The following is a 70288-nucleotide window of genomic DNA, read 5'->3' as shown; positions in this document are numbered from 1 at the left end:
CCCCGCCCAGGTATCAAACCCGGGGCCTCTCGCTTGCCAGGCGAGCGCACTAACAACTATACTACGCGATTCCACATTACTGTGAAGATTGTAGGGGTCAATTAAATTTGCAGGCAAGTTGCACAATTCTACTCTCAAAGGATGTGAAGTACTCGGTTTCCCCCAAGGCCTGATCAGTTTTGTTACAGACACTATATAAATGTCAACTGTATTGTAAGACTTATTTAAAACATTTCCAAAATTTTCTTTCATACAGTACGTTAAAGAATCAAAACCAGTGGCAATTAACATTTTCAAATTATGCAAAAATAGATATCAGCAGTATTCTAATTTAAACCAGTTTCCTCCAGGGTTAAAGACAGCATTGGATATAGAGCAGTCTTAGTATGCAAAGGTAACTAAGGAAACGCAAAAGATAGTGGGAAGATTTTATATTTCGTTGGTTGCTTTAAATGACATAATTAATATTACACCCTGATAGATTACTAAAATTAGATATGCCTCCAGCATTCGTCAGCTTCATTGTCACTCGATAGGAATAGCTAGAACACCACCAATGCTTGTATTTATATTTTAAGGATGAAAACTCCCAAACTTTCTTCCCAGTTTTCCAATTTGGTCCTCCCAGGCTGCCCTCAAATTGCGGATGAGAGCGAAATATGCCACCCTCTTTCCATTCTCCCTCCCAAACTTCTCTGAACTGGGCACTAGGAGGTGCCCTAGAACAGTGAGAGATGTGTGTCAATTTTGTTTACTGCTGTACTTGTTAAATTCTTTCCAGGCTAATGGCATAACTGCACAATAATGTTGAACAGTATACACATTCATTGCAGTATTCAGAAAAAAGGTTGTTAAAATAGGCTAACCTCCGGAACTCCCTATCCCAATCCCTCTGCCTTATCCCCTCTTTGCCCATCTTCAGACTACATCTGAAGACCTTCCTCTTCAACCATGCCTACGATGTACTCCTCTTTCTCCTTAGCTTGAGGTGAACTAATGCCATTGTTTAGCGCTCCAAGACACTATGTTGCATGAAAGGAGCTATATAACTGTAGTTTGTTGTTCAATACAGCAAATAAGACCTTTGCTGATGCTTGTCACAGCCTTTTATAAGGAATTGCCTCTCTGCGCCCCCTGAAAAGCTCTGTAAGGCAGAGCATTTGCATGCCAGTAAATAACTTAGAGGTCATTTGTTTTGATGCCACAGAATTAACTTCTTGCCCACAATATCTGGAATGTGTGAGTGGTATTTACAATGATGTTGCAAAGCTCTGAGTAAAAGATCTCTCAGCTTCATGCTGATGCAAGTTCATTATTTCTACTGGATGTAGAAATGGGTGAAATGGAGCAAATTTTTCAAATAGAAAATGAGACTCTTTGAGCTAAATTGGCTTCTCTGGTTCATTGGAAATCTAATAGTCAAATCTAGTTGTGGAATTAAGCCTTCTATTGTAACTTTACATTTCATCAACAACAACTCACATTTATATAGCACCCTTCACACAGGGTAATGGCTCAGAGCGCTTAACAATGACAGAGCTTGACACTGAGCCAGGAGGAGAGGAGACCATAGGCATAGTCAAAGAGGAAGGTCTTCAGATGTGATCTGAATATGTTGAAGAAGAGAGAAAGCTGAAAGGATTGAGGCAGAGAGTTCCAGAATTTTGGTGCGTGGTGACAGAAAGCGCTCCCACCAATTCGAGCGAAGGGGTCGCGAGACGGGTAGAAGGTTGGAGCTGCCTGAGACAGGAGTCAGGTAGAAGAGTGGGGCATAAGTGCATCAGAGAGATAAGGAGGTGCCAGGGAATTAAGTGATTTGTAAGTGAGTGTGAGGATCTTAGGGTGATTTCAATCTTCACATAGATTGGGAAAACCAAATCAGCAAACGTAGGGTAGAGGAAGAGTTTATAGAGTGTTATGAGAGAGAGCTTTCTGGAACAGCATGCTGAGGAACCAACTAGGGGACAGGCCATACTAGACCTTGTGTTGTACAACGAAACAGGGCTAGTCGGTAATTTAGATATTAAGGCTCCTCTAGGGCAGAGTGATCATAACACGATAGAATTTAGTAATAAGTTAGAGAGCGATGTAGTCAAATTCGAAGCAAGAGTCTTAAATTTAAATAAAGCTAACTTTACATGTATGAGGGAGGAATTAGCTAATATAGACTGGAGAATTAGATTCATGGATATGACAATAGCCCAACAGTGGCAAACGTTTAAAGATGTAGTGCAAAATTCTTAGCGGTCACATATTCCCTTGAGGAATAAGAGTACCACAGGGAAAGCAGTTCACCCGTGGCTAACTAGAGCAGTTAGAAAAAGTATAAAACTAAAAGAAAAGGCCTATAAAACTGCCAAAAAGAGTAGCAAACCTGAGGACTCGGAGTGTTTTAGGGACCAACAAAAGAAAACCAAAAAGCTCATTAAGAGTGAGAAAATGGATTATGAGGGCAAGCTGGCTAGGAACATTAAGACAGATTGTAAGAGTTTTTATAAATACATTAAGACGAATAGGCTATCAAAAGTAAATGTGGATCCATTATAGGCAGAGACAGGAGGAATTACAATGGGGGATAAGGATATGGCAGAGTCCCTAAATAAATACTTTCATTCTGTCATAACATAATATAACACAACATAACATGTAGGAGCAGGAGTAGGCCATTCGGCCCTTCGAGCCTGCCCCGCCATTCAAACATGGCTGATTTTCTAATCTAACTCCAGCTAATAACCTGACCCTGCCTTATCCCCATATCCCTTAATCCCTTTTGCAATAAGAAGTATATCTATCTCAGTTTTGAATATGTTCAAGGACTGAGCGTCAACAGCCCTTTGGGGTAGTGAGTTCCATACATTCACCACCCTTTGAGTGAAGAAGTTCTTCCTTAACTCAATGAGAAAGGGCTGGCCTCTGATTTTACGGTTGTGATCCCTGGTTTTAGTTTCTCCAACCAGGGGAAACAATCTCCCACTATCTACTCTATCACGCCCTTTGATGATCTTATAGGTTTCTATAAGATCCCCTCTAATTCTTCTATATTCTAGAGAATATAGACCCAAATTGGTCAGCCTATCCTCGTAACTCATCCCCTTCATCCCTGGTACTAACCTAGTAAATCTACGCTGCACCCCCTCCAAGGCAAGTACACCCTTCCTTAAATAAGGAGACCAAAACTGCACACAGTATTCCAGGTGTGGTCTCACCAGGGCCCTATACAGTTGCAGCAAGACTTCCCTACTCTTATACTCTAATCCTTTCATAATGAATGCTAACATACCGTTCTCCTTCCTAATTGCTGCTGCACCTGCAGACTAACTTTCTGCGATTGGTGTACAAGGACACCCAAGTCCCTCTGGACGCTAACACATTCCAATCTCTCCCCTTCTAAAAAGTAACTCGCTCTACTGTTTTTGCTACCGAGGTGGATGACTTTGCACTTCCCTACATTATACTTCATCTGCCACCTACCTGCCCAATCACCTAACCTATCTATGTCGCGCTGCATTTTTTACTGTCGTCCTCTGTGTTGACCCTTCCTCCTAGTTTTGTGTCATCCGCAAATTTAGATATATTAACTTCGATGTCCTCATCTAGATCGTTGATGTAGATGGTAAATAGCTGAGGCCCAAGGACTGATCCTTGTGGCACTCCACTAGTCACATCCCGCCAATCTGAAAAGGACCCGTTTATCCCTACTCTTTGTTTCCTACCCGTTAACCATTCCCCAATCCACGTTAATATGCTCCCCCAATTCCATGGGCCCTTATCTTTTGGACTAACCTTTTATGCGGCACCTTATCGAATGCCTTCTGGAAGTCCAAATAGACCACATCCACTGATTCACCCTTATCTAGTTTACTGGAAATATCCTCAAAAAACTCTATGAGATTTGTCAAACATGACTTCCCTTTTGTAAAGCCATGTTGACTTGGCCTAATTATATTGTGCTCCCCTAAATACCGCACTACCACATCCTTAATCAATGATTCTAAAATTTTTCCTATCACTGATGTGAGACTAACTGGCCTATAGTTCCCCATCTTTTCCTTTCCACCTTTTTTAAATAGTGGTGTGACATTTGCGATCTTCCAATCCATGGGGACTGTTCCAGAATCCAAGGAATTTTGGAAGATCAGACATAAGGCCTCCACTATCTCATAAGCTACCTCTTTTAAAACCCTGGGATGCAAGCCATCCGGACCAGGAGATTTGTCACTTTTTAGTGCTAACAGTTTCCCTCGCACCAATTCTCTACTAATGAAAATTTCCCTAAGTTGCTCCCTGTCCTTATCCCCTTGGTGCATCTCTATTGTTGGCAGACTTGTTGTGTCTTCTAGGGTGAAGACAGATGCAAAGTACCCATTTAGGGACTCTGCCATGTCCTTATCCCCCATTACAACTTCTCCCGTCTCTGACTGAAGTGGACCTACATTTACCCTCACTAGCCTATTCCTCTTAATATATTTGTAAAAACTTTTACAATCAGACTTAATGTTCCTAGCTAGCTTACCCTCATACTCCTTTTTCTCGCTCTTAATGAGTTTTTTAGTTTTATTTTGCTGGTTTCTAAAACTCTCCCAATCTTCAGATTTGCTGCTTTTCTTGGCAGTTTTATAAGCCTTTTCTTTTAATTTGATGCTTTCCCTAACTGCTCTAGTTAGCCACGGATGAATTGCTTTCCCTGTGGTACTCTTATTCCGCAAGGGAATATGCGACCGCTGAGAATTTTGCACTACATCCTTAAATATTTGCCACTGTTGGTCTACATTTTTACCTCTTAATCTTATTCTCCAGTCTATTTTACCTAAATCTTTCCTCATACCTACAAAATTAGCCCTATTTAAATTCAGAATACTTGCCTCGGATTTAACTATATCCCTCTCTAACTTAATGCAGAATTCAATCATATTGTGATCACTCTGCCCTAGAGGATTCTTAATACCTACACTGCCAACTAGCCCTGTTTCGTTACACAAAACAAGGTCTAGGATGGCCTGTCCCCTAGTTGGTTCCTCGGCATGCTGCTCTAGAAAGTTATCTCTCATACACTCAATGAACTCTTCTTCTGACCTACTTTTGCCGATTTGGTTTTCCCAATCTATGTGGAGATTGAAATCACCCACTATTATCGCTTTACCTTTCCTACATGCTCCACTGATTTCTTGATTGATACCCTGTGCTATATTGTGATCACTGTTTGGGGGTCTATAAACCACTCCCATTAATATTTTCTGCCCTTTATTATTTTTTATTTCCACCCATATTGTCTCGACCTCCTGGTCATCGGATTTCAGATCCTTCCTCTCCACTGCTTTTATTTCATCCCTAATTAACAGGGCTACCCTCCCACCTTGTTTCCCACAGTGCCTATCTTTCCTGTAAACTGAGAACCCTGGAATATTTAACTCCCACCCTAGATCTCCTTGTAACCATGTTTCAGTGATGGCTATTAGATCGTACCCATATGTGTCTATCTGTGCTTTTAATTCATCAGTTTTATTCCGAACCCTTCGTGCATTCAGATATAACATTTTTAATTTCCTACCATTTCCTCTACTCTTTGATTCCTTATCTACTTTGCCAAGCTTCTTACCCCTAGTTAACATATTCCTATTATCTGGCATGCTATTCTGCACTGTCATCTTTACTTTTTCTAATGCTAACTTAAGGTTTCTCTTACCTATATATTCCTTCCCCTTTACTAGTTTAAATTCCTATTTATTTCCCTGTTAATTCGTTTAGCTATGACACTTGTCCCAGCACAATTTAAATGCAGCCCTTTTCTCTGAAAGAGAAATGGCCCATAAAAAGAAACCCCTGAGTTCCGCACTACTCTTTTAGCCATGCGTTCAAGTCCTTAATTTGTTTGTTCCTGTACCAATTGTCGTATGGTACAGGCAGTAGTCCCGATATTACTACCTTCGATGATCTTGACCTCAATTTGGACCCCAGCTCTTCGAATTCCCTTCTCGAGTCATCTTGGCCTACTCTACCGATGTCATTGGTGCCTATGTGAAGTACCACCAACAGATCCTTGCCCTCATACTTTAAATTATCCTCTAGTCCTGCCGAGACATCCTTCACCCTGGCCCCAGGGAGGCAACAAAGCCTTCGGGTCTTCCGGTTGCTGTTGCAGATGATTCTGTCTGTCTGCCTAATAGTCTCATCCTCAATGACGACAACCATCCGCTCTTTTGCCCCAGTGTTAGAGGTAGTTTTTCCTTCCACCTCACCGGCTTCCTTGTCGATACAAGTTCCAAGGATCTCATAGCTTTGTTCAAGGTTAATGCCGTATTTACTACTACTCTTTCCGTTGTCCCCCCGACCTCCTGACTGTTCATTGACCTATCTTGACCATAACTGATGTTGACTGTATTCTAACTTCACGTTAGAAGACACAAGAAGTTTACCAGAAATAGAAATGAACCAAGCGGCTAATGATAGGGAGCAACTTAGGCAAATTTACATTAGCAAAGAATTGGTGCTCAGGAAATTGTTGGCATTAAAAAGTGACAAGTCCCCTGGACCTGATGGTCTGCATCCTAGGGTTTTAAAAGAGGTAGCTCATGAGATAGTGGAGGCCTTGTGTCTGATCGTCCAAAATTCTTTGGATTCTGGAATAGTTCCCATTGATTGGAAGATTGCAAAAGTCACACCACTATTTAAGAAGGGTGGGAGAGAAAAGATGGGGAACTATAGACCAGTTAGTCTGACATCGGTGGTAGGGAAAATTCTAGAATCCTTATTTAAAGATGTCGTAGTGGGATACTTAGAGGATCACAATATGATTAGACACAGTCAACATGGCTTTACAAAAGAGAAGTCATGCTTAACAAATCTTTTAGATTTTTTTGAGGACACATCAAGTAGATTAGACAGAGGGGAATCAGTGGATGTAGTGTATTTAGATTTCTAAAAGGCATTCGATAAGATGCCGCATAAAAGGTTAATCCACAAGATTAGGCCCCATGGAATTAAGGGAATATATTAACGTGGATTGAAGAATGGCTAATGGGAAGAAAACAAAGAGTAGTGATAACCGGGTCCTTCTCAGATTGGTGGGATGTGACTAGTGGAGTGCCACAAGGATCAGTGCTTGGGCCTCAACTATTTACAATCTACATCAACGATCTAGATGAGGACATGGAACTTAATTTATCCAAATTCGCAGATGACACTAAACTAGGAGGGAGAGTAAACACTGAGGATGACATTAAAAAAATGCAACAAGATATAGATAGGCTAGGTGAGTGGGCAAATAGGTGGCAGATGAAGTATAATGTAGGGAAGTGTGAGGTCATCCACCTAGAGTACCATTTGGAGTCCTGTAGCTCAGTGGTTAGAGCACTCGCTTTGCAAGCGAGAGACCTGAGATCAATTCCAGGCAGGGCGAAACCTTGGGCAAGTTTCCTTACTCCACATGCCTAATAATAATCCCTCCAAAACAAACCAATAATAAATTGGTCATTTTCAATCTACGACTGTTTGTGGGACATTGCTGTGCGCAATTGGCTGCCGCGTTCGCCCACAAATATACAGTCAATTGACTTTACAGTATATTCTGTGAAGCGCTTTGGGACGTCTAGAATACGTGAAAAGCGCTATATCAAATGCAAGGATTATTATTATTATTATAGATGGCAAAAACAGTAGAGCAGATTATTTTTTAGAAGGGGAGAAACTAGATAGTGTTTGCGTTCAGAGGGACTTGGGTGTCCTTGTACACCAGTCACAAAACGTTAGTTTGCAGGTACAGCAAGCAATTTGGAAGGCTAATGTATGTTGGCATTTGTTACAAAAGGATTAGAATTTAAGAGTAGGGAAGTATTGCTGCAACTGTATAGGGCCCTGGTGAGACCGCACCTAGAATATTGTGTGCAGTTTTGGTCTCCTTATTTAAGAAAGGATGTACTCGCCTTGGAGGGGGACAACGTAGATTCACTAGGTTGGTACTAGGGATGAGGGGGATGAGTTATGAGGATAGGTTGAGCAATTTAGGCCTATATCCTCCAGAATATAGAAGAATGAGAGGTGATCTTATAGAAACCTATAAGATTATTAAGGGGCACGACAGAATAGATAGTGGGAAACTTTTTCCCCTGGTTGGAGAAACTATAACCAGTGGTCACAGTCTTAAAATTAGGGGTAAGTTGAGTTGAGGAAAAACTTCTTCACTCAGAGAGTAGTGAATTTATGGAATTCTCTACCCCAAAGGGCTATAGATGCTCAGTCCTTGAACATATTCAAGACTAGATAGATAGATTTCTTGTGGATAAAGGGATCAAGGGATATGGGGATAAGGCTGGTAGGTGGAGTTAGATCAGCCATGATCTTATTGAATGGCGGGGCAGGCTAAAGGGGCCAAGTGGCCTACTCCTGCTCCTAATTCTTATGTTCTAATGTTCAAGTAGGATTCAAACCAGGAGCGGCGGTCCCACTAAAGTGGCTGAGGAAGGAGAGGCAGTCAAGGAGGATGGCATGATTGACTTTGTTGAAGGCAGAAGAGAGATCCAGGAGGACAAAGAGCCAGAGGGAGGATTGGTCACAGAGAAAAAGAGCATGTCATTTGTGACTTTGATGAGGGCTTTCTCATTACAACTTTCCATTACAACCTTCCAACACAGCTTTCCATTATGACAACTTGGATTTATATAGTGCCCTTCACATGGTTAGCATCTCAAAGTGTTTTAGAGATATGTAGTCTGACTCTGAACTGGAAACGGAGGGGAGGTGACCCAACCCACGGTCAAAGAGCAAAGTCTTCAGGTGTGATTTAAAAGAGGCAAAGAGGAGGCAAGAATGAGGGACTGAGCCAAGGAGTTCTCAAGATTTGGAATACCAATTGTGGGGTGGAGGGGATGCAAAAGACTAAAGCCAGTTCAGTGAAGACGAGGGGTAATGGAGTAAGGTGTGAGCAGGTCAGAGAGATAGGGAGGTGCCAGGGCATGAAAAGCTTTGAAAGTGAGCGTGAGAATCTTAAAATTGATAATTTCTATGTCCCGATATGAAACATGCTATAGAAATGCAAATTGTATTGTAATGTTAACTACAATACAATTACACTACAATTTATATTTATCATCTTCTAACTTCTTTTATACTAATAAAATGACAATGTCTGTCTGCGCTTCAAGAAGGATCTCAATAACTGTTTCATGTAGAGACATGATTTGTACCTCATCGGAAAGGTCTTGCATTTGGGAGTGAGCTGGGCATATTTGTTTTCAGGTATCGCCTATCATTCATGAGTTATTTTCAGTTTTTCATTTTACAGCTACACTTGGTGGCTGCCAAGTCAAAGTGGTGCAATGGTAGCGTATATATCTACGTATATATGCATGCACAACATTTACACCTGGTGGCCACACTGGCTTACTGTGGCGCTGTGGCATTGTGCATTACAGAGCACGCACGTAGCCAAGCGGCAAGAACAAAATAAAGAACACAGACGAAGCTAAGCTGCGGCATCAAAAACAAAATTACATTTTTGAAGCGCTGGGTCCTCCCACTGAGTCCTTCCAAAAGGAATCCTCCCACAGGAGTCATCCCAGATGTGTATAGATAAAGATGAAATGTCTGGCTGTGAGTCAATCTACATTCCATATTGGATCTTTTGGTTGCAAGGATATCTGCAACGGGTACAGCTAGTACAGTATATTCCATGTCAGGAGAACGTCTCAAAGCACTTAACACTGTTAGCTGGGCATCTAAGCAGGGGGAGGGAGCCGAATCGGGTTGGGAGGAGAAAGATGACCAAAGAGCCATCAAAGAGGTATGTCTAGAGACAGGCGTTGATCAAGGGAAGGGAGAGACTGAGTCAGATGGTCGTGAGTTTTCCATCATTATCATTACTATCATCACATCACATATCCATTACAGTCTTCCACTGCAACTTCCATTACAGCTATCCATCATCCAATTCAAACTTCAAGAGCAACCCTGGGCATTAACACAATTTCAACCACACCACTAATTGTGATCCATAATTGTCCATCAATGCAATTTTAATACTATCTAGAGTGCTACATACACATTATGCACACTCTCAATTTTCCATCTCTATCATACTTTCACTCTGCAATCTGCAAAACAAATTGATATTTCTATGAGATATTGCTTTGTGCAGATGTCTTTCCAGATTAATCCAAAAGGGATAATTGCCGCAACAGATGAAAATCAATTTATATCTTGAGACAGATTTGAAATGGAGGAATAGTTAGCGATTGAAGGGGCTATTTGACGATTTGACTCTCAAATGCATATATAAATCAGGCCCAAATATGTGTTACGTTCTCGACAAAAAAGATTGAAAATACATTTTATGTTCTGTCAGTGTTAGTATCTTTCTCTTCTGAATGAGCTCTGTTTGCACTCTGGGTATTTTTATACTGTATATATTTTTCTAGAGGCCAGTTCTCAGATATTGAAGTGAGTTTTAACTAAAATACAATAAAATGGGGACTAATAGTGATGAATAACATTACATTAGGGTCTCATTTTCTAGATTTGCAAAAGCATTTGTGAATCCTGCAGATGCCCAAGACTGACCCTCTGCTACTCAGCAGCAACAACTTGTATTTGTATAGCGTCCTTCACGTGGGGCAGCGTCCCGGTGCGCTTGACAGTGACAGAGTCGAATGCCGAGCCAGGGGGAGAGGGAGGGAACCATGAGCATGAACAAAAAGCAAGGTCTTTAGGAGTCATAAGCGCACCGGGACGTTATCCCGTGTGAAGGGCGATATATAAATGGAAGTTGTTGTTCAAGTTGTTGTCTTTGAAAGTGGGGAGGGAGGGGCAAGACAGAGGGATTGAGGGACAGAGTTCCAGAGTTTCGGGGAGCAGTTGTTGGAGGCATGGTCACCGATGGTGGAGCGGAGGGGACAAGGGACAAACAGGAGGAAAGAATCAGCCGAGCGTAAGCAGCGGGTGGTGGAGTGGGGGGTAACCAGGTTGGATAGGTGAGGAGGTGCGAGGGCATGAAGGGATTTGAAAACAAATGAAAAGTTCTTGAAATTGATCCGTTCGGTAATTGGGAGCCAGTGGAGCCTGGCAAGAACTGATGTGATGGGGTATGGAGTTTTGTGCGGGTGAGTATTCGGGTGGCGGAGTTTTGAATTAGGTGAATTTTGTGTATGGTGGAGCTGGGGAGACCAGCGAAGAAGGCATTGGAATAATCCAGCTGGGAAGTGACGAAGGCGTGGATGAGGGTTTTGGCTGCTGTGAGGTACATGACAAAGGTGGAGAAAAGTGGTCCTGGTCAGGGAACGGATGTGGGGCTGAAAGGAAAGCTGGGGATCAAACCTGATGCCAAAATTGCGCACGGATTCCCCTCATAGTCCAATAGATGCTGATCTCCTACTGGGCATCAGGAGCCTTCATTGATGTCTGTCAACTCAGCTCAGTCAGAAGCATTTTTGCCTCTGAGTCAGAAAGCTGTTGGCTTGAACTCCATATTGGGACTTTATTGCTCCCAGTTTAGGCTAAGACTCCTATATAGTGCCTGGGTGGTGCTTCTGCAGTGTCACAGGTGCAGTCTTCACATGAGAAGTTAAACCGACCTCCTGTTTGCCCATTCGGTTGGTTGTTAAAGACTACATTATGCTATTAAAAAAGAGAAGGGAGTTTCTCCAGGTAAATTGGTAATTTGATTCATGGCTGTTCTGGAGCCTTGCTGTGCACAAATAGGATGTCATCTCTGCTTATAAATATACAGTCTCTACACTTGGCTGTGATTACTTATCACAGTCAAGCAAGCCATTTGAAAAGTTTTGACATTATCAAATAGAGGGATGATTATTGTTATTCAGTTAATAATTTGGTCTGACGGAAGGCACAAATTAGTTTAACATTCAAATAGTTTTCCAGAGGAATTCTAGCCCCAGGGATATCTAAGTACTTGCAGGATTCAATACCCACAGTGAATGCTTTCATAAACCTTACTGCACTTATTACAAAATAATATAGAAGCCAACCACATTGATTTAAATTCTCCAAAATGTTGATTGATAACTTCAGGGACGGACAACTTTGCAGCTCAGAAACAACAGATAGGTATTTAAAAAGATGAATTGTGCAAGGTGAAAGTTGAAAGTCCTTACTTCTCTGACAGCTGCTGGGTGTGGCAAATTAAATAAACGGCAGCCGCAATCCAGTTTCCGCTGGATAAGTTCACAAAACAAAAGCTACGATTCAGCACTTAAAAGGCTCAGCTGGGATGTTTGCCTCACAGGCTGCCAAGACTCACTGTCCAGGCCAGAAGCCTCCAGTTATATTCAGATGAGGTCTGCTTACCTCATTCATTGATCACGCTGAGGTATCCCTCCAGCAGCCGGAATTTGCGCTGTTTGAATCATTGATGGCATAATAATACTTTGTGCATTATTAATATCTATAATGTTGAAACATAAATAATCTTTGCAAATGTTATTGTGTCTTTCATGTTGGATGGATGTCTCAAAGAGGTTCACAGGATATATTGTAAGTGTAGTTAACCTGCATTTTATACCAAGGTGCTGGGCAGTCTAAGATTTGCACTTGAGCTGGAGGTGAGGCCAAAGGGGTTGGGGTGAGGGGAAAGGTGGCCGAAAGCCCGGTCAAAGAGGAAAGTTTTGAGGCGGACCACAAAGGAGGTAAGGAAAGAGGTGAGTCGAAGGGATTTTGGGATGGCATTCCAGAGGGTGAGGACAGATACACTGAAAACCTCACCACCAATGGTGGGGTAGGTGGAGCGGGGAACATGAAGCAGGTCGGTACCTGCTGAGTGGAGGGAGCGGCAGGTTGGTAGTGTTTAAGCAGATCGCAGAGGTAGGGTGTGCCAGGCATAGAGGGATTTAAAGGTTAGGACGAGGATCTTAAATTCCATCCGCTGGGGATGGGAAGCCAATAGAGCTGGGCAAGGATGAGAGTGAAAGATTGGAAATCACATTTTGAAGATACAGCAAAAATATTATTACTGATAGCAATTGGTGCTTGATAGTCTCCAGTATCTGAAGTTGGTGTCAATTTTAAACTTGCTTTTCTCACAGAAGGCCAGCTTTATATTGCTCAGGGCCTTACCAGACTCAATGCAGAATTTGAAACCACTTAAGCTGTGGCAATTCATTACACATTTCACTGTATCTTCCAGCATCACTTCAAAGCTCTTTCTTCAAGCAGCAGAGATCAAAGTATGTTGTATGTTTCAATTTTATTGAAAATGTATTAATACAGAGCATCTGGTCAGATGTAACAGAAGAAAAGTCAGTCTCCATGGTCAGCCTGTATAGGCAGACAAGATCAAGTGAGACTGTGATGTTCTGATCTCAGCAGGATGTAGGGATTGAAAGCATGGTAATTTCCTACATAGATGAAGAGCGATCAGAAGGCAAGTGACATTAAGCCACGCTAATACTACTTTAATATCACTTCACTTGTGACTTTGGACTGCAATTTTTATTCAACAGGAAAACAAAGTGGGAGTTCGGGTACATAATAATAATACTTGCATTTGATACAGTACTTTTCACATCAGGAGGACAGTTCAAAACACTTCACGAGATATATTGTAGAGTGTAGTCACTGTAATTTTGTAGGCGAATGCAGCAGCCAATTTGCATACAGTAATGTCCTAAATGGTACATGGTTCGCCTAGAAATAAACCAGTCACTACACTTGCAAGCAATTCTATTTGAAGTGCTTTGTGGTAAACATGGTGTATCAAACGCAGGAATGATTATTATTAAATCCATTTGGCCGAGTCACCATTATCATGTTTGCTAATGATTTATAAATCCAACTTACTTAATACCCATGTTGAAAAAGGGAACAGCTTTCCTTTGACGATTGTTAAATGGTTGATCGGTCACTCAAATAATGTTGTGGATTTAAAAACCTGTCAGTCACATTGGCAGAATATGGGACTGGGTTGACTTGCAGCTGGAAGGAACAAATTCAATCATTCAATGACAGCACCTTGCTGTAGAGGTAATGAGAGATTTGATTTGGATACTTAACAGCAGGACCTTGAGTTGTAGGAAAACAAGAATAGAAGGAGGCTATTCAGCCCATTGATTAGATCTCGGCAGACCTTTCAATCCAAATACCCTCCCTTTTGCTTCACCCCGACAACTTCCACTACACTATTCCTGGCCAGGCAATGGATGGGACCACCTGCAGGACAAGAGGAAAATAACTTTTAAAAACAACAACAAGATTACATTTGTATAGCGCCTTTCACGTCGGGAGGACGTCCCAAGGCACTGAACAGAGTACAGCATTTCAGATCCGACCTGGGGTTGGGTGGGGGGGGGGGGAAGGGGGGGAAGGGGGGTGGCCAATGGCATGGTCGAAGAGGAGGGTCTTGAGGCAGGGCTTGAAGGAGGCTAAGGAGGGGGCGAGACGGAGTGATTGGGGGATGGAAGTCCAGAGGTTGGGGGCAGAGTGCCTGAAGGCTCTCCCGCCAGTAGTGGAGCAGGCCAGAGCCGGCTGAGCGGAGGGAACGGGCGGGTTGGTAGGGGGTTAGGAGATCACAGAGGTAGGGTGGGACGAGGCCATGGAGGGCTTTGTATTTGAGGACCAGGATCTTGAACTGATCCTCTGAAGGATAGGGAGCCAATGGAGTCAGACGAGAATGGGGGAGATGGGGTCACTGAGTTTGGTGCGGGAGAGGACACGTGCTGCAGAGTTCTGGATTATCTGCAGCCTGTGGAGGGAGAAGTTGGGAAGGCCGACAAGCAGGGCATTTGCATCGTCGAGCCTGGAGGTGATGAAGGCATGAACAAGAGTTTCAGCGGCTTGAGGGGTGAGGTAGTGGCGGAGTCGGGCAATATTACAGAGGTGAGGGAAGGCAGAGCGGGTCATGGCTTGAATGTAGGGGAGAAAAGACATAGAAATTAAGATGCACATATCACTTGTTTTTGACAAACTCTTTTACACCACATAAGATTGAAATCACATGGTTCTAGTAACATTAATGTGTTAGCTTTGATCGTTGAAAATATAATATATTTTTCTAGAAATGTCCAGAATATATAGAGGTTCCACTTATTTGCCTGCACAAATAAATTCTGACTAAGAGCTTACTGACGCATATGAAAAACCAAGATTCAGCCTTATGTAAATTGCCTTGAAATTTATGAATCAAACACAGATGTAGTGGAGATTACTTGGCCCACGTTCTCGCTATGTAGACCAATAAATGGCATGTGTCTTTCGTTACATGAGTAATCCTGAATTTTCCTGAGATTCGTCCAGCTTTCCTAGAGTCTCTGAGAAAATCAGGTAAACCTTTAAACTATGGTGATGATGACTTAGTAGGGACACTGTATTACATCATGCAGAGCAGCAGGTTGTAGATTTGAATCCTGCTCTGGATGAGTTTTCTGATCTCATTCAGATGGGGCAGCAGTTCAGGCACCTATTATCAGCCAAAGGAAATATCCGAATCACAGTTTGAAAACTCCTGTCCATTATTTGGCTCAGCTTATCTGTGTGAGTCGCATTACTTTCATGCAGTTGAAGTATAGGTCAAAGTTATTGGATGCCTGCCTGGAAACAGTGCTGTGTTGTGCATTGTCTGGTTGGTTTCTGCCAGAGTTTTGAAAATTGGTGCAAGATAAAGACTGTAAAATATGTCCCCGCTTGTATCATTTGTTACTGCTTGTATCGTTTGTGTATTATTGCTTGTATCGCACTGGATTTTGCCTGCTGTTTGAATAAAATGTGGAAATAAAAAGGCTTTCATAGACGGTCACTTCTGTGTTGGTAACAAGAAAACGGTTCAAAGCAGTTTTGTACTGGAAAAAACAATATCCGTGTGAATATTGTATTGTTGCCAAACTGGTGCTTCATTGGCTCTTTGGTATCCAGCTTAAAACCTGTATTGAACAATGTTAGAATAGATTCTTGACTTTCAACTACTTACCCAAGTTTTCACTGTTAGTTACATGGTTACAACCCTTGCTACCCAGAATTGAACAAAATAGCGCATGATTGTTTTTCTCTTGATCTTGAAACTTTCACTTATGAACATCAAATGACATAGTGACCCAAAAAGTACAACATGTTTGGAAGGAACTGTCTCCTCCAAGTAGCAAAAGAAAGCCTTGTGCCTAGGATTTATTGCTGAGTTGGTGAGGATTGCTAGATAAAGAGCCATGTACAGTTGGAAGAGCATGGAAATCACAAACAAATGGCATTTTCCCCAGCAGGCAATAAGTGCTTTTGGAACAGTGCTTTCTGCTGACCAGCTATAAAACATCAGCAATTACAAGGAAAAAATGATTATTCAGCTCATGTCTGACCACTGAAACGTTTTTTTTTGTGATGTTCTAAGGATCTCACAGAGAAGAATGAGTAGAGTAGCTATCTTGAATCAAGCAATCCTGCTGACATGCAGAATCCAAAAAGTATACAATTGCTGAAATTTATGTTATTTAGTTTTTCCACGGTGCCTCAACTAGACTGAAATTGGAGCAATTCTTGTGTTTGATTTAGCACTTATGACACTGAAACTTCTCAAAGCACTTTACAGGGATTTTCTGTTAACAATAACGAATTACATTTGTACAGAGTCTTTCACATCAGATGGACATCCCAAGGCAATAGACAGTCAGGGATCTCCACCAGAGCTGGTAGTTGGGATCAGGAGGGGTGGAGGACGGAGAGGGTAGGGGGTAGGAGGGTGACCAAAGGCATGGTTGAAAAGGAGGGCCTTGAGACGGGTCTTGAAGCAGGCAAGCAGGGGTCGAGGAGGTGGAACTGTGGGATGGAATTCCAGAAGGTGGGGGACATGAAGCAGGCCGGATAGTAATTGTGTATTGTATGCAAACACAACAGCCAATTTCCACACAACAGATCCCACAAACAATGAACAAGTGAATTTATATGGAGTATACAATACAGTATTACATATGTATGTAAGTATAGTTATATAGAGTACTTATTACACAGAGGGACACAACACTGAAACAGGCCATTCGGCCCAAGAAGTCTATGCTGATGTTTATACTTCATACAAGCTCCAGCTCCTTCTATTCCCCTCTCCTCCACCCCTCTATTCCCTTCCCCCTCATATTTGCATCAGGTTTTCTCTTAAATGCATTAATGCTTCTTGCTTCAACCAAAGCTCACAGCAGTCGCTTCCACATTTTCATCACCTTCTGCTTTCAGAAGTTCCTCCTAAATTTCTGGCTATCATATTTATGTTCTCTCAATTGGATTCCATGACAAATGGATACAGCCTATTAATGTCCACTTTATCGAATACTTTCATAATCTTAAACACCTGTATCAGGGCCACTCCCAATTGTCTCAAATCTAGAGAGAAAAGCTCCATCCTGTCTATTTTTTCTTGATAGAGGTATCCATTCTTCACTGGTAACATGCTTGTAAATCTACACTGTACTCTCTCCAATGCTAAATATGCTACTGTAATATAATGTTTGGAACTGTATACCAGACTCCAAATTTGTAGTAACCAAGGTTTTACACAAAATTAATATTAATGCCTTTACATTATTTACAAGAGTTTATTTAATCACCACTGACAAGTTTTTCAACAAGGCAACCTCATATAAGTAATGCAAAGTATTCAAAAAATTCTTATAATTGTCACCATTAAAGAAAAATGCTTTTTGAAGAATTACAAGTTTAATTTGAACATTAACAGAAAACATAAAAATAATCATAGTAATCCTTACATTTGTCATAACACCTTTCATGTTGGTTATCCAGGACATTGAGTGAAACTCACTTCTCTTTTCAAATAGTGCAAGTAGTGTCACAGGATCTTTAAAATGCAAATGGTTTAACATATCATCTGTAAAATACCTCAAACAATTAGCATTCTCCCAGAATTGCACTGAGGTAACATCTTGAAGTGTGAGCTCCAAATCGTAAGGCAGGGCTTGAGTACAGTGCTTCTGACCTAAAGACCAACTGAGCCAAGTAACACTAACTGAGCCAACCGATGCTGACTGACACAGGCTTTTTAAGGCTTTATTCCCTTTGAGATAGCGCAGTACAACTCTGGGATCTTCCTGATGTTTATGGATCAGTTTCACATTAAATAATGACCATGATATCAACTAAGCCATTGGGGAGTAATAATTAAATTTCTTAACACTAAATCATAAATGTACATCCTTGGAGAGTAGATTATTAATTCTTTGCTTTGCTTGATGCCAATGTAAATGGAGCTATCTCAGTTGGTTACACATTCAGCATGTTATTACATGGAAATTAGCCAGTGGAATGAACCGCTCGCTGTCAGTTGGCTTTACTCCAGCAAGTTCAATCTTAAAAGAGAGGTGCTTTAATAAGCAGCAACATGGCCAGTGGCTTTTCATCTCTACCAGTCTGTAGAAACTCACAAGAATACATTAAAATGCATCTATAATCTGAAATTCCGATCAGATTTACACATAGCAGCATTGGTGATCTACACTGCTATGGAATTTACCGTTATAATTGTGGATCGCCAACGTCATTATGCATAGCAGCGACTGGATATTCAGCGCACTGAATGGCTATTTACTGTCAGCATCTCTCACTGTTGTGAGGCTTCCAGCTGCTATTGCTCAAGAACAACAAATCTTTGTGAGAAAAGTCACTTTCTTAAAGCAATTCAACAAAACTTTATTTTGGATTTAGAAGAGAAAGATTGTGATGTGTGACAGCTACCGTGTTAAAACTAGGACTAAAGTATTCTTTCACATCTGGGAAATAAATGTTTCCACTTTTTTCATAAGCTAAAATAATACAGTGCCAAACATCACAATCACAATGAAAACCAAACACAGATCACACAAAAAAAGGGTAAGATTGTGAAGAAAGCGAACTGGATACATCTTGTCAGATGAAAAGCAAAATTCCCCACTGCTTCTTCAAGAGAATGATACCATTCTCTGCATTCAAGCAGTTTTGTTTCCCCCCCTGTAAATACAGCTGTGGAAAAGCAAGACTTCTATCAGGAGAATCATTAGTCAAAGCAGAGAATACAAACATAGATTTCTGTAGTTGTCTGGTACTGCAGGTGGTAAAGTGGCACTCCCCCAATGTGTTTCACATAGGTATGTGTCTCTGAAGTGGTTTCCGCTCTGCCAACAGTACAGAGACTGCGTTTGTGAAAGCCACAAATTACATCCTCTCTATCTGTGACCAGGGCTCCCTCTGCCTCCTTGTTCTCCTGGGCCTCACCGCCACGTTCGACACAGTCGATCACGCCATCCTCCTCCACTGCCTTTTCTCCGTCATCCACCTCAGTGGGACCGCACTCGCCTGGTTTGAGTCCTACCTCACAAACCGCCAGCAGTACATTTGCATAAACGGCACGAAATTTGAAAGTCAATGATTCGAAATACAGTAAACACCAGCATAGTACTCTGAGTGATATGCACTTGATAAATCTATCAAATAAATGAATAGCACTTTTAATATACAATGAATTGTACCCCTTTCCAACCTATCAAAGCTTCGCCGATTTTCCCCCATTTTGGATTCAGTGTTTAGTGCTAGCTAATTCCACATTTATCCATGCTCCCACCTTACTACAAGGCTGCCAATAATCAGGTGGATTCACATCCAGCACAACTATGGTGGTCAATTTCCATGCAATAATTGACATGTATACGTGGAATTTTCAGCCTGGTGCAGAAAATCTGAAGCATGGTGATGGGCTTTCCCCCCATGTATCAGATACCCAACCCACAAAAAAAATGCAATCAATGCTGAGGATATCTCTAGGATGACACCCATGATTTCGTTTTCTCTGCCATGTTTTTTGTCTTCATGTTCTGAATGATGCCTTGCTTTGCTTATTATTTTATTCTGTCCTCCAGATTGCTTTATAAGTTTTGTTCTTCACCGTTATGGATATTATTCATAGTGGCAGGCCCAATCAATTGTTTTTCTGTTTAATACGTGAGTCAGTGGTGGTGAAATGAGTTACTTTGTAACACTAGTTACAGGAGACTGGTCCAGCACAATCATTCCTTCAGGGTGTTAAGATAGTCTCTCATCCTTTCTTTCATGCTCTAAGTAGTGCTGCACTACACCTTATTTCTCTCCTCATTACCTGCTCTGGACACCAGACTTCTAATTGCAAAATTTCCATCTTTTCAGTTTCAAGCTTTCAGTTCTGAATCGCTCTTGGTTCTTTGCTCAATGTGATTGCCAGTCTCAATTATTCTGTGCTCCCAGTATTTGTCAGTATCTGGTATTTCTACTTTAGGATATTATGTAACTAATGTATTTGCGGGGTCAGGCTTACAGTGTTCTAAAGGTGCCAAACATAATTACTTAATGTCATGAATTCTATCTCCTTTCACTATGCCTACTTCAAGATCTTTTAATGTTATCAGGTTTCAAAATGCTGTCATATGTCAGAACGCCTTGTGGTTTTAGGCTGTTGTCCCTATTCTAAATGTTGCTGGAATATAGATGCATTGTCAGTTTGACTCAGTTGGTAGGACTCTAGCCTCTGGATCACAAGGTTGTCGTCCTGCATTGGGGGATTTTGAGCTCATGGTCGAGGCTAACACTCTACTGCAGTATCGTCCAATAAAAATCACTGACTAGCCACTAGTGTCGCTACGTTGACACTGTTTTAGTCAAATACACTCACTTTAGTAGAAAATACATTACATACACACTCACACAATGTACTTCACATGTTTGTTTTCATGTACATTTACTTAACAAACGTTTACATAAGAAATATTTACCACCTTTTATTGAGAAACTTTGCATTTGTTCTCTTTCACCCAAGTTTGGAATTCTAGCCTGAATGTATGAGACTCAGCACATCTTGGAGCAGTTGCCAGGTTTGTGTTCAGCAGTTGTGAGCTGTACCTTGACTTCATCAGAATGATTCCTGAGAATGTTAACGCACAATCAAACTGAGCTAAACATGGAGCACAGCTTGGCAGCGTTCTCAAAACCGGATATTAGCTCTCAATCATTTTGCCACAGTTTCAACACAGAGACAGTCTCAGTCATGTTTCCACTTTTCAACATCAACAGATTGGTTAGCAACAAACTGCTTTTCATCTTACCATTATACCAATAAACTTACTAAAAGATCAAAGTACACATGCATATGCTGTGCAGTTATTAACCCAACGATTGTGACTATTACTCATTTTTTATTTACTATTGATAAATGCAATTTTATCACATCTGGATTCCCAATTCACCACCTGTGACTAGTGGCTAACATAGTGGACAACTCTGCTCCAGTTCAATGTTGGGAGAGTGCTGCATTGTCAGGAGAGCCATTCTTCAGATGAGATTTTAAATCGAGGTTCTGTTTGCCTGTTCAGGTGAATGTTAAAGACCTCTTGGCACAATACATGCTCAAATTTGGAAATGGGGAATATTTGCATCTGAAGTGTAAAATATTTACAAGCAACACATTGTAAAACAAAGCAGTAAGCAAGCCATTGTTTAACATGATGTTCAATCCAGATGTTTCTTACAAGTGGAAATGCACCAAGTGTGCAAGTAGTTTCACCATTTCCATCATTTTCTTTTATTTTAGATCTTTTTGCAGTCATAAATATACATAAAAATGTATAGGGAAATGACAAGAAAATGCAGGGTGAAATGTGCAGTGTGCAGGAAACCACATAGCATGATGTGTGTGAGTTCTTTACTGCATGTGGAGCATGACACATTTTCCCCACTGAGGTCTCTCAGTTCTTTTCATTACACCGAGCACGCTTCCTGACTATCTATTGTAAATCATTATAAATACTATTCTAGATATGACTAAAAAGTGCCAAAGATCGAGGCTATTATTTCCTTCCCAAGGAGATCATTACTGCTGGTGGAATAGCTTCAGTGTAAAATACCTGCTCCATTATTTAACATGAAAATATCAATTAGGTCTCTCCTAATTGATAGGGGAATTAATTTGAAATTCAGCAATTTCCTGGAGATGTTAGATATGATATATTGGCAGGAGCGCTCAGCTGATGTGAGAAAGCACTTCTGTAAGGAATGGTTTCCAGTATTGTTGTGCGCAGCCTCTACTGGGTTTGGAAAATCATAGATGACTTGGGATCTGTAAGGTTCCTGATAATTCAATAATAATATAATAATCATTGCATTGATATAGCACTTTTCACGTCTTCTAGACATCTCAAAGTGCTTCACAGAATATGCTGCAAAGTGAATTGACTGTATATTTATGGGCGAAACGCGGCAGCCAATTGCGCACAGCAGTATCCCACAAACAGTCGTGGATTGAAGATGACCATTATTGTTTTTTTTTTAGGGATTATTATTAGGCGTGTGGAGTAAGGAAACTTGCCCAAGGTTTTGCCCTGCCTGGAATTGAACCCAGGTGTCTCGCTTGCAAGGCGAGTGCTCTAACCACTGAGCTACAGGACTCCAATGGAGTTAATGTCTGACAGATCTTCCATCAATACTAGTTGATCAGCTCTTTCTCAAATGAGAGGAGTCTCCATAGTGAAGCATCCACATCAAATTCCTCCTACCAGTTAGGAGAGGCCTAAAAGATGTTACTGCACACTCCTTGGGGGGAGTGACAATTGCAATGCTAGGAGAGATGCACTTATATGGTGTGCTGCAACACAGCCACACCTTTAACCATGAACTGGATAGTTACAATTATATCTCACTGAATTTGCAGCACCAACAGTGCTAAACAACCCCTTACAAATAGCTTGATGCCATTAGAACACAAGTCAGCAAAATAGTACTATTAAACATGAAGCACAACAATATGGAAGTAATATCAACATAAAACACTTCTCTCTCCTCCTCCATCAGTACAAAATTCCTCTTTCTGGATTTCGTATGGTATTGAATCATTAACATGAAAATATATTCAAATACTTCAGCATGACAGCTTTAGATTTAGCTCCAAATTTCCCCTTCAGAGTTCCCTTTTTTGTCTGCTCTTGATTATGGATTTCAGACTTATTTCCAATATTCTGTATTTTATCAGGTTCAACAGAGATTTTTCAATATATCACTAAGGTGATAGGTGCAGGTTGGAATTCCTACATTTTATTTGTTTAACAATTACTTTCTGCAATGAACAGCACACAGTAAAAATAGTTATAGCACTCGCAAGCACTATAACCGCTCTACTCTAAGACACAAACTAGAGTTAGAGAGATCAATAAATTCAGTAAAGTTGTAACATTGTAATGTTGTATTCAAAAGGGAAAGTGGGTTTTTCCCGGTGTCTTAGCCAACAATCCACTAGATCATTGAATAACACAATTCTAACCTAGAGGATACCAAGTTCAACATAGATGTAAGTACTGGGATTGTTTTTTTGCAGTGGAAAGAAGCTGTTTCTATTAAATACATATTGTGGAGTCCTGTAGCTCAGTGGTTAGAGCACTCGCCTTGCAAGCCAGAGACTTGGGTTTGATTCCCGGCAGGGTGAAACCTTGAGCCAGTTTCCTTACTCCACATGCCTGATAATAATCCCTCAAGAAAAAACAAAAAAACAAAACAATAAAATTGGTCACTGTTTGTGGGACACTGCTGTGCGCAATTGGCTGCTGCATTTCGCCCGCAAATATACAGTCAATCCATTTTACAATATATTCTGTGAAGCACTTTGAGATGTCTCTTTGACCGAGCCTTCAGCTCCCCTCTCGACTCTCTTTCCCCTCCTCGCTCCCTCCCTTCCCTCCCCTCACCCTGACCATTTCCCCCCTCCTCGCTCCCCTCCCTTCCCTCCCCTCACCCTGACCATTTCTCCCTGCTCGGGTCCTGACCCAACTGTGTAGCGCCTTAGGACGTCCTCCTGACGTGAAAGGCGCTTTATAAATGGAATTTTGTTGTTGTTGTAGAAGACGTGAAAAGCGCTATATCAAATGCAAGGATTATTATTGTTATTATTATAATAACATTGTGTCATAAATAGAATGAATTGAAAACCAGGTTGATTTAGGATTCCGAGATCTTTGAACCTAATTTAATATTAAAAATGTCTGATTAACGTCTCCCTTCACAACTTCTATGAATCCCTCCAATTCAGCTTCTGCCCACAATACCAAGACCGCATTTTGTTTTTGGTTAGCTGGATGTCTAACAAATGCAGAAACCCATCACCAGGCTTAAGAATATCCAAACCAATCTGAGATTTCCATTCATCCCACCTATACATCAAAATCCCAGAGATAGATTGTTGGAATGGAATGCACACTCTCTCCCTGAAGGGATGCATCCTGCTTACCTAATTCTGGAAAGTATTAGGCACAGGTTGGCAAGAGCCAAGGCTGAGGGACCACAGAGTGTGCGTTGGAATCTAACCAGCTGAAACCACATAGCTTGCCATTGATATTGCTGTCCAGGAAGTTTTCCCACTGCGTTTCCAACTAGGTCCACCCTACCCATTAGGGCTTTGGCTTGCAGGGTTAACAGTAGATGAGTGGGATGACTCCCTGGCCCCAAAGGAGACAGGCAGTCAAAGTCATCAACAAGATTCTCTCCATGATAAGGACTTCCTTTGTCTCCTTATCCTCCTCAATTTCTCTGCCACCTTTAATTCCAATGACCATTCCCTCCCTCTTCATCATTCTCATCCCTGCTCTCCTTCCCTTGCTCTGTCCTCTCTTGGTTTTATTCTTACTTACCCCAGTCTCTTCACGTTGTCTCTTCCAATGATGTTTCCCCCTACCACTGCTCAAGTCATATGTGGCATTCCTCAGGGCTCTATTACAGGATCACAAGTTCATACATTTGGATGAAGACGGATCTTCAGCTCATCTGATCTCATCCCTCCAGAATACCCACCCTACTATCCTCCGTCAGGGAAACCTGGCTGTATGGGAAATCAGGAGGTTTCCCCAGTGCACCTATGATTGGCGTCTGATACTTACCCCAGAGCCCCACATCCAGGTGAGTGACAGCTTGGACCAACTATCATTGTTAGAGCCCGCCCTCCTTGATGAGTGACAGCTATGATAGCCAATTACCATTCAGATCCTGCCCTTTTTCTGTATTGGTTTACCCTAAAGTATTCTTGGTTTACATTTTGAATCCTATTTACCATGTTATACACCTCTATGAGGTCCTCCCTCAGTCATCTTTTCACAAGACTGAAGCGCCCTGGCTTGTCTAATCGTTGCTCAGCTCATTCCCCTCCTCAGCTGTTGGAATCTAATTTGCGATATTTGTTATTTGGATTTGTTACATTAATTGAAATTTCTGCTTTGTGAAAACAGATACTGGATTGCTGTTGAATGTTTACCATCTACCTGAACAGACAGGAACTTGGTTGCTTCCAAAGGATGGCACCTCTGACAATGCCACTTTCCCAAACACTGCATTAGATTAGCAGCCGAGAGTGTGAGTTCATAGTCTATACATGGAGCTTGAACCTGCAATCATCTGACTCAGAGGGAAGTGTGCGACCAACTGAGAGGCTGACACATTGCGAAATTCAAAACAAAAATTGCAGTTGATGAATTGTGGATTCCAAGTTGCGAAACAGGCTATGTTTAATAACCATACCAGGCTGTGTTTAATACCAGTGCCAGGCTATGTTTAATACCAGTGCCAGGCTGTGTTTAATACCAGTGCCAGGCGGTGTTTATACCAGTGCCCGGGGGTGTTTATACCAGTGCCCGGCGGTGTTTATACCAGTGCCCGGCGGTGTTGATACCAGTGCGAGGCTGTGTTGATACCAGTGCCCGGCGGTGTTTATACCAGTGCCAGGCGGTGTTTAATACCAGTGCCAGGCTGTGTTTATACCAGTGCCCGGGGGTGTTTATACCAGTGCCAGGCTGTGTTTATACCAGTGCCCGGCGGTGTTTATACCAGTGCCAGGCGGTGTTTATACCAGTGCCAGGCTGTGTTTAATACCAGTGCCAGGCTGTGTTTAATACCAGTGCCAGGCTGTGTTTATACCAGTGCCAGGCGGTGTTTATACCAGTGCCAGGCTGTGTTTATACCAGTGCCAGGCGGTGTTTATACCAGTGCCAGGCGGTGTTTATACCAGTGCCAGGCGGTGTTTATACCAGTGCCAGGCTGTGTTTATACCAGTGCCAGGCGGTGTTTATACCAGTGCCAGGCTGTGTTTATACCAGTGCCAGGCTGTGTTTATACCAGTGCCAGGCGGTGTTTATACCAGTGCCAGGGTGTGTTTATACCAGTGCCCGGCGGTGTTTATACCAGTGCCAGGCGGTGTTTATACCAGTGCCCGGCGGTGTTTATACCAGTGCCAGGCGGTGTTTATACCAGTGCCAGGCGGTGTTTATACCAGTGCCAGGCGGTGTTTATACCAGTGCCAGGCGGTGTTTATACCAGTGCCAGGCTGTGTTTATACCAGTGCCAGGCGGTGTTTATACCAGTGCCAGGCGGTGTTTATACCAGTGCCAGGCGGTGTTTATACGAGTGCCAGGCGTTGTTTATACCAGTGCCAGGCGTTGTTTATACCAGTGCCAGGCGGTGTTTATACCAGTGCCAGGCGGTGTTTATACCAGTGCCCGGCGGTGTTTATACCAGTGCCAGGCGGTGTTTATACCAGTGCCAGGCGGTGTTTATACCAGTGCCCGGCGGTGTTTATACCAGTGCCCGGCGGTGTTTATACCAGTGCCCGGCGGTGTTTATACCAGTGCCCGGCGGTGTTTATACCAGTGCCAGGCGGTGTTAATAAGGTGGTGTTGGTGGGGCAGTGGTTTGGGGGCTCAGTGCTAACCCACTGCCTCACAAAGCTGAGCCGAGCACAGATTATGGCTCAAATCCCAGCGAGTCTCCATCTTTGTGGATCATTGCAGAGAGAGAGAGAGTGAGAGCAGAGGGGGGGCTGTAGCCGCCCAGTCAGGCAGTCAGTCACTGTCTGTGTCTGTGTCTCCTCTGTCCTGTTTGCTGTTGGTTACATTTATTTATTGGAAGACAATATCCTCATTTTTGAATCTCTTTTTTTTTGCAAAAGAAAGTGGAGGGAGACCTGGATCTGTGTGTGTGTGTGTGTGTGTGTGTCCCCCACACCTGGTTTACTGAGAGACGTGGGGAGTGGGGCATCACATCTCATCACCTCTAAATATAGCAGCAGCTGAGTGTGTGGGTGAGTGTGAGTGAGTGTGTGAGTGAGTGAGTGGGTGAGTGTGTGAGTGAGTGGTGTGTGAGTGAGTGGGTGAGTGTGTGAGTGAGTGGTGTGTGAGTGAGTGGGTGTGTGAGTGAGTGAGTGGGTGTGTGAGTGTGAGTGAGTGAGTGTGTGAGTGAGTGAGTGTGTGAGTGAGTGAGTGGGTGAGTGAGTGAGTGGGTGTGTGAATGAGTAAGTGTGTGAGTGAGTGAGTGCTGTGGGATCAGCGCTGGAGCCAGAAACACACACACACGCAGAGAGAGAGAGAGAGAGAGAGGCGTCTTTTCCCATCACAACCATCAAAACCAACCCTTCATCCCACTCTCCCCTCCTCCCTCTCCCTCTCCTCCTCCCTCTCCCTCTCCTCCTCCCTCTCCCTCTCCTCCTCCCTCTCCCTCTCCTCTCCATTCCCAGGATCTCTCTGTCGAAATGAAAGCCAAATAACCCAACTCGGTTTGTTTTGGACAGCAGCCTCTTGGGGTTGTGTTGTGTGTGTGTTGTGGTGTGTGTGTGTTGTGTGTTGCTGTGTGTGTGGTTTTTTTTGGTCTGGCTTGTGACTGAGATCCTGCCACAGAGAGAAGACAGAGACAGAGGGAGTACAGAAGGAGAGAGAGAGAAGGAGAGAGAAGAGAGCAGAGATGATCCGCAGCCTGAGAGCGGTGTTAATCCTTGTGGCTTCGCTCCTTATAGAGGTAAGTGAAGCCGCAATGTGAAGCACAAACACACACACACACACACACAGAGGGAAGACACATAGACACACACAACACAACCAGTTACTGGAGAGCAGTGTTATTGAGCTGCGTCCAAGCTCATTTTGTTTCATTGCTTTGTAATCGTATTATAATACTAATCCTTGCGTTTGATATAGCGCCTTATCGCGTCGTCGAGACGTTTCAAAGCGCTCCGCGGAATACGCTGTGAAGCGGTGGACTGACTGTATTTTGTGGGCGAAATTTTATATTACCAGTTAGTTCCAGTTGTTTCTGTAGCGATTGCATAAACTAAGACATTATTCCTGTGAATAATTTGGGTGTTGTAATCTGATCTGCTTTGGGGGGGAAGTGTGTTACTTCCTTCTTCCACATTAATTTCTCCTTCTCAATTGTACATATATTCTTAACCTCCTCATATTTCGACCGTTGACCCAGTGTGGGTGCAATGGACTTCCATTTTTACCAAACTGCTCTTGGCTTAAAATGGGCTAAGTACTGTATATGCTGTTTTTGTATTTTGCCTGTTACAGATCCAGCCCCTAATATGCGCAGCTATTATCTAATTTCTCCCCACTTCCATAAATATCCACTTTATTTGCCACTTTAAAAAAGGACATTTGACACCTGGATAAGAATCAGTTGGATCAAACATTCCTGGATATGACAAGAAGCAGAGCTGTGTATGTGACGGTGTCACAGTTAACACCATTCTTTAATTATGTAACCTGTTCTGTCTGATGCTGTATTTTTTTAACCAAAAGAAAGGCACGTTACTCTGGTGGCTAAACATGCGCAACCTAGAGCAATTTTCAGAAGGTTCCTTTCAGTACTCTCCATTGCCTTTCTTTAACCTAAAGAACTTGTTGAATGTTATAGATGGTGTTCAGATCACCCCAATCTTTAACCCTTTAATTAGTAGGCCAAGCACATTTTGTTATAGAAATCAAAACGTATCTCTTTGACCACTCTTTCGGTCATCTTTCCCCACAGCTTCCACCCCCAATTTCGGTGTCCAGCCAGTGGTGTCCAGTGCTTTGAGACGTCCTGGCGATGATAAAGGCGCTATACTGTATTAATGTAAATTATGTTGTACTGCATTGTAGCTTCCTAGCTCTTTTACAGATTGAGTCTAAATATGTCTAACTATTATTCCATCTTGAGGTTTACCTTCCCATCTCCACAAATCTCCAGCAAATCTCCATTTATGCAAGCTCTAAATGATTGAAACGGACTAAAAGAATACTCAAGGATAGAAAGAAGCTGGATTTTTATAGCTTTTGTACTATCAAAGTAGCTACTGTCTTGTGTTGAATATTTTTTCTAGTTCCTGTTCATATGGGCTGGAGGCAGGAAGCAGCTGTAATACCCAAGCCAAGCTTCACATTGGGAGTGGGGGGGACTGTGCCTAACAAATGTACTGGATTTTGTTGAGGAAATTACAGACATCGTGGATGGATAATATTTACCAGGATTTTAGGAAGACTTTGATACTGTTGCACGTAGTGAACTATTGATATAGTTCAAGCTCAATTGAACTGTATTCAGTTCAATTGAGCTTGAAGGTGCAAAGGTGCAAAGCATTAAAAGAAAGCAAGGGTTGAGGCACTTGGAAAGATATCTAGTTGGGTGTCAGTTGTTTGTAGAGATTGTGATTATTTTTTAAATCATGTAAAAAGATGCTCAGGTTTGTAGATAACAACAAATTGGGAGCAGTAGCAGATGATTAAAATTAATTATATAATTAATAATAATCTTTGAATATTCCTCTCACATCGAGAGGATGTCTCAAAGTGCTTCAAAGGACGTACTGTAAAGTGAAGTGACTGTATGCTGCAGACGAATGTGGCAGTTAATTAGCATGTAACAATATCTTACAAACAGCCAATGTATACATATTTAGATGGTCATGGAGAAGCTGGGCAAATAGGTGTCAGATGTAGTTAACAGGGATAAAAGTAAATTTATAAGATTTGGAAGACGAATATGCTTTGTAGAATGCTAAATGAAAATTGCTTGAGTTATCAGAACAGTAGAGATCTTGGTGTTGGTAGACAGCTCATTACAACCATCACTATGGTTGTAATTACAATTACACTAGTGGTTAAAAATGCAAGCAAAAAGTAGCTAAGGGTTTAACAAATAACAATATTTTAAAATTACATGTGATTTTAGTGAAACTAGATTTGGAGTACAGCAATGCAATAGTTTCTCTACATGAAAAGAATATTCAGTTTGAGTGACTGTAGCAGAGGAAGACTCCACTATTTCAGAATTCAGCAGTCAGGAGGATGAGGAAAGATTGTTTATCGAAGGCCAAAATTCTCCTAGAAAATTGTATAGAACTATTTGAGATTCTAAAGGATCTAAATCATTAGGATTCTAAATAAATATAATACTAATAATCCTTGCAATTGATATAGCAGATTTCATGTCTGGAAGATGTCTGAAAGTCCATCACAAGATTTACTGTAGAGCGTAGTGAGATTGTACGTTGTAGGCAAACACTGCAGTCAATTTACACACAGCAAAGTCGCACAAACAGCCATGAAGTGAACGACCATTTTTATTTAGGGAGTTCTTTTCCAGCACACTAGAAGAAATGCCTTCTCTTTTTGAGTAGTGACATCCAATCTTTAATGTTCACTTGAACCGGCAAACAGAACCTTGGTTTAATAATTCATCTGAACGATGCCACCTCCAACAATGGAAGGTTTCCCTAGTGCAGTATTGAACTGTGTGTTCAAAGTCCTAACATGGGAAATGAACCCACAACCTTCTGACTTGGATGCGAGAGTGCTTCCAACTGAGTCGGGCTGACATCTAAGGCTATGTGTAAAATAAGTGGGGCATATTATCAAATTAAGAACACAGATATAGAAAATACTGTGTTTTCTTTAGTAAATGGACGGTAAGTATATGGAACAAACTACTAACACAGAGGTTTTCCAAAAGGAACTGAACCCTAGTACACACGGTGCAGAAACATATGTAAAAATCATAACAGCAATTCAATTATGGCTATTTGTGGGACATTGTGCGTAAATTGCATCACATCATTTTATAGTATATCTTGTGAAGGGTTTAAGATGTCTTGCTGATGTGATAAGGTACTATATCTAATGTAATATTATATATTATGTAAAAGGAATTGAATAAATATTAATCCTGGCAGATCAGTGAGAGGGGATAGGAGTGTCAGAGACCTGGTGGATGTATGACATTCCAGTAGCCAAGTTAGGATCTGTTGAAAATTCTTATTGGCACTGTTAGGATGCCAATGTCAATTGATGAAAAACTGGTGCTGATCCAAAAAAGACACTGTTCTCGGAGAGAGACAAGGGGACAAACGTTGCAGGAGTCAAGGATGCAAGGGACATAAATAATAATAATAATTCTTACATTTGATAATGCAACTTTCATGTCATTTGAGATGTTTCAAATCGCTTCACAGGATGTACTGTGGATTGATTGTATTTTGGGGGCAAAATGTGGCAGTCTGTTATGCACAGCAGGAGCCAGGGAGTGAGTGACCAAATTTATTTGAGGGATTCTTGCCAGGAAACCAGGAGAAACTTCCCTTGCAAAGCAAAGCTTTATCTGGAGTTTGTCTAGAATTGTAGTACCCTGTGGAGGATGTGAAGGCAATTGCTAGAGCTCAGGGAACACAAAATCACTGGAGCGATTCGGATGAAGAAGGACCTTTGATTAATCTGATCTCATTCTTCCAAAGCATCATCTCTACCATCCTCCCATCACAGCATCAAGCTATTTTCAAAAAGAGTCCAACATATTGGCCTCAACCACCCTTCCTGGTAACCTGTTTCATTTGTTAATTGCCCGCTGGCTAAACAAATATTTTTGGGTGTCTGTCCTGAAATTTCACCCCTTATGGCCCTAAACCTGGGACTTCTTGTTCTGCTCTCTTGGTGAAAGTATTATTCTAGGTTTATTTTCTCAATCTCATTTAAAATCTTGTGTACCACTCAAAAGTCCTAAGGTCCCCACTGAGACTCCTACTTTCATGACTGAAGAACCCCAGCTTGTTTAATCATTGATCATAAGCTCATTCCTCTAACACTGGGTATGATCCTCATTGCTAGACAGCCCCTTTATGCTGCAGTGACCAGAACTGTAGGTGCAGGTCTCTAGAAGCTGACTGACTAGAGCTTGAGTAGGACTTCTGGGGATCAGAAATCAAATGATTTAGCAATATAGCCTAGCTTTCTGTTTGCGTTGTTTATTGCTGCCTCACACTGTTTTGACATGTTGAGTTCCAACCCATCCAAGGAGTACTTGTGCCTCCGATTGTTACTTCATACACTGAGAATAAAATACTTGGGGGAGAGCGATGGCTCCCCTTCACAATAAAAAATCCAGCTTTTGTGTGTAAATGTGTTAACATAGAATAAGAAGGAAAAGCACCATGTCACACACTAGTGTGTCACAGTAATAGTTTAATCAGACTGCAGGCAGGAAAATCGTTTTAATTGACTTTTTCACGGTGGTGGTAATGTCTAATAGAACTGACAGCTTATTTTAACAAGAGTGCTTTAATGGAAATCTGATGTGCCCTCTTTCCTCATTGAGTTAGCTGGTCTTGGACAAGGCAGCGGTTGGATGCTTGTAAGAACAGCAAAAAGAGAAGAGGATTTTTTGTACCCAGAGAGATGTTTGGATATGGAATGCCCTGCCAAGTGGGAAGATGGAGGCTGGGTTCATTGTAGCTTTCGAGAGGGAAGTAGTCATATGAAAGAGAGGGACTTGAAGCAATAATAATAATAATAATAATAATCATCATCATCATCATCATCTCTGCATTTGGTTTAGCACCTTATCACATTGTTGAGACATCTCAAAGCGCTTCACACAGAATATACTGTGAAGTGGATTGACTGTATATTTTGTGGGCAAATATGGGATAAAACAATGAACGGTGCAGACTCAATGGACTGAATAGCCTTCTTCTTGGTTGTAGATTCCTATGTTTCTTATTGATCTCTTCACTCCTGGGATAGGAAGCAGAAAATCAGTCAGGATCCTGCTCCTGGCCACTGTCTAGAGACATTTGTACAAGGTGCCTGTGTCTGCACGTCAGCAAAGGATGGGATTGGACACTCCTGGATACTGCCAGCAGCCTGAAAACACTGGAAGAGGTTGAAAAGAGCTTATAGGAAAAGGAGCAGGGTAATTGGTGCCTTGATGTTGGAACCAGGGCCACATGATATAAAATGTATCCCTGCAGGGAATGCCTTATGCATCCTTCTCAATAGTTCTTTGACATGTGAAGTGCTTTTTTGACATCCTCCCAATGTGAAAGGTGCTGTATAAATGTAAATTGGTTGTGAATGGATTGTAACATGGGTTGAAGGTGATCTCAGGTCAGAACCAAGGTCTGTGTGACATAAATAGAGCTTCTCATTGCAGGTAGGCAGGTATATGCCCCTGCAGTCTGCTAACTTGCTATTTTCTAATGCATTCTAAATTTTCTAAATATACATTTTGGTCTCAGATTGTTCTTGAAATGTAAGCATACTTACATTTACATTACATACAACATGTCTTGTGACCTATATAGTCAACTTGGCAATTGAAGCAGGCAGTGTTTATAACAAATAGCACTATGTATCACTGATGCTTGTTGTTTACAACAGAAGTGTGTATTCCACATATATGTTAATCACTAATGTTATGATTCTGCGAGTGATAAATAAGGAAAATAACAAAACACAACATGTCTGTTATAAACAACACATATATATGGTGTATTATTGATACACACTGCTATATATTTGTATTATTTATAACAAGATGTGTGTGTTTTTTATTTAGAAACAGCAGGGTCATAACATTAGTGACGAACAATGGAAAAATAAAAACATACTGCTGCTTTAAATGTAACAATTGAACAGCAAGTGGCAATCAGTAAAACCTGCTACTAAATGTCTGAATTTGAAAAGTAAGTCAAAATATTCCTTACACCACTGTGTATTGGAACATTCAGGGACATTTCAGTATGTGGATTCCAGTGCCTTTGGACATCCTCCCGATTTGAAAGCCACTTTACAAATGTAATTTTGTATTTGTATTTTGTATTTCCAGCCTTAAATTTCCCCCATTCTCAAGCCATTGACTTGTGCTGAGTTATGATTCCATGGCTCCAGACACAACTTTCCAAGTAGCCATTTTTCATCTGTTAGCCTCGACAGTCAGTATTGGCAGACAATATGTGACCATGAAGGGATATCAGAGCCAAGTCGGATGCTGTCCTCATCTGATGCCAATGTGCGTGTACTTAACAGCAGGTAATTGAGAGCGGGAAGGAATCCTGGCTGGTTCTTCATTCCTTAGCCAGAAACACTGAGGAGTACTGTAACTCCCCCATTGCCATTTCTACTGAGATCATCTAATTCAGCATGGACTCAGAAAAAAAATTATAATCGTCTTCATGTATATGGACCAGTATTCAACAACAATAAATTTACATTTATATAGTGCCTATCATATTGGGAGGATCTTTCTAAACAATGACTTTAATATCATAGGGTGAACTACTGTGTGTGTGTGTGTGTGTGTGTGCGCAGAAGATATTCTTGGCTTGATGGTAAATTTACTGAGCTTACCAGTAAGTAGGTATATAAAGGTATATGTCAAGAGGACATCTGAAAGCACTTCACAGGATGTGCTGTAAAGTGTAATGACTTTTATTTTGTAGGCAAATCATGGCAGTCAATTTAAGTATCAAAGATTAGAGAGATAGGTGCAGACTGAAATAAATAAATCCTGCAAAGGATATTATGGTTTCTGTGATGCTTAGATCAGGAGTGAGGTAGGATATTTTACCTATGAAGGGAAGGAAATTAAATTTGAACAGTGGCGATATGGGGATGAAAAAATATTCTAGAGCTTTTGTTTATTTGCCTTTGCCGAAGAAGAAGCATTGAATTTGTTCTGTTCGTTAAGTTTTAAAGGGGCATTGTTAGGTTCAAACCAGCTCACTATTTGATATGGTAGTGAAAGTGTTAACATTTACGGGTGAGCATTGCATCCTACATTGACATTGGTGATCATGCATTCAGCAGCTGTGTAGAAGTGGAACATTTGGATCTAGTTACAGCCAAAATAAAATGCTTTTAAGATTTATGAATATATTGAGACTCATTACATTTTCTAGAGAGGCAGAATAATTGGAAAAATGTATCCGGCTACAGTTTAGTTCACGCTTCCATAGTATTTCTCCATTCCTCTGGCACTCAGCTGTGCGTTTTGTTGATTTATGAAGTGTCCTTGCTCTCATGCACTACTTTAAAAAGAAGCCCTGCTAGAGTAGATCTACGTGTTAAGTGTCACAAACTACATTGAGCCAACTAAGGTAGACGACATGATATTGATATTTGAGCATATGTATTTTGCCTCGGTGGCCAAAAAACGAAGGTAGTTTCAGAAGTAGCTCTGTTGAGCCTGTTCTGCCGTTAAATCTATTTTGCTTCCCTGACTTTTCTCGCTATTCTTTCATATCCGTACTTAACAAGTATCTTTCTCTCAAATGTTTCAATGCAGTCTCTTCCATATTCACACGTCCCTTTGAACAAAGATTTTTTTTCTGGACTCCCCCTTTCCTGTTTAGCTTGTATTTTAAAGTTATGTCCTCTTTGTCTGGAATCATTTAATGGAAGAGTTACCTATTTACCTTCTCAGTACAACTTGCATTTGACTCAAAGTGGTTAAGCTCCCTGAGACGCTACCCTGAGTGGAGGGCGCTATATAAGTGCAAGTTGTTGTTATTAACAGCGGTGGAGCCTTACACTGAGCAGGGGAGAGGGAGGAAGTGACTGTAGGCATGGCCAAAGAGGAAGGTCTTCAGGTATGATCTGAAAATGGGAAAGGAGGGGGCAAGGTGGAGGTATTGAGGGAGAGAATTTCTGAGCTTGGGGTAAGTGGCTGAAAGCACAGCCACTGTTAGTGGAACGGAAGGGACGAAGGACAAGCAGGAGGTCAGAGCCAGTCGAGCAGAGGTGGTGGGTGTTGGCGTAGGAATAAGCAGAGAGGTAGGAAGATGTCAGGCTGTGCAGGGATTTGTAGATGAGTATGAGGATCTTGACATCGATCCGTTCTGTGATAGGAAGCCATGGAGCTTGGCGAAGACTGGTGTGATGGGGGTACGCAGTTTAGAGGGGGTGAGTACATGGGCGGTGGAGTTTTGAAGCAGCTGGATTTTGTGGGTAATGGGGCTGGAGAGACTAGGGAGGAGGGCATTTGAATAGTTGAGTCACGAGATGACAAAGGCGTGGATGAGGGTTTTGGGTGCTTTGGGTGTGAGGTGCAGTTGGGGGTGGGCCATGTGACAAGAGGTGGAGGAAAGTGGTCCTGGTTAGGGCACTGGATATAGGGTAGGAAGGAAAGCTGGTAGGTTATGTACCAGCTCGGTAAATTTTAGGGAAAGGCCAGGGAGTTTGAGGAGGTTAGAGTCACAGGAAAGAAGACGTTGATGGGAGCTAAGGAGTAAGTGCTCGTCCAGGCCTTAATGTCTGACAAAGTTACAGCTGGAGGAGAAGTAGATTTGGGTATCATCCACATTCATGTTGAAATCTGCAGATAACATCGCAAAGAGACAGCATGTAAATGAGGAAAAGGGGCCTGCGGATAATCCACAAATGACAGGGCGGGGTGGGAGGAAAAAATGTTTACGGAGATGAAGTGCTGGCGGTTGGTAAAGTAGGACTTGAACCAGGCGAGTGCAGTCCCACTGAGGTGGATGAGGGAGGAGAGACAGTGGAGGAGGATTTCATTATTGGCTGTGTCTGTTCCCTCCTCTCAATGGGCTCCATGACCCCCGCCCCGTCCACGCCATCATAGGGCCTGTAGCCTCTCTGTCCCCACCTTTTAGAACTCCATCCCACAGACCCTCCACCTTGCTTCCACCCTTGCCTCCTTCAAAGCCCGTCTCAAGTACCTCCTCTTTGACCGAGTTTTTGGTCACCCTCCTACCCTACCCTCTCGACCCTCCACCCCTCCTGAAGGTAAACAGGGTCTAGTTGCAGCTAAACCTTCTTCAAGATGACATAATTGTCAGCACAATCTTGGAATCAACTCAACCCTCTGTGGCAGTCTCAGTAGTCCAGGTTCTCAGCCATGCGGGTCCACAGTACTCTAGGGCACTGTTGATGACAGCCCAGCCAGCCTGGCTCATCAGCAGGTCTTGGAAGGGCAGACCAGTTACTGGGGTCAGAGATTCACCTTTTCTGTAAAAGTTATTCGAAAAAATCGTTGCTTCTCAGCTTTACTCTTTCTTTTCCCAGCTCTCTCTGCAATCCACTTTCCACACTGCCACAAGTACCAAGACTGCCCGGCTGAAAAAAAGCAGATATTTGCTGCTTCACACTGTTTGGACATTTTCCTATATGTAATACATTGCATTAGTGGTATTGAACTTCATTTGCTAGTGATCAGTATGCACTGGTGATCTCTATTTTACAATCTTAGCCTCCACCACTGATTCCACAGTTCCCCTTTAACTTGGTGTCATCTGCAAGTTTAACTAACCTCAGTCTGTGACTCAAGTGTTTATAATTTCTAGAAACAGGAGGTTCTGCAGAGTGGACCCTAAGGCTCTCCATTCAGTGCTTGCTCCTCCCCCAAGGTGACCCAGCTTCCCTTACAAACTCTCCTTGAATGCCTTTTTGCTGTTACAGTATTGGCAGATTTTAGCACTCCAGTTTGCATGAACTAATAGCTGGCTTCTGGGGAGGAGACAGGAAATATTGACCCTGAACATTCAGAAGCTCAAGGGACATCATAGCACTGTTTGGACTGATGGAGGCTGCCAGTCTGATCATTCAGCAGAAAATAAAGGAATTTTATGGATAAAAATAAACTTATTAAAGAAATCCTGAGAATTAGACAGAATAGTTTATTGAATGGTTCTTGATCTGTCTAGACGTCCTTTAATTTCTGTTGCATTATAGAAGGAGTTTGATACCAAGTCCTCACATTGTGATGCACCATCACTCCACAAGCCCATACTAGCCAATCCCATTAGTCTCCTCAATTGCTGCACAGTTGACTGATTATTCTGAGCTCTTTCAGGGGACTCATCACCACAATAGTTAGATTGTATGTGCCTGTAGTAAAATGTATAAAACTTGCACATCACGTTCTTACATTGACAGCTATGAAAGTGTAGAAAGCCAGAACAACATCAGTCTTTCAGCCAAACAACCAGCCTTGCAGCCAGGCTTTCATCCGTCAAACAACCAGCCTGGATTGCCAAGGCAGATCTGATTCTGACTCTCCTGATCTGAAGCACTTAAATGTCCTAAAGATGGAGGAGATCTATTGAGGGTGAATTCTTATTGCTGCTAAGTGCAGTAAATTTAATGATGAGCGGTTATAATGGGAAAATTATATTACTACTGATAATCAAAAATGCAAATGCAAAGATTATTATACTACCTGCATTTAAGATAGTAGTAGTAGTAGTGCGTCCTTAGTACTTGAGAATGATGGTGCCAACAATGAAGAGAGCATAGGTTAATGGTAGATGGGTGCGTTGATGACTATGCAGGCCGGTATGTGTGAGGAACTCACAGTTAACATAGCGCCTTATTCACTTTACCTTCTCTTTCAGAAGGCATCACCTTCAACAATGCAGTATTCCTTCATTGTTATCTAGTGGTATGCCAGTTTACATTATGCGTTAAAGTCGTGGCAGGGTGTGAACCCACAGTCTTCTTGCTTTATAGAATACAGTTCTGGTCACAGTGACATATGGAGCCTATCCAGGCTTTTGAGGAGGTGTAGAGGAGAGCAACAAGGATGATCCCCAGTGCTGGTGGAAAGAGTTATTACCAGCAAATAGACAAGCTAGTGCTCTTCAGTTCTGAGAGAAGATGACTCAGAGGGTATTGAAATACATGGGATTGAAAAAATAAACCCAGATCATTACTTTACAATGTATCATAAAAGTAGAATAAGGCAATTTCAAGACAGATACCAGGAAGTTTTCTTTACACAGATCAACACTGGAACAGGTTGTCAGGAAAGGTGATAGAGGCCAGGATACTGGACTCATTTAAAACACAGGTTAGAGTCATGCGGGTGGGGTTCTGGAAGGATGAGTCCATCTTCATCCAGACCATTCTTATAATCTGTGTGAAGAGTGCTACCAGCTGAACCACACACAGTAAGAAGACATTACCAGAGTTGCTACATCCAGAATAAGACAAAAGGTCTTGTTCCCGGACTAGGAGGTACAGAGCTGTTTTGTGTGTGTTGGAAGTGATTCATCTTGGATGAATGGTTCATTCATCTGACCATTGTTGGAAAATACAACATTCTCTGACATTAATTCAAAGCACAGATCACAAGATTGATTTGGATGAAGAAGGAGCTTCGGCCCATCCGATCTCATTCCTCCAGAACCCCCCGCCCCCTCAACCCTGCATCAAGCTGCTTTTTGAATGAGTCTAACTCTCCATCACCCTTCATGGCAACTTGTCCCAGGTATTGATTATGCTCTGCGTAAACAGATCAGTTTTCACAGGTGTCAGCTTGGCTCAGTTGTTAGCAGACTTGGTCAAAAGATTCTGGGTTCAAGCCACACATCAGGGCTTGAGCTCATAGTCCAGGCTGACACTCCAGCGCATTGTTGGGTGAGTGCTATTCTGTTGGATATGCTGCCCTGTGGTTGAGTTGGTAAACCAACTGAGGCCCTTGTCTACCTGTTCAGTGAAGTTAAAGATCATATGACACTCTTCAGGAAAAAAAGAAGGGAGTATTTCCTGACCAACAATTCACCAGATAAATTGATCAGTTGTTTTAGGGATGTTTGAGACTTTACTGTGCACAAAATGGCTATCGGGTTCCCATAAAAAACAGTCACTACACTTAATGGTAATTACATGTGAAGTTCTTTGAGAGTTTTCAATGTTATGGACACAGTAAAAATGCAAGTTCTCTTTGGTTTGGTTACTGTAATTAAAAAAGTTAATCTTTGGCCAAGAAACAATGTTCAGTAGATTGTATTTGCTTCATGCCCTACATGTCTCTGATCCCAGTGCTTTTTGACTCTTTAAGAGCTGGTACCATAAATTCTTAATTAAAAAAAAATAGATTTTCGATTTGTACCCGACGACCTCGCAGTCAATACAATGCCATTTACACTTATAAAGCACAGTTCATGTCAGGGAGATGTCTCAAATTGCTTAAACAGTAATTTTTTTTAAGATTAAAATCTGATTGATCAGTGCCAGAAACCAAGTGTAGGTTGGTGCAGGTCCTTAGGTAATCAATGCTATGAACAAACTCATGCTTATCCGAGGGAGAGCTAACAACGTTTCCCTGTATCATATTGTGGTGTTATTAGGTTATGTTTTATTGTCATCATTTGTGCTGTTGCCAACACTAACACTGAACGTACTGTATTAATGATTGATTGAGTTCAGCCTCATGGAAGCGGACTGAATATAGCTTTTACTTCAAATTTTATTTTATTGCAACTTGAAATCAGCTGTCCTACTGAAGCAGGAATATACCGGGGAGGGATGGTTGCATCTGGAACCGATCTTAAAGAGATTGTGTTTTAAAGGGGAGAAAGAATTTGAAAATTGCAAGTGCAACCTTTTCTTCTGCTTGTTGAAAACAAGAGTGGGGAGGTCCTAGTTTAATTTCTCCCCATATTGTGTTGAGCTATCTATCTTAGCCAGGGTATTCATTACTCAGGGCATGTGATTGTGTGATAGAGGGGCATTCATTATTGACATTACTCTGTACTCCATGGATGGGATGGATGTTACCAAAGGGGAAGCAGAAAGAGATCTAGGGGGAGGAAGCCCTCCATGGTCTTGCTCCCACCTACCTCTCTGACCTCCTAACCCCATATCGGCCTGTCCGCTCCCTCCGCTTGGCGGACATCGGCCTGCTTCAGGTTCCCCGCACTTTCTGCACCACCATTGGTGGTCAGGCATCCAGCATCTCTGCCCCCACACTCTGCAACTCTATCCCGCAAATCCCTCCGCCTCAGCCCCTCTCTTGCCTCCTTCGAGTCCCGACGAAATACCTTCCTCTTCGACTGTGCCTTCGGCCACCCTCCCACCCTCATCTCCCCATCCTCCATCCCTCCTGACCCCAACTCCCAGCTCGGGTCATGGCTTTTGGGGGTTATTGCTGTGCACAAATTGGTTACCGCCGTAACCCACAAAGATCAAATCATTTTACAGTAAATTCTGTGACACGCTTTAAGACGTCCTCCCAACCTTTTCAGATTATAAAAGGACCAAAGGGCCTTCCTCATCTGAACCTCAATTGTAATCTTGTGATTTGACAAAAGAAATTTCTTGCCCTCTGTATTTGATCTTGCAAAATGTTGGAGTAGAATTGCAGCATTAATGATTCTGAAACACTGTTGCATCTCCCTTAAAGTTTAGATCAGGAAAAGTGATTGACGTCTTAATGTACGCAGAGAAAAACAGTCCGTATAAATAATTAAGTACCAAGGCCACATATTTGTACTGACTTGAAGAATTATGAGATTCTGTTTTCATTGGGCCAAAATTACCCTTAATGTATAATCCTGTGTTGGAGCTATTTCAAAAGAAGGAACTGCTTCCCATATCTCCCAGTGTGGTGTGTTTGAATGTGTGTGTTTGTTTATGTATATGTATGTGTAAGAGAACATGTGAGAACATGTGAGTAACCATATACTGATGCCCATTCTAAACCTTTCACCATCACAGTTAGATTTAGGAATGGGGTGCAGGGTAGATTAACCAAATTGATACCAGGGCTTAAAGTGTTAAATTACAAGGATAGGTTGCATAGGTTTTTGTTAAGTCAGGGTATCATGGGATATGTGGCAAATGTGAGTAATTGTAGTTGAGGTATAGATCAGCCATGATCTAATAGAATGACGGAACAGGCTCGACGATCTGAATGGCCTACTCTTATTCCTATGTTCCTATGATTTTATTGGGAAGGGCTTATCTCTTTTTTGTGAGTTGCCTGCTGTATGTTACTGAGCCATTCAGATCAGGAAATACACTGAGAATTGTTTCCTAGTCTATGTGGAGTTCTAATAATCCTTCTGAGCCTGCATTTGATGTGGGCAAATGTGGCAGCCTCCATTGTTTAACCATGACGTCTCCATTGTTCAATAGGCCTCTGTTCCTCACAAACATATTAAGGCCACAATTACAAACAGAATTTTGCTTGAGGACATCTATCAGGAATACTGTAACCAAGATGTCATGGGATATTGGTCAGTGCCAATGATTCCTTACACAATGAGGTGTTAATTACATTCAATTTTGCTGTGGGTAATAGAGACCTGACACTTGCCTGTAGGAAGTGGGAAAAGAGCAAAGATCCCATGAATTGAATATAGCACTTTCATTTGTTCTGTAGATTCTGCAGCTAATAGCTTTGCTTGCCACAGCCAAGAGGGCTGACTGAATCCCCGATCTCCCAGGTTCCAATGGCTAGTCAGTGCATGAATAGGCCCAGAAATACATGGACCAAAAGGACTGACAAAGAAAGGGGAGGTGTGTCGACACACCCTCAGTCTGTATTATCAGCACCACTCATCTCAGCTCACATTTCAAGAATGGCCATTTGGGCCCTTTGTAAAAGAAGTGAAGTCAGCAGCACATATTGTGACAACCTAAAGAGTCAGAGGTCAGCCATTTTATCGTGCTTCATTTTATCGAGTGGGCGGGCTGAATTTATGGACCTGACCATAGCAATATGATGGGGTTACCTGTAGTAAGTTTTAAACAATAACAACAACATGCATTTATATATCACCTTTCACGCTGGGTAGTGTTTTGGAGCAGTGCTTCAAGAAGGCTGAACCTGGGAAATTTACTATTGTCATTGTTTAACTGGTTTATTGCTGGAGTTGGAGAGAGTAGGCCCACAATTTGTCTTAGAAATGTATAGTGAAGAAGTGGTTGGTCATACACAGTTGGAGTTCATTTATAACTCAACCTTCACAGCTTGTGTTTTACCAATATAGGAGAGCAGAAGCGCAAAGGAAATGAATCTTGCCCCACGGAAGGCAGGTTTCACCTTTGCTTCTAATCCTTTCAAAGGGAGATAGTACTGAAGGAAACCTCACAACACCACATCTCATCGTTTGACGAATAAAATAAATTTGCCCAATTGATTTTTAAAAAAAAATCTAAATCAGCAGCTAAACTGAAATAACTTATATATATGGCTGAATTATTAATAATTATTAAACTTAGAGTACCGAGTAATCTGTAGCTTGTGGAGGGAAGAGTTGGGACGACTGGCGAGCAGGGAGTTGTCCTCGATGTGATGAAAGCATGGATTTAAGGAACTCAGTGGCCCAAGAGAAGAGGTAGTGGTGGAGGTGGGCAGTGTTGCAGAGGTGAGGACAAGCTGTATGGGGTCAAGGCAAGATGTGGGGTTTAAAGGACAGTTGAGAGTTGAAGAAACACCAAGGTTCCATACTGGCTCAGTGACGTGGAGTTTACATCTATGAATAGTGATACTATCAGTGCCTGAGATGAGGAGGCGCTGATTGGAGCCATGTAGAAGGGCAACGGTCTTGTCGACGTTCAACTGGAGAAAGTTTGCTCTTACCCAGGATTTGATCTCAGGACAGCAGTGCACATGCTTTTGAGGGTGGAGGCAGATAGCTAGAGTTGTGTGTCATACACATACATATGGAAGTTAACCCATGTCTGTGAATATCATCATCGAGTTTGAGCATGTCAATACTTAAAAGGAGAGAACTGAGGACAGAGTCCTGAGGAACGCCGCATGTGACGGTGTAGGGACTGCAGGAGAAGCTCTAAGCAGATACAAAGTGGAGACGATGGGAAAGGTAAGAGTGAAACCAGGCATTGGGAGAACCATGAAGGTGGAGCTGAGAAGAAAGGTGCTGCAGAAGAATAGAGTAGTCGATACTGGTACTACGAATCATCTTGGAATGTGAATTCAAAGTCCCAATGTGCGGCTTGAACCCACAACCTTCTGACTCAAAGGCGAGCGTGCTACCCACAGAGCCAGGCTAACGTACCCTGTTGATGACAGCTGATTGCTCCATCACAGTGACTTGGGTAGTTTTAGCCTTTCAAAAATCCTGTTCTGACTTTCAAATCCTTTGTGACACAGATAGGCCATGACAGTACAAATCAAACGTGGTCCAGAATCTAGATTTACACTTCTGCTGACCTGACAGAGTTCACGCATTACAAAGTATTAAATTGAGCTTCAGTTTGAATTTGTAAGAGAGTTGCTTCTGTCATTTATATCAGTTTGAGAAAATTTCTTACTTTAAGATAATTCCTGTGGGAAGTTTTTACCTTAGAACCCAAGCTTCTCCCAGACTTTGCACACGCCAGAAGTTAATTGCTCTTTCAATCTGAATTCACAGCTCAAGCATAAATTCAGTATAAGGCATTTAATAATAATTGTTGCATTTGATATAATGCCTATAATGTCAACATGTCTCACGGTGATGCACAGGTAATTGCTGTCGACTGTGATTTTATAGACTAGTACAGCAGCCAACTTGCACACAGCAATGCCCCATAAACTGCCACAAGGTAAACAACTTACTTAACTGGAGGATTATTGGCCAGGACATTGGAAAAAACTCCCTTCTCCATTTGAATAGTGTCACAGGATCTTTAACATCCACCTGAGAAGGCGGATGGGACCTAGGTTTAATGTTTCATGTGAAGGATGGGACCTCTGACAATGCAGTGCTCGCACAGTCCTGCACTAGGTGTTCAATATCCTGCTGTAGCTTGAACCCACAACCTTCTAATCCAGATGCTAGGATACTACCAACTAAGATAGGTTGACCCAAGGTAGTTTATTCATTTGTGGATATGAAATTGAAAATTTCTGTTGAATCAGCAAAGATGTTGCCTACCAAAAATATCGAATCACTTACACTTTACAGTAAATCCTGTGAAGCAGGAAATCTTCCTGGGTGAAATGTACTATATTAAATACAAGGTTTACTATTATTGTTATTAATTCACAAGAAAGGTTCGGATGAAAAAGACATTTTGACCCTTATACAGTGAGCTGCATTTCTACAATGAGTAGGTTTGACCCGATTACATCACTGCCAGGGCCAAGGTATGTGGTGCATGGAGTCAGGCATATAATTATGGGAGACACTAATGTCAGCATTCTCTATCCGAACATACAAAACACACATGCACACAAGTGCAGTGAAGAAATGACTGCTGTACTTTCAGAGACATAAAGGTCAGAAGAATTGGATTAAAGCAGTGGGTGCTGAAAGTAATACGTTAATGGGAACTATTCACGCATTTTTTCGGTTGACCACTCATGGCCTTTGGAGTGAGAGACGGATTGTGCAGGACAACCCGTCAAACACAGGGATTCTGGGGAAACGGATCGCTTTTATCATGAGCCTCAGGCCCTGCAGCTATCCATGGTCATTTGAATGAAGCGCTGCAGACTGCTGGCGATGCGGCTGTTCTAGTGCTTACACAGCTTGAGTTTCTGGGTAATGCCCTCTTACAAGTGAGAAAAACATAAAACACTAGTTGTTTTTATGTAGATCTGCCTTTTTTTTCTAAAATGTTATAAAAATAATTATCAAATGGAGTAAGCAGCAACAGTTGAAGGTACCACTCCTACAGATGTACCCCCAACCCCACACCCCGCTTGTATACTTCTATCTGCAGCCATTCTCTGGAATTCCAACCCGGAAACCCTCAAACTCACTCCTCCTCCCTCTTTGCCCACTACTACAGTCATGTTTCCCCTCCTTACTTCCCAACCTCACCTTGGGTGCAAAGTCAGGGCTGACACACCGGACGTCAGTCNTTTTTTAAAGCACAGGAGGCCGGCGTGTATGATTACAACATCAAGAGTAACTTGACTAGACAGTGTGTGTGACATACGCAACAACCTGATGAGCTGGAGGTCAGCTATTTTGCATCACAATGTACAATCTGAGGCACTGGATCCAGATAACTACGTTATAGCAGCGTTGCTCTGTATCTAGCCTTGTGTGGACCAGATGGTGCATTCACAAGGAAGATTAGAGATAAGAGTGGTTCTCTTGGTAATGGAAAATTATAGCTAATGCTATAGTGTGACATAGGCAAACGTACATTGACTCAATCACCTTTTTAATGTTCATGTGTAGGAGCACTTAGTCCTTATTATGGGTGGAGTTTTAAACCAGAATGAATTTTGCTCTTGAAAATTCAATTTGTCTTTGTTGGAAGACAAATAACAAGAACATGTACAGGTACAAATAGATGAATAGAAAGGATACTAAGTAGAGGTTGATTGATTTCATTTCCAAGGTTCATCAATTTTTGACTTTTTTTTATAAAGAATCAGTCTTTATAAAGCATTTGGGCAAGAACAAGTTTAACCTAAAGAAGAAAAAATAAGTTAAGAGAAAATATGCTGCAGTAACCAAAGAGCATTGCTCACTGTATGAGCTCTCATCCATCAATTGCGTTGAGGTATATTTTGAATATTTTTTGTAGATTATCCAAAACATTCATTACTCTTTGAGTTGATACATTTTCCCTGGCATCTAATTTAATTTCTTTACGCACTAATTTCCATTTCAGTTCCCATTCTCTTATCTCATGTCTAATTGGAAGTAAACCTCTGTGTTTACCTTATCTGTACCATTTAGTATATAACATTAATAATCCTTGCATTTGATATAATGCCTTATCATGTACCCAGAATATCTCAAAGCGCTTCACAAGTTTTTTCTTTGAAATGTATCATAGAACCATAAAAAAAAATGGCACAGAAGAAGGCCTTTCAGCTCATGGTGTGTGTGCTGGCTCCTTTAAGAGCAATCCTTTAGTCTCATTTATCTGTCCTTTCTGTAGCGTATACTTTTAAGGTATTTATCTAGTTCCCTCTTGAAGGTTCATATGGATTCTGCCTCAACCAATGCCCCAGGAAGGGAATTCCATATCATAACTACTCTGGTGTAAAAAAAAATCTCCTTACCTCCCCATTTGCTCATTTACTAACATCTTAAATTAATGCCCTCTTGTTACTGACTCACCGACCAATGGAAATAATTCCTCCCTGTTGACTGTATCGAAACCCCTCATAATTTAAAGAGTTCTATCAGGTCACCCCTCAACCTTCTTTGTCCTAGCAGAAAAAGTCCCAGTCCCTCTAGTCCCCTCTCATAGGCCAATCTACTCATCCCTGGTATCATCCTAGTGTAGTGACTGTCTATTTGTAGCTGAAAGCAAAGTAAGTTTTGTAGGCAAAGTATTATATACTTTGATGACATGTCATCCTTTACATCTTTCTGTTCAAAGTACTGCATAAAGCTTTCTTTATCTTTCTTTGGTTTGGAAACAGTCTTATTGTTCTAATAGAATTCAGGCATTATTTTTATTTGTGGCATGGTGACCAAACTAGATATGTCTGATCAGTGCATCATAAAGTTTTCGTGTAACTTCTGTCATAGCTATATATCATAGCGTTCTATCAGTTTTTTTAAAGAAAATCTGTAAATTAGGATCTAAAATGCGATATACGCCCAAACTGGAGGTTGTTAATTCCTATTTGTGAATATTGGATTGGCAAGATATGCAAGAGATTCCAAGAACAACAACAACAAATTACACTTGTATAGCACCCTTCACTTCGGAAAGACGTCCCAAGGCAAACAGTAAGGTATAAATCCCAAGCTATCAATGTCTGGAAAAAGGAGAAAATGCCTATTTTTACCTGTCAATGGTTTGTTTGCTGACCGTTTTTTGAACTTTGACAGCTTAGGATTTGTAAGTCTCTGTTGTGAGAAAAATGCACAATTCTCACAATCTGATATTTGCAAACAGCAACTCAAATCTCTTCAGCATTTGGATCCCATTTGTCTGCAGTTTCCTTTGTAAGTCTCCCTGGTCTAATTTGATTCTATTCATTCTGTAATAATATCCCATTTTTTTCCCACCTATGTGTGACACTTCACTTATTTCAGCATGAAATTTGATGCTTTTTATGTCTGTCCAGTTGCATAACACATCTAAATCCTTTCACTGCAAACACAATCATTTGCCGCAGCCTAGGCAATCTACAGTGTCTTGTTCTCAACCTGCAGGCTTGCTGGTGGTTGAGGCAGGTTCCTGGACTCCTTTACAAAGCAGCTTGATGCTGTTATAGATGGACAGTACAGTGGGTATTCTGGACGGATGAAGTCGAATGATAAAGGATCTTCTTCATCTGAACCAATCTTGTAACTTTCTATGCAAAATGCTACAAAAATATTTCTAGAATAAATGAAGTGAAATAGAATATTTCAGAAGCGAAAATGGGAAAAACAAATAAATACATAAAATACTGACTAATTTTCTTTCATTGTATGTTAGTTAAATAAACCAGGCTATTATATAATAATAATAATCCTTGTATTTTATGTAGCGTTTTTCACATATTCTAGACGTCTCAAAGCACTTCACAGAATAGGATGTTCACGGATTTATTATAAAGTGTAGTGATTGTATTTTGCAGTTGAACACAGCAGTCAATTTGCGCACAACAATGATCCACAACAGCCATGGAGTGAATGACTAATTTTATCAGGGAGATTGTTCCCAGGAACCCGGGACAAACCCTCTTCTCTTTTCATATAGTGCTTTGGGATCTGAAAAGTTTACCTGAAGAGGCAGATGGGACCATTTTTTTTAACATCTCATTTGAAAGGCGGCATCTCTTAATTATATAGTGCACTCCTACCCCTGTACTGATGTTTCAGCCTAGACGATATGAGTTCAAAATCCTGGTGTGGAACTTGAACCCATAATCTTCAGACTCGGTAGGATAGAGTGCTACCAACTCAGCCAGGCTGACACACAGTAAGTATCTAAGTGTTGAAAACTATATTTGAACAGCTCTCTCCTGTAGTCCATTCAAAAAATAAATTCATATAAAAATTGACTGCTTGTGGAACATTGCTCTGTAGAATTGGCTGCCGTGTTTTGCCAAAAAAATACGCAATCAATTTATTTTACAATATATTCTGTGAAGCGCTTTTAGACGTCTCAAGGATGTGATAAGATTATATCAAATGCTAGTATTATTAGCATTATTCAACTGCCTCATTAAATAGACTGTCTCGCTGTCTGTAACTCTTTTAAAATACAGTTGCAATGAATTGTAATTAACTTGAGCATCATTTTGTTTTTGCTGCCCATTTCTACTGACTGGTTTGAATATTTCCTTTGAAGTAGATGAAATCATCAGGGACTGTTGCCTCAGAGGAGATTCCAAACTGATAGTGTGAGGGATGTGAATTATTGTCAGTAGAGATAAAATCAGTTATTTAGTATGCTCCAGTAGCACTGTCACTTCAGGGAAAAGGAAAAAAAATCAGAAACAAAGGCAGTTCCCTAGAATAAAGGGAAAACATTCCGATGAAGTGTCACATTCAAAGTGTTAACCTGTCTTTCTCTTTTGGACACTGATGAAAGTGAAGTGCATTTGCAGTGTGGAATTTCCGTCTCCTACTGTGGGGCTCAGTAGCCTATTCAAAATGTTTCTCTCAAGATATCATCAGTTCATTAGGAGTAAAAACCAGGGTGAAAATTGCAATATTTCCTAACAATGATTTGGGTGGAAGGCGGGGGGGGGCGGTGGTGTGGGACAGAAGGCCAAGTGGAATAAATGCTCCACTAAATGAAAAAGTAATAAAACGACGCAAGCATTTTATTCCTGCTGCAGTCAGATCTTTTATAACATGGTGGTTGAAGTCCATAAAATGAGATTGTCCTCCCGCGTGAAAGGCGCTATACAAATGTAATCTTGTTGTTGTTGTTGTTGTAATGGTCTTGTTACAATGTGTCGTCAGGTCTGTGCTTCACGGTCACCGATGACATCACCAACAACAACAACTTGCATTTATATATCACCCTTCATCTTAGTGCTTAACAACAACCCAGTTTGACACCAAGTTGTAAAGAGATGGGAGGTGATCAAAGGTATGATCGAAGAGGAAAGTCTTCAGGTGTGCTTTGAAGTCCTTTGAAGGTGTGGGAGTCCTGTAGCTCAGTGGTTAGAGCACTTGCTTTGCAAGCGAGAGACCTGAGTTCAATTCCAGGCAGAGGGCGAAACCTTGGGCAAGTTTCCTTACTCCACACACCTAATAATAATCCCTCCAAAACAAAAAACAATAATAAATCGGTCATTTTCAATCTATGACTGTTTGTGGGACATTGCTGTGCGCAATTGGCTGCCGCGTTCGCCCATAAATATACAGTCAATTTACTTTACAGTATATTTTGTGAAGCGCTTTGGGACGTCTAGAAGACGTGAAAAGCGCTATATCAAATGCAAGGATTATTATTATTATTATAAGACAGGCAGACAGGAGGCAAGACAGACGGATTGAGGCAAGAAGTTCCAGAGATTCGGAGCATATTGGCTGAAAGCACAAACGCCAATGGCAGAGGGCACAAGCGACTTGCAGAAAACTCGAGCGAGCTGAGCAAAGGCAGCGGTTAGAGGAATGGGGTGAGAGCAGATCGGAGATTTGGGGAGGTACAAGGACGTGAAAAGATTTGAAAGTGCGAACGAGGATCTTGAAATCAATGCATTCTGCAACAGGGAGCCAATGGAAACTGGCAAGAAGTGGGTTGATGGGATTGTGGAGCCTGGTACGGATCAGGACAGAGGTGGCACTGAGCTCATGGTTTGCAGAAAGACAGCCAGTCAGAGGCCACTGCTTCTTGCAAGCATTTTCAGCAGTTGCTGGGATGCCACTGACATCCAGGGATCTTTCGCACCCAAGTACAATGTGTAACAACAACAACAATAAGTGGCATTTATATAGCGCCCTTCGTGGGGAGTAGCATCTCAGAGTGCTAAACAGAATAGGAGCGTGATGTGCTGGGGAGATGGAGGAGGTGACCGTAGGCACGGTTGAAGAGGAAGAGCAATCTGAAGATGGGCAAGATATGTAGGAACCTGGGTAGTTGCAGTGGAAGCCAGTAAGGTACTGCACTTCTGCATTCTGTGAGTCCACAGTCTGCCCATATTACATCCGAATCCTCAATAATGAGAGATATAATTGGGCTGTGCTACATTTTATCATCTTTAATCTGAAAATTAATTTGTAATTCTGGATACCATTTTCATTCCCTTGTGATATGCAGATTGTCCATTAAGGATTTGCAGTGGCTCCCGTTTGATCCCAGAGACCACTCCACTCAGTTGTACTCTACAACTACAATTGAGTTAAGTGTACATTAGTTTAGCTCAGTTAGTAGCACCCTCACCTCTGGGTCAGAAGATTGTTGGTTTAAGACAAATTGGGACTTTGAGCTCACACTCCAGGCTGTCAGTGCAGTGTTTGGAGGAGTACTGCATTGTAAGCGGTGCCTTCCTTCAGATGCAATGTTTATCAAAGGTGCTGACTGCCAGTTTAGGCGGATGTTAAGAATTCCCATGACACTACTTGAAAAGAGAAGGGAGTTTCTTCCATTGTCATTGTCAACAATCGGCACAGATAAATTGGTCATTCACTTCCTGACTATTTGTGGGATATTGCTGTGGGTATGTTTGCCTACAAATATACATTGACTATACTTGACTGTATTTACCTGTAGTATCTTTTGATGTTATAGATTGTAATATCAAATGTAAGGATTTTTATTATTGTGATTACTGCTTGACAAAATCCTGGATTGCACAACCCAAACTTACAGTGGCTTATTTATCTCCTTAGAGTACAGCGGCCAAAAAGTACTGCTGGTACGTGGATGCAGGATATCCAACCTATTTTATGTAAGTAGCCTTTAAGACTCAACTTTATAATCAGTTATTCCAGTACATTTCCTCTGTTTGGAGACACATTCATTCTATTCTGTTATTGTATAGAATGGAACAGATCAGATTCAGATAAGCTTACACCAATTATTAGCTTGTCCTTGTTCATTCCTAATGTGTTCACAACATTTGATCAGGAGAGGAAACGATTGCATCAGTCGTGCTTTCTCACTAAATCCTAGAGGTTTGCTGAAGGAAAAGTAAAATATGATAAATTGGCTTATTAGCAGAGAAATGAAATGTTAATTGCACTAACATTTTAAAAATGAGTGCATTTAGGTGGTAATTCTTTTCATGGTTGATAAATAATAATGATCCTTGCAATTGATATTGCCTTATCGTGTCATTGAGATGTCTCAAAGCACTTCACAGAACATACTATAAAGTGAATTGACTAAAATTTGTGGGCAAAATGTGGTAGCCACTTGTGCACAATATATTATAATCAATGGACAATTTGGCCATTTGAGCTTAAAACATTGAGTTTCTTTATATAAGTAAACCTTACATAGCTTAACCACTGTAGGACCTAAAGGCATGAGCCTGACGAATTGAATGAAACTGCTAATGCGCTTTCTTATCGTCTGCAATCTGAAACTTTCATGGTTCACATGGCTCAATATAATACAATATAATCCAATGCATGTATCACTAACAGCAAATAAAATATACTTTAATGTAGGATATATAGTGCTAATTGTGTAAACACCAACCTTAACTAACCTGCTGCACTTGCCTACAAAATTATTGTCACAGCACTTTATATTAAATCCTGTGAAACACATTAAGACGTCCTCCTGACTTGAAAGGCACAATGTCAAATGCAAGGATTATTATTGTTATTTAGAAACCCAGTGCTCCATATAATAAGATTAGACAAAAATAAAGGATGTGGCAGTGAGGCGCATGGTTAAACTGTATGTTTGAGATGGTTTAAACCAAATGCAATCAGAGAGCCGTAGAGAAAATGACAGAGGTGAACATTTTAATAATTCTTCATAGAATAATGACAGACAGTGCAACATTAACATCAAAGTACATTTATATAGTATCTTTCACGTAGGTTGCAAGTTGCAAAGCACTGACTGGGACCCAAGCTGGGTGGGTGGGGGAGAAGGGTTGAAACCAGTTTTGAAGATGGGGAAGACCCTGGGATGCTGTTTCAGAGGCAGCAATAGAATGATTGGATCCTCATTGACAGATGGAGGTGCAGAAAGACATGAAGCAGCGAGGTGAGGTAATGGAGGCATTTGAAAGTGAGGATGAGAATTTGATCTGCTGGGGGATGGGAGTCAGTGGAGCTGACTGAGGAAAGAGCGAGTGAGCAAGCTGTGCAGAAATTTACATTCGGAGAATGTTAAAATATTAAGAAAGAAACAGGCCAGTCTGCGTGGGTCTTTTCCTCTACATGAACCACCTAATCTACTTTCACTCTTCTGCTGGTTCCAGATACAACATCAGTATTCCTCTTTTCATGGATTTATCTACAAATGCAAGGATTATTATGAATAATTATTTAATATTATTAATTTCCTTTTCAAGTATTAATAGACTTTGCCTCGAAAACAGATTGGGGGAAGATAAAATTACACATTCAACAACCCACAATGTAAAGAATAATTTCCTACCCCCCCTTTTAATTTTTTTTAAACAGAATTTCACCAAAAATATTCATGATTCCCTCAGTTTATGTAACATTGTCAATTTTACAGCTAATGTTCCAAAGTTAAATATTGGAAGTGTTTATGATACAAGGGTGGGGGGAATGTCTTAGGGTGGATTGAATCACATTAGCAATGTATCAGAGCTCTCATTATACACATCACACCTGAGGTACTGTATTTCTCATCTAAACAATCATAGCTGTCACTGGGATGAAATGACTGATTGCTTGAAAAGACAAGATCTAGTGATATATTTATGTCTGGAATTACCTGTTATGCAAAATCATCCTTTTTGTTCATAGAGCCAAAAGTGCAAGGAGTAGGTCCAGAGACTTACCCTATTCATGTCGCATTTTCAAGCCTCTTGAGTTTGTCAAATTGTTGCATTCAGTCTTACCTTTGAAGTCAGTTTGCTGTGGTTCTTAGAGAAAGACAGCTTCAAAATTAAGAATTTGGAGAATTCTGTACTTTCTGAAATACTACATCAATAGAGTAAATCTAGATTCAGGTGGAATTTTCCTAAATTACAAAAACCATTGTAACAGTTCATTGTAAGAAGCATATTGACATGATATTGTGTTATACTAAATACAGATGTTATTCAGAAAGCAGGAATCATTGCTAAGTTGTTAACATATACACTTTTGTCAGCCTGCTTTGGGATTTTCGGAGTACTTGAATGTCTTAATAATATTCTCCTATATATTAAATAACAGTAAATGTGTTCAATTCCTAGCTGATTAAGCCTATATAGAACTAACCTGTGGCAATCTCGGGAGTTCTTTTCCTGAGCCAGGTGGACAGCACAATCAATCTGGTTCATCGGCAGGAATTGGAAGGGCAGACCAGTCACTGGGGGCATGAAATCCTTCCACTCAGCTCCTGTTAGCACTGCAAGCCAAAGCCTTAACAGGCAGGATATTCCTAGCTGGACAAGAAGCAGGAAAGCTTGCCAGCCAGTGCCCTCAAAGGCAAGCTTTTTGGTTTTAGCTGCTTAGATTCCAGCAGTACCCCAACACACACTCTGGTGTCCCCAAGCCATGGTTCTTGCCAATTTGCGCCTAATACATTCTGGAATTAGGTAAGCAGGGTACGTCCCTCCAGGGAGAGAGTGTGCATTCCATTACAACAATTTATCTCTGGGATTTCCATGTGTAGGTGGGATGCATGGAAATCTCAGCTTGGTTTGGATACTCTTAACAACAAAATTACATTTGTATCACACCTTTCAAGTAGGGAGGACGTCCCAAGGCGCTGGACAGTCATTGTTTAAGCATGGTGATAGGTGATAGGTTTCCACATGTATCAGACACCCGGCTGATCTAGCTCGGTCCTTGCAAATGTTTCTGCTTTTATGGTACAGTAACTACTGAACTGTAAGCGACCACTGGCACAGTAATGATATCGCAGACTGGGAGTCGTGCTTGAATATCAGAATTTCCAGGCCTTTTGTACTGGATCCAAACATTATTTGAGTAGTGACAATAAGAAACAAAGGTTCTGCAAATGAAGCATACGACCACACTTACAATAAATTGCCACCACTGAGCATTCAGCTGTTGGCAGCAGCAGCAGTGTTGGCAATGGCAGAAGATAGAGCCTGGAAGAATCCAGCTGCAAGTGCAAGTAATACTTTCTATGCAGTCTGCCCACACCCTATGGTTATCTGTGAAATGCTGTCATCAGCAAAGTGTAAAAGTTATATTCATTTTCTTCCACGTTTCATCTCGGTTTGTGGTCCTGGTTCATTCCAGAAGATTGTCTTCTCACAAAATATAAACATCATTGTATAAACTGCATTTAGCTCTGCTTGACCCATCAGGTCCCAAACAAATATCTATGTGCACTACCCAATTTCTAACTTTTATCTACTTTTGGTCCATTTTCATAGCTATTAATCCACACTTTTTTGGGGAGGGGGTAGGGGAATTTTTTAGGGAGTAACAGACATGAAGGTTTCCGTCCATCCAAGAGGTTTTTATTATTATTACTATTTTAACATTGCGGACCTAATGTTATGACAGATGCAAAAGAAGAAACACATTACAAAGGTGTCATTGGAATGTGTACTTTTCATGGTGGACTTCAGTTCCACACTCAACTCATCATTCCGTGCTGTAGATTTAAGCTTTTAATTACAGTATTACTGAAATAGGTTTCACCGAGAATGGTTCTGACAGCTAATAAACTGACAATTAAAAAGTTTAATTAGTGGATGTTCCAGATATCCTAATGGTCGTTTTAGTTTTTCAGGCCAATTGATCCTTTGTTAAACTTTACCAAAGTGGAAACAGATTGTTAAATCTGTGCTAATTGTGCTAATCTGTGTTGACACAGTCGACCATGCATCTTCCTCCATCGCCTCTCCTCCCCCATCTATGTTAGTGGGACCGCACTCGCATGGTTCGAGTCCTACTTAACCAACCACCTCCATTTTATCTCAGCAAATGGTTTCTCCTCCCGGCCCTGTCCGGTCACCTGCGGGGTATCCCAGGGCTCCAACCATGGGCCTCTTCTTTTCCTTATCTATACACTCCCTCTGGGCGATGTCATCTGCAGACACGAGGTAAACTGCCACATGTAAGCAGATGACACACAAATCTACTTTGCCTCCTTCAGAACCAACTCCAGATCCGCCGATGTTCTATCAGCTTGTCTGGCAGACATCAAGGCATGGATGAGTGTAAACTTCCTGCAGTTGAATATGGACAAGATGGAAGCCATATTCCTTGGCTCCTGTCAACATCTTCACTCCTGTGGATCTAAACTCCTCAACCTCCCTGGGCTCTCCCTCAGACTCACCAAACCAGTGCGCAACCTAGGCATCCAGTTCGAACCCCAGCTGTCCTTCCTCCCCCACATCCAGTCCCTGACCAGGACCGCTTTCTTCTATCTCCACCATATTGCCTGCCTCTGACCGTACCTTACCCCAAATGCAACCGAAACCCTCGTGCATGCGTTTGTCACCTCCTGCTTGGATTACTCCAACGCACTCTTCGCTGGTCTCCCCAGCTCCAGCATTCACAAGCTCCAGCTCATTCAGAACTCTGCCGCCCACATACTGACCCAGACCAAACTCCATACCCACATCTCACCAGTTCTGGCCCAGGCTCCACTGGCTCCCCATCACCGAACGGATCGACTTCAAATCCATTCACTCCCTGGCACCTCCCAACCTCTCCAACGTCCTCACTCCCCAATCCACCATCCAGCACCTCCGCTCAACTGGCACCGGCCTCCTGCTCGTCCCTCGCACCCTCTGCCCACCATCAAAGGTCGCGCTTTCAGCCACAATGCCCCAAAACTCTGGAACACTCTCCCTCAATCCCTCTGCCTTGCCCCCTCTCTCTCCTCTTTTAAGTCCCGCCTGACAAGTTTCCTCTTCGACCGTGCTTACAGCCACCTCCCCACCGGCTCAGAGTCAGGCTCCGCCACTGTTAAGCGCTCTAAGACGCTACCCTGCATGGAGGGTGCTATGTCAGTGCAAGTTGTTGTTGTATATTTGGGACAATTTTGTGCTGTAGACTAGAGTCCAGTAAGAACCATTGCAGACTGAGAGTATATGAACCCACGGCAGACTGACTGCTTGTCTTGAAAGAGAGGAGTTAATTATCGTCATTACCTAAACTGGACATAAACTCAGGTAACTGGTAAAAATGAAAGCACTAACAAACCTCTGATTTCAGATCTCATTCATGTCTTGCTGTAATGTTTGATCAAACTTTATACAATTTCCTAAGCCTAGAGTATAGAGTCAAAAGACACGTGTTGTGTGGTTAAAGGGCAGAAGTGTTTGCTGACTAGGGTATTTCTGGTCATTCAACAGTAACAAATTGCATTTCTATAAGCGCCTTTCAAGTATGTCCCAAGGTGCTGGACAGTCGGAGCTTTGCCATAGTTTTAAAGTTACTTCCACAACAAACAAATTTAGGCTTCACTTGGCGCAATATAAATGTAAGGTGCTGTTGATTTATAATTGCTGAAGTGACCAAAGTTTGTAATCTATCGTAAACACAATATAACCATACAAAATGCTCGGCTCCAAAACACTGATTGTACCTTGGGAAGTCCTCCCGATGTGAAAGGCGCTATACAAATGTAATTTTGTTGTTGTTGTATATTAGTGTTATTTTGACTCCAGATGATACCATGGCTGGCAGGTTACCGCTGTCAGGATAGACTGATAGCTCATAGTGATGATATCAAAGAGGCTACACAGATGGTTGGTGTGGACTATTGAAATGGCGTTTTAGAGTAATTGAGCAATGTTTTGGTATTGCGGTGAGGTAGAAGGCTTACTAACATCTAACCGAATCCCAGGGTGTTTGATGCTGAGATTGGCTGTAAAACAAGTACGGACAGGGGTGGGTATGAATGCTCTGGAAGGTGCTTAAGCCTGTCATTGTCTCATCTCAGATGTGAAAGGCACTATACAAATGTAATTTTGTATTGTATCTCTCAGCGTTCTCTTTCACTGTCAGGTACAGGCTTATAGTCCTGTACCTGCTTCTCCTCACAAGAGTTTTGGGTCTCTTCCAAGATCTAGGACTCTCAAGCTGCCGCTTCAATCTTAATTACAATCCTTAGTCTCCTCTAAAGTTCTGGGTCACTATTTGTCTCTATCCAGCGTAAAAAAACACACTTTAAAATTCCTATAATAGTGAATAAAACACTTAACCAACTTCTAAACTAGATTTGGGATCCTCTATTTATTTGCCATTAAGGATTTTTTTTAACAAACAATGTATTGTTTTCCCCTAATAATATAGATGAGAAAAGTTTATAGAAGTTTCTTGGACAGATTTGCTTGAAAACCATGTGATCATTAACAACTATTGTTTGAAAAGACATAGATACGCCTAAAACTGTCGGACAATGTTCTTAATCCCCATTTCTGATATCGATACAACAATTCAGCTCTTCTGGCACAATTGGATCCTACCTTTAAAAGACATGAAAGTTACAATTTTGCATATCGAGTTCATAAAAATGGAGAAACAGAATGCTTTATAGAAAGTAAGAACATTTGTGTTTGATGCAATCCTTCATTACCTCAAAATGTCTCAAGATGCTTCATACGATGAGATACTTTGGAGTGTTGATACACTGTCGATATGCAGGCCAACAGGGCACCTAATCTGTGACAGCAACATCCCACAAACAGCAATGAGATGAGTGACCCATTGAGCAGCTTGTAGTGAATGAGGGAAGGATATTAGCCAGAATATCTCCTGGTTTAATTTACTATAGTATCATGGAATCTTTAAAATCCACCTGATCCGGCAGCCAAAAAAGTCAGGTTATTGTCTCAAATGAAGTCCAGCACTCTCCAGGCCAGTCCTGCAGTGCCCCTTTACATCATGAGCTCAAGTCCCACTTCCGACTTCTCTTTGTAAGAGAAAAATCCTATGAATAGTCAGGTATTGCGCCCCCAACCTTTGTAACTCCTTCCCAGCTCTGTCTCACCCCCACTCGCTCTGTGTCTGAATCCTGTGTAAAAAGGTATTGCGTTGATCGCACTTATGGTCACATCTCCATTCCTCTGCTTTGCTCAGTGTTCAGCCTTGTCTTGTCAAGCACTCCTGCTGTATAAAGGCTGTTGTTATTCTCGAATGGCCAGTCTTCCCTCATACCTGTTCCCTAAATCCTTTTTTGGAGGAATTTTTGGAACCAAACTGCAGGTGTGGAATACTTCAATATTAAAATAACTGCTCTTGATTGTGCATTTCCCACTTAGTTATAGAGCCCAACATTTCATTTTGCCTCCAGCCACTACACTTTATAGTGAATCTTCTGAAGTATTTTAAGATGTTCTTCTGACATGAAAGGCTGTGTATTAAATATTATTTGCTTTCTTAACCACGTGTGAACACTGTACTAATAGTTTTAATCACCCAACCAAAGTCTCTCTAATGGTACGCTGGTAATAATATGAATAATAATCTTGCATTTGATATAGCACCTTTCACATCAGAAGGGTCTATTCACAGGATTTACTGTAAAGTGCAGTGGCATCATGGTAAACAACATTTTTATGCTAATTGGCTGCAGTATTTTGCCCATATAATGCACAGTCAATCAATCCACTTCACAATATATTCTGTGAAGCGTTTTGAAACGTCTCAAGAATGTGATAAGGCGCTCTATCAAATGCACAGATTATTATTATGAACTATAATGGTGAAAAGCCACATGAAGAAAGTGAATGCTGAGAGAAGTATATACAATGCATCTCTCCTCACATATTCCATTACTAAAATTTTGTTTGAAGACCAAAACCTTGATGGAATTCTTAAATGAATTGCTGAGGCATAAAATGAGCATGCTGGATTTCTGCTGTTTTATTTCTTTAAATAGGTGGTTCCGAGTTTGTGAGCTACCTGTAAGATAAGAAAATGTGTACTACGCTGAGAGAGTTCACAATAATTTTCGACATCTGTGCGTGTGTGTATTCGTTATCCCATGGGAAGGGAATGGGGGAGAAGGAGAAGCACTTTCTGCTTATCTAGATTGTTTCCTCCGAAGCTTACTAACCTCTTTCTGCTGCACTGACACAAGGGACGTGCTGCAATTAAATTGGGAAATGAATATTCACTGGATAATGTGAAATGTGAAACTGCCTTTCAAGCCTTGAAATAGAATGAATGTATGGTGAGGCAATCGGCAAATCAAATGTAGCTCATCACCTGTCACAGTAAATGATGCAGCAACATATTCACATTCCCAGTCACATTTTCCCTTGACAATAGCTGCAGCTTTTTGAGGGACAGAGAATAATAGAAGTGCTCACATAGACAATGCACTTTCAGGCTGTTGCCCTGAGCCAGGCTGACACAGGGCCAGGTGACATCCTGGCTTAGTTAGCAGCACTCTCACCACTGAATCACAAGGTTGTGGATTCAAGCCCTGCATCAGGACTTTGAACTCACGTTGTCAAGCCCGACCCGATAGAGAGCCTTGGTGGAGTAGACACGAGGCAGAAAATTCTTTAATTTTTTAATGTCACTCCAGTGTAGTTCTGGGGACCCACTGCATTGTTGGAGGTGTTCTCCTTCAGATTAAACATTGAAAACCAAGGAAGCTTCTGCCTGTTCATGTGGATGACAAAGATCCCATGACACTATTTGGAAAAAGAAGGGAATTTATCTTGGTGTCCTGGCCAAGAATCCCCAAAATAAAATTGGTCGTTCAGTTCATGGCTGTTTGCGGGATATGCTGTCTGAAAATTGGCTGCCTACAAAATACATATAAATATTTATACAATAAATAGTTTGAAGAACTTGTGAGACATCCTCTTGACGTTAAAGGTGCTATATCAAATGCAAGGATTATTATTATTATTATTGCATCAATTGGTACATTTGACACAAAGCTCCTACGTTACAGATGCCGAGCGTATGAGGATTGCTGTGGTACAAGATGCTGCATGCGGGCATTTTCCATTCAGCGACTATGGTATTTCTGGTGAGTTTTAACAGAAAGCAATCGTCAAACGTGGAGGGAGGCTACTTTCGCTCCAATGAGCTTGGTCAGCTCTTTCGTAAAATATCTGTTATATAAAAATGTTTAGTTTAATCAAAATATACTTGAGTGCTGTTCTGAGGGATCTCCTCTCCACCTGGGTCCCAGAACGACTCCATTTACTTCAAAGAGGTTCAGCACGTGGGAACATGCCAGGAGTCGCCCAAACTCAGGAAAGCAGCAAGCAATTAACATGTAGCAATAGCCAGATTAGACTTTAAAAACTAGTGACAGACGAGGAGTATGGAACTCAATACATTGATGTCTAGTTCTGTTCTGACTTTCTTTATCTCCCTATATAGGTTCCTTCTGATGATGGGAGTCCTGTTCTGTTGTGGCGCTGGCTTTTTTATCCGTCGCCGGATGCACCCCCCGCGAATGATTGACGACCCTCCGTTCAGTGTAGGATTCACCAGGCATCCAGTGAACACAACAGGATGTCAGACCACTGGAGGTGAGTGTGGCACATTTCAGGGTTCAAAACAGAGTTGGAACATCAGAGGTACAAATAAAGTTAATGGGAAATCTTTGCAACATTTCCAAAAATGAAACTACAGTTTAGTCCCATTATAACGTGTTTCATTTGAGCACTGATTCATTTAGTTAAGTATAATTCTGACTCTCTAAATAAACTTGAAGTTGGTAAAAAAAAATCCAGAATCGATTCATCTTAATTATTATTTATGGTGTTTAATCTCTGTTCTCGCAATTGTTCCTTTACTGTATTTTAGGGTACCGTAGATAGTCTATTAAATAACTACAGAAACTGACTTCATATGTGTCACTGGCTGACTATAGTTATTTAGTCATATAGTTATCTTCAAACAAAATTGATTTGTAATATTGATATTGAGCGGTTCATACACAGAGAATACTGACATAGGTTTCCAATAATCTGTTCGATTCAATGGAGTCTCATTATAATACATCGGTCGAGAAGGTTGTGGGTCTAAGCCTCGCATCATAACTTTGAACTCACAGTCTAGGCTGAAACTTCAATACAGTGATGTTGCAGCATTGAATTGTTGGAGATGCCGTCCTTCAGATAAGACGATAAATCAAAGTTTTATCTGCCTGTTCAGGTCAATGTTAAAGATCCCATGACATTATTTGAAAAGAGAAGGGAGTTTCTCCCGGTGTCCTGGCATCAATTTCTCAGCTAAAATTGATTATTCACTTCACGGCTGTTTGTGGAGCATTGCTGGTGCAAATTGGCTATTCTATTTGACACAAAATACGCATCTTCCATTAAATGCAATGAAGCAATTTGAGGTGTGCTTCCGATGTGAACAGTGCGTTATTAATTGTTTGGATGGTTAAGTTAGCTTGTCGGCCTCCCCAACTCCTCCCTCATCATCCAGAACTCTGCAGCCCGTGACCTCTCCCGCACTAGGCTCCGTGATCCTATCACCCCCATCCTTGCCCGACTCCACTGGCTTCCCATCACAGAGAATACAGTTCAAGATCCTGGTCCTCATCTTCAAAGCCCTCCATGGTCTTGCTCCCTGCAACCTCTCCGACCTCCTAAATCCCTAACATCCTGTTCGCTCCCTCTGCTCAGCGGGCTCTGGCCTGCTTCACATCCCCCGCCTCACTCGCCCCACTATTGGTGGGCGGGCCTTCTACCACTCTGCCCCCACCCTCTGTACCTCCATCCCGCAATCCCTCCACCTCGCCCCCTCCCTTGCCACCTTCAAGACCCATCTCAAGACCCTCCTCTTCAACCATACTTTCGATCTCCCTGCTTCCGCCCTCCACCCTCCCCGACCCCCAGCTTGGGTCCGTAACTCTTTCTGTCCAGGGCCTTGGGATCTCTTCCGATGTGAAAGGCGCTATACAAATGTAATTTTATTGTTAGCGAGGCTGGTAACTTGATGACTGTATGCAAGAAGTCAACTGGTTCATTCACTGCACAGAAGCCAGCTGGTGCCATTTTCTGCTGAAAAGCAAAAACGGCCAACTTCCAGGTCATCAAAGCTCAGTGGTGAGAGCACTCATCTTGCTAGTGAGAGGACCTGGGTTCGAGTCCCAGGCAGGGCGAAACATTGGGCAAGTTTCCGTACTCCACATGCCTCTGTTTCCCTAGCAGTTAGAGTGAAATCCAGGTGGCATGTGGGAAGCTAGGGGGCTGGCTGTGTGCTTGTGGAAGCATGTTATAACTGTATTTATAAGGACCGTTAAAATTAACATTTTGCACAATATAAAAGCCTGGGCATTTTTCAGAATTTTTTGGGGGTCAGCTGGGTGTCTGACACATGCGGATATCCATCACCATGCTTAAGAGCATCCAAACTGATAGTTCTGTGCATCCCACCTACACATGGAAATTTCTGAGATGTTTATTGGAATGGAATGCGCACACTCTCCCTGGAGCGACACATCCTGCTTACCTAATTACAACACCCACTTGCATTTATTGTTGTGATTAGGCAAGAGCCAAGGCTTGGGGACCCCAGGGGTACTGCTGGAATCTAACCAGCTAATACCTCATAGCCTGCCATTGATAGCAGTATCTGGCAAGCTTTCCCACTGCTTGTCCAGCTATTAGGCTTTGGATTGCAGGGTTAACAGGAGATGAGTGGAAGGAGTCACTGTCCCCAGTAACTGGTCCGCCTTTCCTGCCGTTAATAATAATAATAATAATAATAATAATCCTTGCATTTGATATAGCGCTTTTCACGTCGGGCGGACGTCCCAAAGCGCTTCACAGAACACATTGTAAAGTGAATTGACTGTATATTTGTGGGCGAACGCGGCAGCCAATTGCGCACAGCAATGTCCCACAAACAGTCGTAGATTGAAAATGACCAATTTATTATTGTTTTGTTTTGGAGGGATTATTATTAGGCGTTAAGCCAAGCTAGCTGTGCTATCATCAGCAGTGCCCTGGAATACTGCGGACCGGACTGGCTCGAGAACTGGATCACTTACACCACCACAGAGGGTTGGCTCGATTCCGACATTCCATTGCCAAACATGTCACCTTGGAGCCAGTTCATTTCCAAGGAGACCCCGTTTACCTCCACCCACCCAGGAGGATAGTCACTTGTTGGTAAATTTTTGGGGGTCTCCTGTTCATATCAATAATCAGAATAAAGTGATCTAACCAATACACTACAGGACTCCACAGGCCAAACTGTGGATGCTCTGAAATGCTACGTAAATAGAGTGAATTGTGGGTCTGGCTGGAGTTTCTCACTGAACATCTGGGATTCAGCAGGTCACTTTAGGTTGTCCAGAAACACAATATGTCACCTGCTGGAGATCTCTGCCGATTAGGAGAGCAGCTTGCAGCTGAGCATGATAATAAAACTGACTCTCGGGAGATTATTGTACACAGGGATAGTGACATGCATATTCCGGCAGAAGGGAGGTGTTTATTAAGTGACCCTAACGTCTATATCTGCCCTCTGTTGTTGCCTAGATTCTCCCTTTGGCTTTAGCAATGAGACCAAATTATGATTTTTCAGGAATGGATCACTGAGGAGAACAAAAGCTTGCATCACCCAGCAGTCTCCAGTCTTGTTAAATTGCAGGATTTTAAGCTTCCACACGAGGGCTATAAAGGACAGTATCTCATTGTGCTTTGTGTTGCTTAGTGCAATAATAACCTCCTTTTACTTTTCCTCACAGGCCCCCAGGTCGGAATGCAATATTACCCCGAACCTGGGCCACCTCTTCATCCCATTGGGACAACGTTCCAAATTCAGCCCAATGCTCCTCTCCTCAACCCGGCCTATCCCCCCCCACCGGCCTACTGCAACCAGCCCCCACCACCCTACGAACAAGTCGTAAAAACCTTGAATAAGGACGCAGAGAAGTAAGAGTGGGCTCCAGTGGATGCCTCCATCATTGACTGGCCATTTACCTTCTGCAGAAATGGCATGGGAGAGTTGCAAATCTCTGAAGATGTACACTTTGGTCCCAGTGCACTTGGAGTCTTGCATTAAGGCTTCTGATGCTTTGATAGGTTAATGTGCTGTAGAACCGACCTCAAGTTCTTCAAATCAACATACTCTCTAAAAGCAGCAATGATTTTAACATGGGAAACTATGTAACCTTTAGTTTTTAAAAAGAAAGTAAAAACTGGACTTTATTAAAAGCTGTTTCCCCTTAAAACATAATGTACGTCTTATAAGTAATTTTGACCCTTCATATAGATTTTTTTATTTGTGGCAATGTTTATGGCAGATTTAACAAACGTGCTTTCTGAATGAAGCTACCCTTGTTTATTAGTGGTGGTCTACCTGTTACTAAATGTACAATTGCCAAATAAGGTACAAGTAAAATGTAGCCTTCCTGTAATCCTGTTCCATTTACCAGCCACACTTTTGATATTAGAAAGGTCTTTCGAACGAAGAAGTTGGGAAGATTCAGAAGGAAGCACTGTGCTGTAAAGAAGAAAGTCAGAGATGTCCAAGAATGTAGTGAATTTAGTGAGAATGGATTAAGATTCATGGGTTTCACAGCCCCGCTCACACGGAAATACAGCACAGAGGCTCGCAGAAAAGGTTAGATTTATTTTTGTATGAAATTCATGTTGGTTGTGGTTACCCTGAGGAGCTCTAGTAGTATGTATGATGTTAAATGGGATTTTGGTTTACAGAAATGAATAGAGAAGTTGGGTGCTTTGCTAATTTTTAGGGCCAGTTTTGATCTAGAAGTTTGTGCCAGTAGATGAATTTGTTTTGATGCTTTTTCATAAGAACATAAGAATTAGCTTGGCAAAAGAAGACCAAAGTCCATCCAGTTCGCCTTCCACCATCTTGGCAGTCGCTTACACAGGTCATATCCCAAACTATTTGTTGTATGTCATTGTGTTATTTCAGCGCCCAATGTGTTTTCAGTTATTGATCATGTTACTCTTCAATGACAGGAGGTGATGTGGAATTAGTAACCTTGAGATTAATAATAATTAATAACAAAAAAACTTTGAAATATTATTTCACCCACAACTCAGCTGGAAACTGAGAGCACCTTTTTTTTAAAAAAAGAACTTTGTTTTAATTTTAGAAATACTCATTAAAGAAAATTTGATTTAAAAATAATAAATTATGACCTGACTACATTTTAATTTGAAGATGAATTGTTCGTGGTTGTCCTGGCTAAATGCAAAGCAACATTATTTTACATCAAGTGCACAGACAAGACAGGGAATTGAGGCTTTATGTGCCTGTAAGCTGGGATAAAGCATAATCACATTTTATTGTTTTTAATCTACATATTCAAAGTCAAACTATGTTTTGTTCTGCAAATTTCTTTTGCAAATAAAAAATACTTATGTTATTTCCATCAGTAGGGGCGTCAATGACGAGGGACAATCATTCTAAACTAATCATAAGGCAAGTGAAAGGAGAGCTTAGGTGAAATGTTTTCACTTAAAGAATTGCTGGGGTGTGGAATGCACTGCCAAGTGAGGTGATAGAGGCCAAGTACATTGTGGGTTTCAAGAGGATATGAACGATAGAGGCTTAAAGGGGTTTGTCGATAAGGAGGCGCAGTGAGATTGAATACTCTTGAGATAATGAAGGTTGGTGCCATTCTGCATCTCTCCTCTGTAAAGCTCTTTGTACAGTACCTTTGCATGCTCAGCCTGTTGGCGCGTCCCATTGACTTCACCCTTTGTCTGTAAAATGAACAATTCTTAAAATAACATTGACAAAATTCTAACCTACATAATGTTTTTTCATTATTCAAACAAGACTTCCAATTGAGGAACAATGCTAATAAATAAACAAGGTCTGGGCTGCAATGAATGAGAAATTGCTGCAAATCCTTAATCAGATAAATCCTTTTAGCAGCAAAGCAGATTGTCTACTTAGCATTTCCACTGTTGCTATTGATCCATCAGAATGAATTGCTCTTAAAGGAGTCCTTATTTAAATTTGCTGTTACTTGCCATCGATGAGTGTGGAGCTGGTCAGATTGCAAGTGCTAAACAAAAATGATGCTGAAAAGCTCCTGCCATTTAAAAAAAAGGTGTGTATATATGTATACTATATATATATATATGTTAAGTGTAGAGTAAAACTCCTGCCACTGCCATTCTGAATGATGTTTGTTATTCTGCCTGGAGACAAGGTAGAGAGGAAGAATCATGTTGTCTGAAAAATTAACCTTTTACAAAACAAAGGAGAATCAAGCTTTCATTTTTTAACAAACAAAATATGCGGCTCCTTTAAGTTACTTATTTTCAAATAATTATCAGTGACAAGTGCACTCTACATACTTCAAATGGAAGACAGCTTTATTTTATAGATAGGTTGGGTACAGTCTATCTGCTTCTGAAATAATTGGATTCAGCCAAAACTGTCTGTAGTGCTTTAAGAAGTGGCTAGTAGCAAATGTTTAAGCTTTGTACTCTAACCATGGATCATCAGTGCTGAATATATTATTGCTAAATAAGGGTATAAGTCTCCCTTCGTGGCCTGAAGCTAAAATAAAGCAGCAAAACGCAGTAAAACTAACAAAGTGAACAAGGTCACCATTAGAACCACTTGAGAATAACTGATGATAAAAATTTTAAAAATGCTGGATATTTGAAATAACAACAAATTATGCTGAAAATGTTGAACAGTTCGATCATCTGAGAGGGAAAGAGGGAGAGGGCGTAAGAGAAAAAAAAGGTAGAAGGAGAGAGAGAGAGAGAATTTTAATACTTCAGAAATGACTGTTCACCAGTCAGAGGTTGTTCTATTCAGTTCAGACAGTTTAACTTTCAATGTCAGATGCTCTGTTTGTTAGAATTTTCCTATAGTTATAACTTGAAGTTTAATGGATCAACCCTGCAGGCAGTTAATTTGGGAAAATGAAACCCATTATTTAGTGGAGATTCTCAGGATCAATAACTAATAAATAAATACCCATGGAGGTTTTCTGGAATTGGGTATAAGCAGAAAGTTTTGTAAATACTGTAAACCTATCATGTATTGTATAGAATTAAGGTGCCACTGAAAGAATATTACCCAGTTATTTGGTCAGCTGAATGTCTGTGATGCAACATACTTCAGAGAATCCAAACCAGTTCCGCACATATTAGTTTTTATCAACATACTGTCTGAAAGAATTTACATTTTGATGATCTGTGCCCAATAGTGAAAGAATGTGCTGTTCCTCTGTACAGGCACTCCTATGCAGCAGAGCTTTGTGTTCCTCGCACAAGTCAAAGGAATCAGTTCCATTTGTACAGTACTATCACTCCAGAAGTTTTCAGTCTCACAGTATGTTCCAATTCCTTGAGGAATCTTTGATGCAGTTAGGGCTAAATTGAAAGTTCTTAGCACATGGTATAATGTGTTAAGAACTATCTTGCGCGAAGGGCACTATATAAATACAATATAAAGTTACATTTGTATAGCGCTTTCGCATTGGGAGGACGTCCCAAGGCGCTGGGACATCACACATGCAAGTTGTTGCTTTTGTATAAAGATAATTTGAAATGGACAAGATTAATGGGCCAACAGCAGGAATTGAGAATATTTATTCTTTTGAAGCTCATTTCAGAGGTCTTCTGCTTCTCCAAGTAAAGCAATCATTTCTGGCACATTCAGGATTCTCTATCTTGCCCAGGGGCAGTATGGCTATCATTGCCCACCCTTTTATTTCCTTACTGTACTATTTCCCCAGCAGTTTAGGCATGACGGAGTCAATTTCTTTGGAAATTATTTATCCTGCTCATCGTCAAGGAGACCCCTGCTCCCCTCTGGAGGATTGGAACCATCATTCATTCTGTCAAAATACTCCAGAGATTGAACATTTACACAAAGTCCGATCTAGATCATTGTTTCTCACCTTTTTTATACCAGGGACCAACTCAATTTCTTCTTAAAATGTGGCAGTCCATCAGTAAATGAGCCTGTCAGGTCACTCAATGTGAAGAGATCTATAGTATGAGCCAGCTATGAGGTTTATCAGGAACAGCATCAGTCCTCAGCCTAGTCGTTGAAAGATTTATCTAGTGCATTAATTGGAAATGTCACTGTCATCAGTTTTATCTTATTATTGTGGCTGCAGTACAAATTAACCTTTGCAGGAAGGAAGGACTTTCAATAAATAGTTTGAAGGTCAAGAATTCCCCCTGTATGTCTTTGTGTGGTTATTTCTTATTAGTGTCATGAGGTTCATTTTAAAACTATTTTATTGGGTGAATAAATCATGAAAATACACTGCACGGTTGCATCAGCGAGGAGTTTTTGATCAGTATGTTCTCTATTGTAGTTCATGTTTTCAGTTGATTTCCAAACCAATTGAGAAAGTTGTGTTAAGCTAAGTCTTTGATGGGTTTTTACTGTTCTTAGCAAAAGACTGGAGACTGAGTTTAAGAAGGCAGCTTTCCATCAATGTGGAAATAGACCAAATACACGAACTGCCATATTGCAGAGAGAACACCTCCTGGCTTTGTTGTTTACAATATGCATTCCTTTGAGTGCTTCCGCCAGCAATGTTTTATGCTTTTGTGGCGAGTAGTTAAAATAGCTGAAGCTATCTGCATTAATAGGAAATGACTACTTATCAGGGAAGAAAGTGTTTTACATTCAAACTGCAAATTTCTCTTCATTGCCTCAGAACTGAGAAACTAAAAGCTGAGAAGTTTTGCTGATGTTCAGCAATGTGACAGTGACAGTGCAGACACAGTTTTGTTTTGGCTAAAGTTAAAGCTAAGAGAGACTCCAGGCTTGAACAGGCCGGAGTCCAGCTTTTATTTTTAAATGAATAGGCTTGGAATGTGTAAAATGCTACTGTAATTTGATAATTCATATTCATTGTAGACATATACTGATCTCCTCAGGTACTAATTTCAGTCTTCTATTTCAGAATTTATCCAAACTGGGCACCCTTTAGGCCAACAGCAATAATATGTAAATTTTGCAGATACCTAACAATTGATGTAAATTTAATATCTTTTGTAAAGTGTTGTTGAAAGTGAATCTAAATACAGCTATTGATCAGGCTAGCACAGTACTTTGTGAAATTAAATTGGGAAAGAGATGCTTTTTCAATCTAATCTATATTCCTTTCTCCATCCTCTTGTAAGCGCTCTGAGACTCTACCCTGTGTGGAGGGCGCAATATAAGTGCAAGTTGTTGTTGTATTTCAGAGTAATTCTGAAGTAATGAATTATTCTAGTACAATGTATTTCATCTGTAACAGTTCTTTCTTATTAGTTCTTTAAAAGTGTACATGCATTTTCTTTTCTAATGTAATAGTGATTGTATGCTGGATTTTGCTGAAGTGAATATGGTATATAATTGATTTTCAGCTTTTACAGTGTTGCATGCATTGAGTAGCTGGCTTATACACTGCCCTGAACAGCCTGCTTTCATTTTATTTCTTCTGTATATAGAGTCCAAATGTTCCAGCATTATTTCATATTGCCAATGTTTATCATTGCTAGTATTTATGGCTGCGCTTCCAATGATTCTTTGTAAATGCTAACTTTAATTGTCAAGACTATTTTAAAGATGTAATATATTTTAAATTGTAAAAGGTCAATAACTGTGTGACTTAGG

General features: G+C 41.3%; 1 protein-coding gene across 2 annotated transcripts; it reads left to right on the top strand.

Annotated features, from left to right (window-relative positions):
- The first annotated feature begins 27428 nt into the window (after window positions 1–27428).
- Window positions 27429–65731, top strand: vopp1 (VOPP1 WW domain binding protein). Of its 2 annotated transcripts, none has more exons than XM_007897624.2 (5): window positions 27429–27747; window positions 51494–51552; window positions 60645–60722; window positions 61082–61233; window positions 64413–65731. In XM_007897624.2, the coding sequence occupies exons 1-5, from the start codon at window positions 27694–27696 to the stop codon at window positions 64601–64603; spliced, it is 534 nt and encodes a 177-aa protein (XP_007895815.1). In that variant the 5' UTR covers window positions 27429–27693; the 3' UTR covers window positions 64604–65731. The 2 variants fall into 2 exon arrangements, with proteins under 2 accessions (XP_007895815.1, XP_007895816.1); XM_007897625.2 differs by lacking the exon at window positions 27429–27747 and adding an exon at window positions 43591–43615.
- The last annotated feature ends 4557 nt before the right edge of the window (window positions 65732–70288 follow it).

Source organism: Callorhinchus milii, unplaced genomic scaffold (assembly GCF_018977255.1).
Source record: "Callorhinchus milii isolate IMCB2004 unplaced genomic scaffold, IMCB_Cmil_1.0 Scaffold2, whole genome shotgun sequence".
Classification (NCBI taxonomy): Eukaryota; Metazoa; Chordata; class Chondrichthyes; order Chimaeriformes; family Callorhinchidae; genus Callorhinchus; species Callorhinchus milii.
Note: the sequence above shows the minus strand (reverse complement) of the source record. Positions and strands in the feature narration are given on the sequence as shown.

What these genes read in the sequence shown, in the direction of transcription:
- vopp1 (XM_007897624.2), top strand. Translation starts at nt 27,694, where the DNA reads ATGATCCGCAGCCTGAGAGCGGTGTTAATCCTTGTGGCTTCGCTCCTT. An exon ending in TGGCTTCGCTCCTTATAGAG is followed by an intron (nt 27,748 to 51,493) that starts GTAAGTGAAGCC and finishes TTATCTCCTTAG; the next exon opens with AGTACAGCGGCCAAAAAGTA. An exon ending in GGATATCCAACCTATTTTAT is followed by an intron (nt 51,553 to 60,644) that starts GTAAGTAGCCTT and finishes CCTACGTTACAG; the next exon opens with ATGCCGAGCGTATGAGGATT.